The sequence below is a fragment of the Copidosoma floridanum genome, unplaced genomic scaffold, assembly GCF_036245765.1.
Source record: "Copidosoma floridanum isolate Cflo_tuat_1 unplaced genomic scaffold, Cflo_Japanese_pri ptg000025l, whole genome shotgun sequence".
In the NCBI taxonomy this organism is placed as follows: domain Eukaryota; kingdom Metazoa; phylum Arthropoda; class Insecta; order Hymenoptera; family Encyrtidae; genus Copidosoma; species Copidosoma floridanum.
In genome coordinates, this window is record NW_028321902.1 from 7,155,100 (window position 1) to 7,216,339 (window position 61,240).

The 61,240-nt window shown below is 38.4% G+C and overlaps 7 protein-coding genes across 17 annotated transcripts; 3 read left to right on the forward strand and 4 right to left on the reverse strand.

Moving 5' to 3' along the window:
• Positions 1 to 1,164: 1,164 nt before the first annotated feature.
• LOC106644490 (prominin-1) lies at positions 1,165 to 5,635 on the reverse strand. Its single transcript, XM_089595292.1, has 10 exons — positions 5,371 to 5,635; positions 3,964 to 4,324; positions 3,625 to 3,860; positions 3,451 to 3,557; positions 2,949 to 3,367; positions 2,667 to 2,873; positions 2,047 to 2,584; positions 1,803 to 1,961; positions 1,601 to 1,722; positions 1,165 to 1,507 (listed from the first exon to the last, which is right to left on the reverse strand). Exons 1-10 carry the CDS (start codon positions 5,624 to 5,626, stop codon positions 1,399 to 1,401), a joined length of 2,514 nt encoding a protein of 837 aa, XP_089451418.1. The 5' UTR covers positions 5,627 to 5,635; the 3' UTR covers positions 1,165 to 1,398.
• Positions 5,636 to 6,484: 849 nt separating this feature from the next.
• On the reverse strand, positions 6,485 to 11,552 carry LOC106644510 (prominin-1). Its single transcript, XM_023391365.2, has 10 exons — positions 11,212 to 11,552; positions 10,253 to 10,613; positions 9,390 to 9,631; positions 9,200 to 9,321; positions 8,682 to 9,121; positions 8,402 to 8,617; positions 7,761 to 8,310; positions 7,525 to 7,683; positions 7,311 to 7,432; positions 6,485 to 7,222 (listed from the first exon to the last, which is right to left on the reverse strand). The coding sequence occupies exons 1-10, from the start codon at positions 11,465 to 11,467 to the stop codon at positions 7,084 to 7,086; spliced, it is 2,607 nt and encodes an 868-aa protein (XP_023247133.2). The 5' UTR covers positions 11,468 to 11,552; the 3' UTR covers positions 6,485 to 7,083.
• A 1,477-nt stretch (positions 11,553 to 13,029) lies between these two features.
• Positions 13,030 to 36,521, forward strand: LOC106644505 (prominin-like protein). 4 transcript variants are annotated; one of them, XM_014360033.2, is made up of 16 exons: positions 13,030 to 13,697; positions 25,487 to 25,874; positions 25,955 to 26,190; positions 26,264 to 26,385; positions 26,550 to 26,573; positions 27,133 to 27,434; positions 27,505 to 27,744; positions 27,819 to 28,034; positions 28,135 to 28,690; positions 28,761 to 28,919; positions 28,987 to 29,108; positions 29,779 to 29,829; positions 30,395 to 30,574; positions 31,444 to 31,539; positions 33,098 to 33,211; positions 33,283 to 36,521. In XM_014360033.2, the coding sequence occupies exons 1-16, from the start codon at positions 13,400 to 13,402 to the stop codon at positions 33,293 to 33,295; spliced, it is 3,117 nt and encodes a 1,038-aa protein (XP_014215519.2). In that variant the 5' UTR covers positions 13,030 to 13,399; the 3' UTR covers positions 33,296 to 36,521. The 4 variants fall into 4 exon arrangements, with proteins under 4 accessions (XP_014215519.2, XP_089451257.1, XP_089451256.1 ...); XM_089595131.1 differs by lacking the exon at positions 31,444 to 31,539; XM_089595130.1 differs by lacking the exon at positions 29,779 to 29,829.
• Positions 36,522 to 36,610: 89 nt separating this feature from the next.
• On the reverse strand, positions 36,611 to 39,517 carry Ttc26 (tetratricopeptide repeat domain 26). Its single transcript, XM_089595503.1, has 8 exons — positions 39,503 to 39,517; positions 38,668 to 39,099; positions 38,475 to 38,608; positions 37,813 to 38,062; positions 37,531 to 37,740; positions 37,141 to 37,447; positions 36,825 to 37,065; positions 36,611 to 36,750 (listed from the first exon to the last, which is right to left on the reverse strand). The coding sequence occupies exons 1-8, from the start codon at positions 39,515 to 39,517 to the stop codon at positions 36,639 to 36,641; spliced, it is 1,701 nt and encodes a 566-aa protein (XP_089451629.1). The 3' UTR covers positions 36,611 to 36,638.
• A 238-nt stretch (positions 39,518 to 39,755) lies between these two features.
• TER94 (transitional endoplasmic reticulum ATPase TER94) lies at positions 39,756 to 44,004 on the forward strand. Of its 4 annotated transcripts, none has more exons than XM_089595375.1 (8): positions 39,756 to 39,797; positions 39,941 to 40,105; positions 40,910 to 41,269; positions 41,344 to 41,536; positions 41,613 to 42,230; positions 42,322 to 43,293; positions 43,376 to 43,530; positions 43,614 to 44,004. In XM_089595375.1, exons 2-8 carry the CDS (start codon positions 40,089 to 40,091, stop codon positions 43,702 to 43,704), a joined length of 2,406 nt encoding a protein of 801 aa, XP_089451501.1. In that variant the 5' UTR covers positions 39,756 to 39,797; positions 39,941 to 40,088; the 3' UTR covers positions 43,705 to 44,004. The 4 variants fall into 4 exon arrangements, with proteins under 4 accessions (XP_089451501.1, XP_014215515.2, XP_089451500.1 ...); XM_014360029.2 differs by having other exon boundaries at positions 39,767 to 39,797; positions 39,924 to 40,105; XM_089595374.1 differs by lacking the exon at positions 39,756 to 39,797 and adding an exon at positions 39,815 to 39,833 and having other exon boundaries at positions 39,924 to 40,105.
• Positions 44,005 to 44,865: 861 nt separating this feature from the next.
• Atg18a (Autophagy-related 18a) lies at positions 44,866 to 54,753 on the reverse strand. Of its 4 annotated transcripts, XM_089595376.1 has the most exons (11): positions 53,828 to 54,753; positions 52,141 to 52,223; positions 51,877 to 52,040; positions 51,313 to 51,776; positions 51,056 to 51,229; positions 50,857 to 50,964; positions 50,665 to 50,765; positions 49,044 to 49,100; positions 48,229 to 48,348; positions 46,869 to 46,938; positions 44,866 to 46,645 (listed from the first exon to the last, which is right to left on the reverse strand). In XM_089595376.1, exons 1-11 carry the CDS (start codon positions 53,896 to 53,898, stop codon positions 46,357 to 46,359), a joined length of 1,701 nt encoding a protein of 566 aa, XP_089451502.1. In that variant the 5' UTR covers positions 53,899 to 54,753; the 3' UTR covers positions 44,866 to 46,356. The 4 variants fall into 4 exon arrangements, with proteins under 4 accessions (XP_089451502.1, XP_089451503.1, XP_089451504.1 ...); XM_089595377.1 differs by lacking the exon at positions 49,044 to 49,100; XM_089595378.1 differs by lacking the exon at positions 46,869 to 46,938 and having other exon boundaries at positions 46,421 to 46,645.
• Positions 54,754 to 57,030: 2,277 nt separating this feature from the next.
• Positions 57,031 to 58,241, forward strand: LOC106644511 (leptin receptor gene-related protein). 2 transcript variants are annotated; one of them, XM_089595227.1, is made up of 5 exons: positions 57,031 to 57,070; positions 57,149 to 57,223; positions 57,453 to 57,651; positions 57,726 to 57,869; positions 57,936 to 58,241. In XM_089595227.1, exons 2-4 carry the CDS (start codon positions 57,183 to 57,185, stop codon positions 57,837 to 57,839), a joined length of 354 nt encoding a protein of 117 aa, XP_089451353.1. In that variant the 5' UTR covers positions 57,031 to 57,070; positions 57,149 to 57,182; the 3' UTR covers positions 57,840 to 57,869; positions 57,936 to 58,241. The 2 variants fall into 2 exon arrangements, with proteins under 2 accessions (XP_089451353.1, XP_089451354.1); XM_089595228.1 differs by having other exon boundaries at positions 57,726 to 57,853.
• Positions 58,242 to 61,240: the final 2,999 nt, after the last annotated feature.

A 61,240-nucleotide genomic window follows, 5' to 3' on the forward strand; every position in this document is an offset into this window, starting at 1 on the left:
CAGAGTAAAGCATTTTTTCAAAATGTGGAAGGAAATTTAGTAGAAATCATAATTAAATAGGACATAGAAATTATTTACGCAAAAAAAGTAAGTTTACTTTTGAATTTTCATGATTAAGTTCTAAGAAGTATTTATTGAAATCACTCTCATATATAATTTGTTTTTCCATCGACAGCAAAAAGAAGACTCTTGGATTTTAGATGATTATTATGTTGATGGAATCCAAGAAAAATAAGCAAGTTAGATTAGTACTTGTAAAAATTGTGTATTTTCATGAGATCGACAAGTTTTTCATTTAAAACTTTATCTACAAACATTTCGTAGAAAAGATACATGCTACAAAATTATTTTTTGGCCATTTTTATTATTTATAGTGTTAAATATACAGAAACACTAACTGAATAAAAAAGTTGTAGATTGTAATGAGCTCTGCAAGTTTTGTATTAGACTCAAAGTTGTAGAATTTTTATATTTTTTCATGCTAGGAAAAAAACGATGCTGTCTTCGTCGTTATCTTACATCATAGTTTATCCGCAGTTTATGCTCGATTAAACACGTGATGCAAAAAAATTGTTCTTTTTTGAACAGCAAAACTTTGTCATCCAACGAGAACGTGATTTTTTCTTCTCAATGATACTCGAATACGTCCTCACAATTATATCACGTCCTCACTTACCATTCATATACATGTGAAAGTTGCAATCCAAGTCTTTAATCAAATACTCAACAAAGATACAATGTGTTCTGTATGTACAAAATGTGGTAGTTGTATATTGTATGCATCTTTATGAATTCACAAGAAAAATTTCATTTTACACACAACAAATGACCATTTTTAAAAATAGTTCCATAAATAGAGACAAAGTCCTACTTAACCTATCTTTTGAACTGTAAGTAATATGGCACAAACTTCAACCAGGAATTTTTATATTTCTAGTAAACAAATAAACGATATAATTATTTTTGTTAAATAAAACAGTGTTATGCAAGTAAAAAAGCTTTAATTGTCTTAAAAAATTATAATCAATTTACGTTTTTTAAAATGTTTCATAAATAGGGACATAAAATATAACAATAGGTACAACGTTTCATAATTATGTACATTTTGGTCTTATAACTTTTTATAAAATAAAGTATTTCAACAACTAAGAACCATATTTAAAAATTAGAATAATAATGGTAAATTTATAGCGCACCAGCTAATACCAAAATTTCTACTGTTAAAAGCTCACAGTTAAGAAAAAAAAATTAAAGATGTAAGTGTGATGAAATTTTGTTATCATAATAGGGACATTTACCTTGTTCCAAACACAAAAAGGGCTTGAATAGTCGGGAATTTTATGAGGGTTTGAAAATGTATGACATTATAAAAAATCATATTGATAAATCACATAAGCCTCAGATGTCTTTGGTTTCGGTACTTTTTCTTGGCTCTTTATTGAGCTGTGCCCACCTACTCCTGTTTCTCACGTGCCTGACAGTAGCCATCTGATGAGAATCTCTGATTCTAAAATAAAAAAAAAAATTTTTTTCCTCATCCGTCACTTTTTGTTGTAAAGGAGCTTAAATGCTTATTTTTAATAAAACGTAATGCACGTACTCTTCCGTGGAACTGGCCAAATCCGCTTTGGGGGTTTTTTGCAGGGCAATGAATTTTACACTCAAAATTACCATGGGAATGTTGAGGAACAGGCACCATCCCATGCTCAGCCAGTACCCATTCTGCGAAGTAGACATTTTTTGGTGATGAAAAAAAAAAAAAAAAAAATTACCGATTTCCATGTGACAAATGTATAACTTACAAATGGGTTGAGGATATTGTCGCAGCCAATAACTATTGTCGCGTTGTACAACTTCGATAGCGGAGCACATCTGCCAAACTCGTTGGTGATGCTGTGCAGGACTTGAGGGAAAAACTCGCCAATCCGATTCTTCAGAGACGCTCCCATGCTCGTGACCATCTGTACACATCAGATTATAGACTTATTAGATTTATAAATATTATTATTTAAATTATGATTGCGTTTGAAAAAATGTATTGTATACTTCTTTCATAGCTATAGTCGCGTCATAGTTGACCCAATGCTGGGCACCTTCCACGTCTACGATGAGATTATTCACAGCTTTTTGCATCAACGTAGCATTTAATTGTATCCGCTTGACAGTGAAGATCAATTTTTCACCCATCGATATCGTATCATTGACTTTTTTGTCGAGCTTCATCAATTCTCGAGATAAATTTATGAGTTTTTGTTTACCATCAACACTAGTCACACTACTACTGGAAAGTTCACTAAGAATTTTCGCGTATACGCGCAAATCGGTGCTCGCAAACTTCTTTTTTAAAAAATCGTCCATTTTATTGAAATAAATTTTATTTACTGCACTACTAGCCAATTTTTTCAGTTTTTCCTTGATTTCTGGATTCATAAACTCGTACTTGCCTTCCAGATTTATTTTATTTATAGACTCGTCGATGGTCTTGTTGATGTCAAATCTGTCGATGTAGTTTTTCCAAACTTCGGCAATTACGTCGTCTTTTAAGTGTAGTCCTCTCATCAAAGTGTCGTTTTTGTGACAAGAGCTATACAATCAATAAATCATACAATCATCGTAATTAAAAATGAAGATAGTAAAGACACGATTAAGAGTACAAAAAAACTTACTCGATAAATTCATAGAGGCTCCAATTTGATGATGTGTAATTTGAGCTCTCGACGTGTATTTTTTCACTCACGACTTGCATAATTCGACTGTCACGGGGATTTTTGAGCGTTTCACAGACGATACGCTCACTCGGAACACCCACCAGCATCTGCGCCACGTTTAGCACAACCAATACACTCGTCACGCAAAATATAGTCCAAATGGCCCTTCAATCATCAACCAACATTCATTTGCATTTTTTTTTACCATTTAAAATAGTTATCTAGAAAAATGGCACCTACGTTGACAATAGATAGAAGCCGCAGCCGTTGTGACTATCTGGTTTTGACACCGTGAAAATGGCCCCAAGAAGTACCAGTATGGACATCACGAATATGGTGGTACAAACAACGAGACCAACAATGTACCAATAAACCGAGTACTTGTTAATGTCGAGCATTTTATCCTTTACAAGAGATTTGGTTTCCAAAAGAGTTTTGTTTAGTATTTTGGTCTCGTGTTGGATCAGCTCGAAGATACGTTTACGTGCCCCCTGAACTTTGCCTCGAACTTCCGATATGGACTGGCTAGTCTTTTGCTGGATTTTGGCCTCAAATTCCATCAACTTTCCTTTGCTGTTGTCTACATTTGCCATAACTTCTTTGTTGTTAAACAGCTCCTCTATTTCTCTCTGAGCGTATTTTACATCTTTCAAGGACACCTGAAAGTAACGTAAGTTTAAAATAAGTGCCTTGGAAATTCCATAATAAATTATACATATAATCGTATTTGCATTCGATCTACTTCTTTAAGTTTTCCTTTTATGCCAGTTGTAATTTTATGTTTATCCCAACACTGCTTTTCAATAGTGGGACTAATTGTACTTAACTTTTCACAAAATCTCGAAAGCTCTAAAAATATGTAAAATAAATTATTGAGGCCTGATAAAAAATGAAAGCAATGTATATATTAACTCACCTTCGTCGATTTCCGTAACATTATTTTTAAGGTTACGAAACACTTGGACCACAAACCTCAGATTATCTCTTATATAGCCAAGGTCTAATACCATATTCTTGATGTTCTCAAAAATGACGATTCCTGGAAACTCTTTTAATTTACCATTTGCTGACTCACTGCCATTGACTATTATTGACGCAAGTTCTTTCACGAGCTGTTGCAAGTTCTGCTGCACGAGTATCTCCCCCTCGGCACTGCAAGCAATTAAATGAATTATTGGAATATCAATTACGCAAATGAAAAAATATTTTGGTATGAAATCAAGGGCTCGATTTTTCATCGGATCACGTTACGTACGTGATGCTGGTAATGTACACCTGAAGATCTTCCGTGGCATTGTCCAAGTGGTCGGGCAATTCACGAGTACCCCTCCGCACAGACAAACTGGAAAGTGTCGCAAAGGAGAGGCCAAACACCATAAGCACAAACACCAAAAGCAGTGCCAGGACCAGCAGGTTTTTGCGGAGGCACAGGTTTTTGCTGTACTTTTGGTTCTTCCGGGAAATGCAGCGACAAACGCAGCAACCGATGAAGGGAAGGATCACAGCCAGTACCAGTAAAACTATCGACAATGCGGTCAAGAAGCCGTAGTGCTTCAAAAGTTTGCCGGTGTCCCACTTGACTTCGATGATGTTATTCTCATTGATGTCGATGAAACCTGTTGACATTTTTTTTTTTACGTTACTGTACATGTAGAAGAGAAGAAGGTAATTATCGGAGGAGAATTTACCAAATACGTCGAACTATAACGTTACGAAATGGAATGCGTAGTTTGACTTACAAAAACGAAATATCTCACTAATTTGAGTTGAAAAATTTATTTCGAAAATTCAGTTAAACGCTTTGTCCATCCAAACAATTGACGAAAACTACCATTACTTAAGTTAACTGTTTTTTTTTTTTTTTTTTTTTTTTTTTTTTTTTTTTTTTTTTTTTTTAAATAAACATGTTTGATGGGTTCGTTTCTTAACATGATAGCTGGTCATAGTAAATTTTAAAAATATGTGGAAATAATTAGTGTCAGTGAGAATTATCACCTGTACACACAGAGAGAGGATAAGGAGTACTTGTAAATAACATTCAACTGGTGCACGTTCGTTGTCACTGTTCAGACTAAAATTTTTTTTTACAAAATCTCATCATTTTATGATACATTTCACTATTACTAAATATCTTATCTGTTTTCGTTAATGAAGTATAAAAATAACCATTTTATTCACTGCATAATATTTCGCGATGAATCAAACTGACGTTGGACAAAAAGTTAGAGAACAAAAAGTAAGACTTTAGCATGACTTGTTCAAGAAATAAAAATCGGTAGACTGATCTTACTGAAAATATCCCGTTTTAGACCATTTCACTGGCCCATTGTAGAAGAACCACCTTAAAATTTATATATGAGGATTTTATCTGTAGAAATCTCCATACTTTTTTTTTATGACGCAATACTATTATTATTATTATTAGATAAACATTACTTTGAATTTTAAAATTGGTTTAAAATAAATTTAAAACACGCGCACGTGTAGGTATAGCACGAGCTAAGCCATTGCCAGCATTGCAGCATGTTTTTGTTCCCCTCACCTCTTTCAACTGATTCTAAAGTATGCATACTTTATTAATTACCATATTACACTGTGATAAGTACAATAGTTATTGTCCGAGTGTTCTATTTTAAATTAATACAGGACATAATTGTCTCACCCTCGGGAAGTGCCTCTTTGCCTTGAATCAGATCAATGAATCCATTGGTGAGGGCATAAAGTGCTTTCATGGAACTCGCGTGATTGGCTTCGGTCTGAACTTTGTACTCCACCGAATTTGCATTTTCGCCGACGTGCGTGTAATTTATCGGTGGAAAGTCACTGGTCGTACCATTTCTCAAGTCATCCACAGCCGTCGATGCCCCACAGACGAGGAGCATAGGGGCCAACGCCAACCCGCACCGCCAAAACTTCATTTTTTACTATTTTTTACTTTTATTCTTCATGAAAAATGTTCTAAGTGTGTCACTGTCAGAGGTGTCTAAGCTGTTACTAAACGACAGAGTAATCAATGTACGTTGTAATACCGAGACACTTAGAAGCTCATTTATGCTTCGAGATAGTAATTGATAGATAGCACTTAACATGAGCACTGAGGCATAAGATTATTTGTCGGTAGCTAAATGGTAGTAAGAAAAAAAAAAAAAAAAACAGTTACTTTCAGATGGTTCTCTTGGTAAAAAAAAAAAGAAGTTTTTCAGCTATCACATTGTTACGTGATATTTTCAACGTTTGCTGTCAAAGTTGTTGTCAAAAATTTGTTTTACCCAAACTCGAGGGTACTTACACTTTTTGCTCTGGCAAAAGTATAAGGCTATGGTGAGTATCAGTCATGCCTTAAAAAAAACTATGAATACAAAATTTGGCAAGTCTTGCTTCGGCAGTTCATTGAATGCAATTCAAACCAGGGAATATCTGTCGAATCGAATATACCCCAAGCGATGCCCAAGTTTTCCAAGACTAGACCTCACAGTTACGTGCTTCTATTAAATTAATTAATTAGCAGGTGCTTTTTCTAGCGAATCGTGCCTCAATAGGATAGCTATCAAATGAACGTCTTTTAGTGAAATACAGTACAGATTTTTTGATTGTGAGTAAAAAAATTGGATTTTAATTTGAAGTTTCATTCTTCCTTCAATCAAGTACACAAATTGTTTATAAATTTATTTTATTACAATCAGTACTACCAAAAAGAAAAAAAAATCGTAACATCCATTTAGTTTAATTTTTGAAACTGTGACTTTCCGTACCATGATTTTTTATTTTTTTTTTTTTTTAATACGCCCTTGATGAAAAAAACTTGTATTTGCTGCATGAGCGCAATTCAACCTCTCACATTTATACCTAATTGGACAATTTTATCTAAAGATAAATAGCGGCGTTACGAAAAAAATGTTTGTCACTGCGCTTATCAATTAATAAGTACACTGGTGCACATAGGTAGAAAAAATAATTAATGCATCAAGTATCGCATACATAATGACGACACATGATCCTATATATGCATTCGATATAATCTAATTTCTTTCCTTCCGTGGTGCAACGTATTGTATTTTTGCATTAGACGTTGCACAGGACGCAAAGTCAACTTTCTATTTGTTAAGAGATTTTTGTTTAACTATACTAAAATTTTTTTTAAAACGCATGAAAAAAAATTGATTTGCTTATGTTGCTTAATTGTTTCCGAATCAGCTTCCAAATTTTTTTATAGATACGAACATCTCGGAAAAGTGGTAAAAATATTATTGTATTCGACTACCACACGCTAAATACTGCACATTCAACATCCACTTGAAACGTGTCCACATAATTTAACAAGTGACAAAAAAATATACGTGTGAATTTTTACATTTAAACAAAAATTATTATAAACTTAATAGTGACTTCTAGAGGAGCGCCAACTATACTGTCTTCTAAACTGATTGTCATTTCCCCGCGTGGGATAATTGGACTTTTTCATCCCTCTCAAGTTGTTTGGATCTATGGTGGCTTGTGATTGATAATCTCCCGGGCTGAAATCAAAGTTTTTTTTTTACCAAGTAAAGTAAGTTTTCGAGGCTTTCTAGTTACCGATGATGCATTGATGATTAATGTCCTTACCCAACAAATAAATATTTCGAATCAATGTAAGGCCTTTTCTGCAGGGAAATGAATTTCACGCTGAAAATGACCATGGGAACAAAGAGAAACAGGCACCACCCGATGCTCAGCCAGTACCCATTCTACGTGTGCCAAAAAATAAATCAAATCGTGGATAAAAATGTCAAAAGATAAGGACCATTGTTTAATTTTCTCTGAAAAAAGTATAACTTACGAACGGGTCGAGGATCTTGTCGCAGCCAGCTACTATCGTCGCGTCGTACAAATTCGACAGCGGAGCGCATCTGCCAACCTTTTGCGCTACGTTGCTCGACACGTGAGTGAGGAACTCGTCAACGCGATTTTTCAAAGACGTTCCAAAAATCGTGGCCAGCTGCGTTGCGTTGGACAAACAATTCATTAATAACACTTTCATTTGATCATTGTAAACGTATTTCATGCGATGATTACTTCTTTTATGGAAGTGGTGGCGTTATGGTTGACCCAATGCTGCGCGCCCTCTACGTCCTCGATGAGGTTTTCAATGGCCTCTTGGATCGACGTGGCGTTGAATTTTATCTGCTCCCGCAGTCGTTCAACGGTGCCGATTAAGCCGCGGCCCTGGTTGGTCATATTGACGATCCTTCCCCCGAGTTTTTCCAAATCTTGAGCGCATTTCACCACCTCCGACCTCGAGGGGTGGCCATCGGGCAATTTTTCGGAATAACTGCGGAGTTTCTCCGCAAATTCGTGCAAATCGAAGCCCGTAAAGTTCTGCTTCAAAACCTTGTCTATTTCCTCGAAATTGATTTCGTTGACCGCGCCGTTGGCGAATTCTCGTAGTTGTTCCTTCGTCCCGTTGTTCATCAACTCGTAGTCAAAGTTGAGGTTTATACCGTTCACGAGATCGTCGATTCTTTTGTCAATGTCGTAACTGTCGGTGTAGTTTTTCCAAACTCCAGTGATTGTGGCTTCTTCCAACTTCAATCCTTTGGCCAGAGCATTGTTTTCGCGACAGGAGCTGCAGACAAACGAAATACCATGACAATCATCACTTTGGAGTATAACAAATTACGAATTTTTGGTTCAAAAGTGGAAAAAAAGGGTCTCACTCTATTAAATCGTGGAGGCTCCAATTTGGTGACAGAAGTGATCCGTACTCCAAGCTCCCGATGTATATTGTTTTACTTGCTACTTGAACAATCTGGCTGTCACGGGGATTCTTGAGCGATTCGCAGACCATACGCTCACTCAAAATACCTACCAGCATATGCGCCACGTTTAGCACGACCAATGTACTCGTCACGCAAAATATCATCCATACGGCCCTTGAATTGTCAAATATTATGAATTACGAGTTTTTTCAGACGAATGGAATTGTGGAGAACTTACGTCGTTAAGAAACAGGAGCCACAGCCTTTGTCGTAATCTTTTGGGTTTTTGTCGCACATGCCACACATGGCACCGAAAAGTACCAGTACGGATATGACGAGTATGGTGGAACAAACGACTATGCCAAAAATGTGCCAATAAGCCGAGTACTTGTCAATGTTGAGTCTGATATCGTTTATGGCAGGTTTGGTGTGATTGTCCGTCAACTCGGATAACGTTTCGTTTATCCATTTGGTCTCATTTTTGAAAACTTCGGTCAAGTTTTGGCTTACGTCTGAAACATTGTCCACAATCTTGGATACAGATAGATCGACCTTTTGTTTGATTTCGCTCTTAATTTTTTCCAACTCCTCCCTGCCCTTCAGTGCCTTGCTGAGTATTCCTTTGTCGAATAGCTCCTTGATTTTGCTTTGGGCGTTTTTCACGTCATCGACTGGCAACTGTGGCATAATTTGTCATCGTGATTCGCGCTTCAGAAATGTTTGCAACAAATTATTAATGAATCAAGGAGTACTAACTTTTTCGAGTATTTCGGCTGTTTTTATACTGTAACTTTTGATCTCGTCTTGGATACGTTTGCTTTCCTCGTTGCCATTAAATTCCAGCGCGGATATCAATTTATCCTTGATTGTGGAAAACTCTGGAAAAAAAATCTGTACAACCAACAAGAAAATGGTCAAAAATTCATTCATTGACTTGTGAAATTACCATTGTCGACTATTGTTGCTTCCTGTTTAAGGGAAAGGACAATTTCAATGACCGATCCAAGACTTTTTTCCACGTCCTTGAGGCCATTTACTATTTCTTCGAGTTTGACGAACACGTCGCTTATACGTGGACCCCATTCCATCAACTTATTGATTACCCATTCGCTGCACCTGTTTAGCATTGAAATGAGCTCTTCCGCCAACTTGTGGAAATTATCTATCAGCAGTACGTCCATTTCCGCGCTGTAGGTAAGTAGAGAAAAATGGAATAGGAAATGAGAGATGAGAAATATCAATTGTCAAGAAACGCTCAAGTTCATAAATTTGCCCCCCTCCCTATAAACCCATCGAGGGTCGGAAGCCAATGGAAGCTTGACTGTTACTACAAAAGATTGAAATCAAGTTCTTGAACTTTCCGGACTAAATATCCAAGAGTGCTAAGTTGTACATAATAACACACTAGTTTTTTGTAATTGGTATCAAAAATATATAACGTGTATAATTATTAAACTTTTTCTAAATACGTGGAGCTTCAACACGATTGCACGTGTCTCGGCTCAGTGCAAAACTCTTTTGTTTCATTTTATTTTCACTTAAGCAACTTCGGGGACCCGCTATTTCAAGTACTGCATAATCAAGCGATGGCTCCAAATCTAGTTCCTTCGGTTGGCTGTGAATGGTTTTCTAATTTTATCATAATATTTTTCTATAAAACACACGAATGCAATTACCTCGACTTGTAATAATCAACACATTGGATTATTTGTTCTCGTTTCAAATTCCTTTCCTATTCATCGGTAAGTTATACCCACGGGGTCATTATTTCATAAATTTATCCAAAAGACCCTACACAAATTTACGTACATGATGCCGGTGGAGTACACCTGAAGATCTTCCGTGGCATTGTCCAAGTGGTCGGGCAATTCACGAGTACCCCTCCGCACAGCCAAACTGGAAAGTGTCGCAAAGGAGAGGCCCAACACCATAAGCACAAACACCAAAAGCAGTGCCAGGACCAGCAGGTTTTTGCGGAGGCACAGGTTTTTGCTGTACTTTCGGTTCTTCCGGGAGATGCAGCGACAAACGCAGCAACCGATGAAGGGAAGGATCACAGCCAGTACCAGTAAAACTATCGACAATGTGGTCAAGAAGCCGTAGTGCTTCAAAAGTTTGCCGGTGCCCCACTTGACTTCGATGATGTTATTCTCATTTATGTCGATGAAACCTGTTTATATGTGCCATTAGTAATTGTTAAGTCAAATTCACGATTGTTTCATTGATGGATTTTATTATTAGAGTGTGTGGCCCAACGAGGCAGAATCGGATTAGTCTCGAGAAAACCACCTGGAGTTGTGAAAACTTGATAAGGCGCGTCTTATCTCTCCCTCGGCGTTTTATTGTCCGTGTGGTAGTCGCGTTGCTTTTGAAAGCATATTGCGTGTGTGTGTTTGTTACGATAAATGACGTCAGGATAGTATTTAAAGAAAGACAATTTTATCTAAAAAAATGTATCGGCCTCGTGAATCGTATCGAGCCGCCGGAGTCGATGCCACTTTAATTTAATCAAAATTTTTCATGCGCGCTAGATAAGTGTGATTCATCTTGAAGGTACCTCTTATTTTTCCAGAAATAAGGCCAAACAGCGAAATTGAAATTTTTCTGCACTCCCTGCCGCGTTACACTCGTCCGATCTTTCGAGACTCGGATACTTCTTACTTCAATCCCAATTATACATCGCAATTACCGATCAAATTAACGATTGGGAAAATGTGTTGACAAGCATTGGCACATTTCCAACCGATGAATTGGAAAAAAAGTCTCACCCTCGGGAAGTGCCTCTTTGCCTTGAATCAGATCAATGAATCCATTGGTGAGGGCATAAAGTGCTTTCATGGAACTCGCGTGATTGGCTTCGGTCTGAACTTTGTACTCCACCGAATTTGCATTTTCGCCGACGTGCGTGTAATTTATCGGTGGAAAGTCACTGGTCGTACCATTTCTCAAGTCATCCACAGCCGTCGATGCCCCACAGACGAGGAGCATAGGGGCCAACGCCAACCCGCACCGCCAAAACTTCATTTTTTACTATTTTTTACGAAAAATATTTGAACGCACTGTTTTTCGGTGGAACACAATAGGTGTGGTGTGTTTTATCACGCGCAATGTCGTACATTACCTCCGAGTGCAGATGTTTTACTGTTTGGGGCACCTGATGTACTCGCGGCGTAATAAAGACGTGTTATCATTTATTTTGTTGCGGCAATGTGCGTTACGGAATCCAAGGGACCCTGTACTTATACGCGCGCGTTTGCGTCTTTACAGATAGCGAAGATAAATTAAACTTCAGTCCGTTCCTCGAATCTCTCGTCTGACTCACAATTCGCTGGTGATATATTTTTTTTTTTTTTGTATTTTGTTTTTTTTCTTTTTTATGTAGGGAAAATGATCGTTATCTCTTATTGCACGTGTATTGCGATAACACGTATACATGTGCCCGAGTTTATGACTAACTGTACGAATTAGTACACATGTCGTATTTTATATTCGAAGGGGTTTTGTTGGTGTACGAAAAAGTATGAAATTGTGAGTACTATTTTAATTGTGATTCCAGGTAATGCATATACTTTGTACTTTATGTAATAATATGTTACCAAAAGTTTTTTTTTCTTTCTTTCTAATTAAATCTTTTTCCACTCACAGATGGACTATAGGGTCTTTTTATCGTTACAAAATCATTAATTAATATCTAGTAAAATAGATACATAAATAGATACGTGAAATTTTTTCATTGCAGGGGTGGATTAACCACACTTACAAATATTTACTCATGAGAAGACAAGTTGGAAATTTTTATGGTAAATGTTCGGGAATAACGTTATTATCAAAAATAATTTGTTCGTAAAAAAATGCATTTTACACGCTTGTAACCAAAAGTGTACAAATTACTTACTCATGTTTTTCAAAAATTTCAACAAAAGACGAATCACTGTAAATAATATCACTCAGTTGTTTTTAAATGATAACATTAACTGCTGTTATGGCGCATTTCATTTTTACCAACAATCGAGAATTGCCGGATTGTCATTATCTGCAACTACCAGCTGAGTCTTTTAAAAGCTATGTATATATATACACAATTATAGGTTCACCGCTAATTATGTAAAATGTATAAATTTGCATTAACAATGAACGACCAAGTAAAGTCAAGATTCAAATCCTACTCGTATCTTATGAGGTAAAATAGAATCATACGAATTCTGTGTACAGCAATAATTAAAAATATTAAAACAACAAAGTATTGTAACTTAAAATCCTTGCCCTACGAAAGAAACTTATTTGATAGTACAGGGTAGTCAGAGGATTTTCAAAAATAACATGTTTAAAAGTTATGCCAAATTATCAAACACTACATGCAAAATGATTATCTAGTCAAGATAAGATAACGAATGCCCATTGCAATGCCTACAAGCAACGAACATCAAAAAAGATAATAGCCAGAATCGACATCTTGTATCTCATCTATAGGACATATTGTATGCATCCTATATATACACAAGCTTAGCTGTAACCAAGATACGAAGAAACCAAGCCATCGGTCGGTCGCTATGTAGGGGGTCACCACACGGCGTCGTGTAGTCGTGTTCTATCTCCGTCTTTCGCGTTTCGTTGTGTGCATGAAGTTGCGTTGCCAACGAGAGCATCAGTGGTGGTGGTTTGGATACTCTGGATGGTCCAGTCGCTGGCGGGCAGCGTCCCAGACGACAACAACAACAATCGCCACCCCCTGACCCTCTCGTCGCGCATCGAAAGTGCGTCCTCCCCCGCTTTATTTCAGTCATAGTTGTCGTCTCGCGCGGGGGTGGAACAACCTATTGTTACTCTTGGTGGTGGTGTGTAAATGTGCGTTAACGTTAATAAAAGAGAAGAAAAAAAATAGTACGACATAAGTAGACTGGCAGACAAAAGAAAGGGCAGGAGGAGGAGGAGGATATAGCAGCAACAACAGCGAGGATGTGCGGCGGGCGGTGCAGCAGCAGCAGCAGCTGGGCCATGGCTGTGCCGCTGGTGCTGGTGGCGATCCTCGGGCTCCTGGTGGCCGAGGCGACGACGACCGAGCTCGGGCAACGTCAGCTGGAGCGCAGGCTCAACGAGACTATCGGTGCCCAGCCGATCAACTACACCGTGGTAAACAACACCGGTGTTGCGTATCGCTCCAACACCAAGTACCATCACAAGGGCATGAAACAGCTCTACAACATCACCAACATGTTCATCGACTTTGTCCAGGACAAGCAGGCCTACCCGGAAGGTGAGTCCTTTTTTTTTTTTTACTCTTGGGTGCCACCAGGACGCACAAGGAATTATATAGCGGGACTCGATGATATATATATACCTACAGCCTTCGTTTTCAGAAAGATAAAAGTCGAGAGAGAGAGAGAGAGAGCGAGAAAGGATTAGAGAAAAATATAGGAAGCTGTGCGTGTGCGTGAGGGAGAGAGGATCTCTTTTTCGAGGTCGTCTGCACCTTCACTTTATATTTTTCTTTTCTTCTCATTCGCCCGACTTGTGTCTGCGTCCCCATATTTCATACAAGTATATTACCTATCTATGTATACAATTCGTTGCTAGTTGCTATTTTACACACTGTGCAGCTTCTGATATGCTCTTCTCTCGTTGTCTCCCCATATATACACAGTCCACGTAAATATAAATAGCGACATCCTGTGTAATATATGGCACATACCTAAGAATAACAAGCAGCAGCAGCATGTAAAATTGTATATACTGATTTTTCCATTCATAGTAAAAAAATCAATTCATCACTTGTAGTATAATATAAGGGATGCAGAGAGGAGAGAAGATTTAAAAGGGATGACGTTGTTGACAGAAGCTCTATATGTGAGTGCATAATTATGTAGGCAAGATCTCTGGTGTATACAAGTGTGCCAATCGACCGAGTGGTGCCGAATGCGGTCAGTCAGACGAACCCCCCAAGTGCATTGCACTTTTGCTTACTTACTTACCTGGGTGTACACGTTTCCGCTCTCCTCTCTCTCTACCTTCTTTCACACCTCTTTTCTTCTTTATTTATTTATTCTTCAACTTTTTAGTATAGTTTATTCGCACCACGCCGTGCCTACTTTTTTGTTTTTTATCCCTGCGAGAACTATTTTTACGTACAATGCACCTGTAACATGCGAGTATATATTATATATAGTCGCCTTTGTTTGGAGTCGCGATCATATGGATTGCGTGCTATATGGAGTGGCCGTATCGTGAGTGTGTGTATACCTATGTGCGTAAGGTGCTTCCACCGTTATACACCTCTGCCATCCCTGTATGTAAGGTTCGTACTATTTTTTCCTCGTTGGGAGGGAAATGAAAATCACAGTAAGTATACCTATACACAAGCCCGGCTTGGCCTGCGTAACGCAACTCGATCGCAAGTGTTTCTATTGTTTTGTTTCAATTTATCATCTCATATTTTGAAAGTCTAAAATAAATACGCGCGATAACGTAATCTCAACTTCCTGATGCTTCGTCACATCAATACCGTGTGGATACCAATGTCGCGTATCGGACTCCTCTTTATCCCTCTGTCTATTATTATGGGGTATTCCTATTGCTATAGAAACCGATAGAAACAGAGAAAAGACTGCACATTTTTATACCTTACCTCGAAGCGGCGAAAAATCGTGTGTGCTCGCATAAATTATTGCACTTTTGTTTTGCATGGATTGCGCAACAATTGATTTTGGAGCTCTCTTGCCGCTATGTGTGTTGCGACCCATGCCATATAACAAAAAAAGAAAACGGGAGCACGCTTTGTCCTCCCTTGCATCACCAACACCATCCAGCTGTTCATCACCCCTTCGTTGACATTGTATGCCTGTATATTAAGGTACCTTCATTCCTTGCTCTCTCTCTCTTCGCATCTCTTATTCTCGGGCTATTTAATCTTATTGGCACTGCCCTCCGATTCTTTGATCACAAAAGTCTTCCTTTCGTTGCTTTTTTAAAAAATAAAAGCCACACTCGCGTAATAGGTATACATAGCAAGCACCTGCAGCTAAGCACCGAACAACAGGTAAACACGAGACATCTTGGTTCTGGTGCTCTTTCATTCATCGGAAAAAAAAAGGAAAAAGTTTCTTTTTGTTTTGCTTGCGCGCGCTCGCGAGTCAGCGAGTTCTTTCGCAAACAAAACGCATGTGCATTCGCGACCGTAAAGGACGATGAGAGTAGGTATATTATACTTACGACGCGTTTCAAGTTCACGAAACTCATATAATGGGATATCTCGCTTTTGTTCGGGGGGGGGGGGCACAACAATGCAAGGAATAATATCATAACGAGGCGGAATAGCATATTTTTACGATGCACGATGAGGCTTCCACTTGCAGCCATTGGCTTTGCCTCCGGTAACTATTGTATTATTTTTAATCGCACCGTGTGTATCGGTACTTATATATTATGTAGATCTCTCTACGAATGGGTTGGAAAAATAAACTACACGACGCGCGTCGTGTGCAAAAACAGAAAATAACCCCAGTCGGCACGCGCGCTTTTAAATGATTTACAAAAATATATATATGTAAGTATCCATGGTATTGATGGATGCACTGAACAGAAGAGAAAAAATTTCTCATGGAATCGAGAAAAAATATATCAATACCGGAAATGGTGCCCTTGAAGCGAGGTGATGTATTTTCTCATGTCATATATAAATATTGAGAAGAGATTGTTTGCTTGAAACTATTTGAGTAAATATTAAATATTTTCTCTTGATTCCAAGAACATTTTTTTTTTTTTTTTTTTTTTTTTTTTTTTTTTTCAGTGTGTTGGTGGTGGAGAGACGCGCTCTTCGAGACGTTTGAATTTTCTTCTCCTCTGATGTATAAAATATGAGTCACAGATTGTAGCACCTAGATAAGCTTCTCTTACCCCAAGTCGTGGTATAAATTTATTTATTCAGTCACGCGCAAATGATGTTTTTTGTGTGTATATCGCTCTGGGGCGTATATAAATATACGTACTTTCGATCAGTCGCCGCGTGAGTGCCGTCGAATTGATTTGGTCTTAATACTACGTACTTAACCGTCTAATTGCGAAACGACCGACACGTGACCTTCGCACTTCCTCCGAACGCGTGAGCTTACTCTCTTTGCTACAATTGCTACACGTTCGACCATACACGACCATACACGCACGTACAACGCCATAAAACTACTTCCGCTGTGGTCGCCATAACCCTGTAGTATGTACCGAAAACCCAAGTATATAAAAAAAAAAACCACAGCGTTGCGTCAATATACAGAAGGTGGAGAGAAAATTCAAACCGCTTATGGGATAATTATTTTATGAATTAAATAACACCCGTGCTGTACAATACGTAGACGTGTGTGTGTACATATTATTATACATAAATGTACGGGTGGTGGTGCATATATTATGTATATGGAAATGCTAGAAGAAGAAAGAAAAAAAAAAAAGGAAGAGAGAGAGGAGCTAGGTCAACTTTTTCGGGAACAAGTGCTCCGCGGCGAGGAGGAGGAGGGCCAAAAAAAGGGCTCAGGCGAGCTGCCAACGGGAACGGGGGCTCATTATGGGAGCAGCCAAAGACGTGACGCAGCTGCGGACTCATCCTCCTCTTCTTCCGAGGAAAGTTGAGCTGATGCGGATTCCAAGACACTTTGTCCTAAAAGTCACGTGCTTTTAATTCCGACCCCCCTCCACCTCCAAGTGTACAGATCGCGCGCAATCAAACGCCCACCGTATAAATATATACAAACGAGTGTGCGTCAAGGTGCTTTACGTCACATACCTTATACTTGTACTTACGAGCCGCGACAATTTTGTAGCGGCGTAAGTACCAATATAATCAATGTGTACACCCACCTACATGCCACACATGTCGTATATAAACGACGCCACAAGATGCCAAGAAATTATTTTTTATTGGGATTGCTGCGTGGAATTATTACTCATACAGATGTTATAACCGATGTATTGAGTATTGAATGAAACGTTGATCGCTCGGTTGTTCGGCGAAAAGGCACGAATTCATTCACAGGCGTGATGGTGGTGTTGCTGCATCAGGGGGGGGGGGCAATACACGAACGAGAGCATTTAAACGACAGCTGCAGCTTGGAGGAGCGACGTTGCATGCACGTAATGACAATATGCGGTACATGTATGTATGTATATGAGCGGACGCACATGTGTGCATGGGTGCTCTGTGTTTTTGTGTATTTATAATGTATACATGGGTGTACCCCCCACGCGCGCGGCGGCTATATTTATAATTTGTGGCAAGTGTTTCAGCCTCAAGCGACGCAACGAACCACTATTAGCGCAGCTTTTCCGTATCCTATTTTTCTTTGAACAACTTTTATTTATTCATTTGGTTTTAGAGAGAAATTCGAGTATTTTGTTTTGTTTTTTTTTTCTTCTTTTTTTTTACCGTCACTACACCATTGTCCATTGTTTCGCCTATTCTCGCGCCCGCGTCTGCCCGACGTCTGGAGCAACTCGATTGTTTCATGGATGGTACAATGCACCCAAGTATAAACTATAGCGTGCGATGATAACGCTATACTTACGCAGAAGAAGAAAAAGAGTGTCCTGTTCACGGTTCGCCGAAGGCCACCTCTTTTTTTTCACTTGCTATTGTTCCTCCTCTCCTTAATATATTATGTATATATATGGACAACGGCTCCGAATAGTCGTGCCGCTAAAACCCACCTAGTATAGGTACACAAGGTAGCGTGCAGGTATACGAGAGCACCCTTGCAAAACGAACTCTTATTGTATTGTCAATCGGAGGGAACAACGTATTTTTAGCGTCGATACGCGGAACACGGGACATCTTTTATGCGTTTATATGTGTATAATATAATTATGTGTGTCCAACTAAACGAGCGAAATCAACGACACGGGCACAAAGAACTGCGAAAAATGTAGATATGTATATCAGAATATATCCTATGAGTGTGGTGTGTTCCTTCGAAGAAAAAGGGAAGAAAAAAAGGAGTTATAAGTATGCAGCAGTCTTTGGAATAAAACCTGTTTCCTTGTACGTACTTAGCTTTCCTCTCGTGCGCATCATCATCATCATCATCGCTATATGGTACGCCGGACAGGCACGGCTACATCCTGAGCCGAGCACGAGAGAGAGATAGAGCCCTTGGAAAAAAAAAAAAAAAAATGCATGTGCACACCATATTTTATATATACCTACTAACTGCAGTCAGCGTGTAAGAAGAAAAAAAAGGGGAGGAGAGGTGTATATATACAAGGCCCAAGCTGCAGCACACGTGTTCACGCCACATCCTCTTCGCCAAACACACACGTTGTAGGTTGTACCTACATGTATTACAAAACAAATGTGTGTGAGTCAGTCGAGAGAGATAAGTAAAAGGAGGAGGAAAAAAGAAAAGCAACGCCATAAGATATCGGGAGAAAGGGAAGGGAAAAAAAAGTGGCGACCTGACTACTAGTGCTAGGTTTTAGGTACATCTACACCACCATCTTGCTCTGGGGAAAACAAAAAAGTCGTCATCAGCCGGGACCCTCCCTGCAACAGCGGCTGCACGTATTATACATTAACGAACGGCACCTCGTAATAATATAATATATACCTAATAAAAATAATGGCCTCTATTTTGCACACGCGTTATAGAGTTACATAGGGTACCCACACCAATATCACTTTGTCTATAAATATGATGGCTTGTACACGTGAAAATTTTTCATGCCTCAAGTACTTACCTGCTTACTGCGGTTATTAATTTGTAGGTATGTATATAAGTACAGCACCTATCGTTTTTTTTTTTTTTTTCTTAACTTTTTTTTTTTTTGTTTCGCGTCTATATACCGGTACAATGGAATAACGGGTTCCAATTTCCAATACCGCGTCAAATTGAGCAAACAGCCTACTCATGGTACAGGTACACACATATATTTATACAGCGAGAAATTTCACGTTTTCCCGGTGAGTCATTGCACGCGTGCTCGTTTCTCCTTGTCGTTTTTCATCATGCTTATAATATATATATTTGTACATATGCAGACGATGACTCTATCGTGTAATGCGTACAAATAATACAGCTTAAGGGGTCAAAGCTCGACATATACGTACATGTGTATGCATGCATAATTACCCAAATGTGCATTGTATATTATATATATATCGATAAATTACCAATTGGTTACCATTCCTCGTTTGTTTTTTAAATAAAAGAGCACACACACACACACACACTGGACCTCGGCCGTCCGCAATTTCAAGAGAGCCGCTCTCATCCGCGCGGGAGATAACTTCGAAAGCCAACGCTAAACACTGCTCCCCTCTCCCTTCCCCCGCGAAAGGTCATCCGCTACTTTCTAACTATTAGCGATACCTGACGCGCGGCCTTTCCGCACCGTGTACGTGCCTACGTATATCGGTTCGCGATCGGCAGCATCACACGCACATACATACATACCTTTTGGGTACCTGTAACGTGAACAAAAACCTGGCTCAACAACACCATCACCGACAACAATTGGGCACAACGTACGCGCGCTCGTAAACTTTCCAGGTAAAGAAATCGCGCCTACGAGCTACTTCTCTTCTCTATTTTTTTTTTTTTTTTTTTTTTTTTGTCACCCTCGCACTGCACGCCCGTACACACACGCAGCAGGGAGACAACAAAGTGAAGCGTGACCTGCTTTTCGAATCTCTATATAGGTGTGCATCCTTTTTAGCTCCGTGTACTTATTGTTTTTTTTTTTTTTTTTGCTTTTTGGAGTTGCCGTCTATAAGCAGTATATTCTCTGTCTCTCTCTCGGCGCTTTTTATATACTGATCCCCCTCGACACGATGCGCCCCACGAACTACTAACAGGTTCCCCGTATTAATTTTTTACCTGTTAAACAAAAGACTAAGGGGTTGAAGCGAAAAAAAAAAAAAAAAAAAAAAAAAAACAAAGACCCTGATGATGATGTTCGCTGATTCACTTCCGGACTCGCGTGCGGGCAAAGTTGCTTGTAGTATGTAATATTTCATGATGCAGGCGGTATTACCTACAGGCTATAATATACCTATGTAGCCGATGTAGCATACATATATATAAATGTATACACGCGTGCGAATACGTCTCTGATTTTGCGATAGCGCACACGCACGCGCTTTTTCCCCTGTTTTTACATATACGTATAGGGGGTGCCCTTCATACTGCACCGTTACTATCGCGATACTCGGCTGCACCCTTTTTTTCCCCCTTTCATGCGAATATTATCACGTGTGGATTTTTTAAAAATTGACGATCCTGTTTTTTTTCTCCAATTACCCAATAGGAAAGGAACAAAAATGTTTCCCCTCTGTGAATTACATGCACCGAGAACAAACAATAGTACGGAATTATAGACTACCAATAAGTATATATAAGTATATATGTGGTCTGCATCCCGGAATCTTGTTTTCATCATCCATCACTTTCTCTCTCCCTCTCGCTTTAAATCCATTCTTTCAGCATCCACACATAAGATATATGTGCTAGCACACTCGGTCCCGTTTTATTCATTTTCTGGCTGGCAAAGTCTTTTTTCGCCCACGCTTTTACCCTAATTTCCTATCCGAGTTTTCTCCCCTTCGCTGCTGTTCCTTCGACTGAGCACAACACAGTTTTCCTCCTCCTCCTCCCCTACGTTTCTAACGAGGTGTGGTGCACCCCCTATAAGTGTATAATGTATACAACACAACAGGCGAGGCACTTGCTTGTTTACCCCGTATTCGCTATGCGACAAACTCTCTTTTCGTCGGCGCGTCTCTTTTTCCATCGAAATCTCCAACGAGAGAGAGCCCTCGCGAATATACAGCATCCCTGGTATTAAGATATATATATATATAGGTGTACACCTCTGCAACGAAACATCACACGGAGAGATACTTAATCGTCTGCACCAGCAGCGCGTTTCCCAAGACGTTTATTACTTTTAACTGTTCCCCCCTCCCCCCCCATCCGAATACGAAATAAAAACAACTTCAACAACGAAATCCTGCGAGAAATATATATATATATATATACATACCTATACGTGTATATTAGCGCGCTCCAGTGTGGCGTGTTAACATATAGGTATATATTTCTTCTTCTTCTTTTTTTTTTTTTTTTTTTTTTTTAATTATAAGCCCCCAAATGCTTTAAGTAAATGAAGAAAAAGAAGCGATTCTTTTTAACAAACATAGTATATATAAATAATATAATACGTGTACCTCCATATACTCGATTATATAGATCTTGTGTACATAAAATTCATTATTATTATCACGCGCGCTATATCATATCAGCGCGTTATCTAGTAAGTATCCGGTTGTTGGTCGGGGTAACCATCACCATCGCCAGTCCTTCCTCTATATTTTCCTCTCTCTCGACCCTGCACACACACATCGAAGAAGCGGCTCATATTTATATATATATACTTTCACATGGCGTATGATTATATCTTCCCTCCCTCGATTAGCTATACAGTATATATACATATATAGATATCTCGCTCCGTGTAATAGGAGTAATGATACACAGTATATTTATTATACATGCACGTGATGCAACACGATGCAGCAGCTCCGATTCTGTTTATTAGAGAGAAAAGATAGGGGGGGGGGCGATGGTGATTATGATGTTTGCAAATGAATGGATTTTTTTATCCATGATAAGGGACGAAGAAGGAGGCGGGGGGATATTTGGAAAATGTTTCGACGAACCTTGTGTCGTCGCCGTCCGGCCGTTGGTGTGGGTGTCGGATAACGTTCACGTTGTATATACCTGTATATATTATAACAAATAAAGGAAACGAAAATTCTGCGAGATGTATATGAGATGTTGTTGATACAAAGACGACCCTGAGAGGGGGTGGAAAAAATTTTTGTAAAATTATATAACTGTTTGCGTACAAACACGAGGTTTGGTATTATCTTGAGGATTATTTTTATCGCGCCTCAACGGAGAAGAGGAGGAAAAAAAAACAAACAAACAAACAAACGAGATAACAACGAATTTTTGATATACGTATAGAGAGAGTTATTGTTACGAAAAAATTGTATGTACACATACATCTGGGACGTGAACACGATGTTTTTTTTTTTTTTTTTAATTTATTAAGCCGTTAAGACCGAAGTCCAATAGGCCAAAAGATACAAGATTCATACAATATACAAAATTATTAATTTAATTTACAAATACTTGCAATGTCAATATTTAGCAAAGTGCTACTCAACTGATGTAAACACGATGTATTGAAAAATAGCAAAAGTGTCACCTCCGGTGTGCGTTGTATTACGGAAAAAAAGCAACTGTGGACACACTTTTTTTTTTTTTTTTACCTGCAGGGATTTATTAATCCATTAATATACGTTGCCCTCCGCAACGATGTCATTGCTGGGAATATATGACGTGTAAATTGTATAAAACAAGTGCCTCCGAAATCGAAATTGACGCTCACCGGCAACTTAGACACGACACTATAGATATTAGCATTGTTCTTATACACCTTGCCAACAACATGCATTACACGCGCTTCAACGAACCGCAAACTCGGCAAATCGAAACCCAATCGGTCATTTACGCAACTCTGGGCGACAAACCATATGACAGATAAAAAAAAAAAAATAAAAAATAGTACGCATACGTGTGTGTATCTTACCGTGGTGGTACCGTGAACCGTATGGTGAGTGGAATTTTTTACATGTACCCGCGCAAAGAGCAAGTAAATAGAGATATAAATATATATAAGTATATAGCGGCATTGACTTTGGGATCGCTCGCTGACGCGGATATCCCTTACCAAGTGCTGCTCGCTAATATTTATAATATTATGTATACTATAAAATTAATAACTCTCGGCCTTGTGTTTTTTACTGGTTGTAAATATACACCTATGAGATTGTATATAGGTGCACACGTAAGACAACTATACGCGAAAAGTCAACGCACCAAAAGAGCACTTTGTTAATGAAACAGACAAACAAAATCATAGAGTATATACATGAGTTTTGTGTGTGTATATACATTATACATAATATATACGGATAGGGACAATTGGACGCGCGAGCGTGGGTCGTACAGTTTCCCTTTGTGTGTATACCTACACGCGCGAGATACAATATAGAACAGAGAGAGAGAGAACTCAATTGCCCTTATCTGCTCCCGTCACGTCCGACGCCCCCGTTTTTCAATCTTCAAACGTTATTCTCTCCGGTGTATAGGTATATGAGTTTCGCTCTCCCGTCCGTTCTTCCGTTCGTCGGTTTTTGCGCACCTGTACCTGTACACAACGTTTGGCTCGAGAGGATTTCAGAAGCAAGAAAAAAAAAAAAAAAAACAACCATCGTTCCTCCTCTCGCGCTCGTGTATACTTGATGGGTAACGGTATATACAAACTTTTGCCTCCCTAGACCCGCACAACCACTTACAAAGCATACATATATATATCCAGAACATGGACTCGGCGAAAAACACAGGCGCGCGGTCTTGCGCATATACCCATATACATTGTATCAGCGTGCCTATAACGTATACAATCTAGTATACTTAGTTATAGTTACATCAGACGTAAGTAAAACGTAATGGGTGTAAAATTTCGCGGGCGAGCCTTTATTTCTTTTTCGGCAGAGAGATGTGACGTAAAAAGACTCGCTGTAATTGCTTGGAGGAGGAGCCGTCCCTCTTTATCTCTGACACAATTATGAAACAGGGGATCTTTGTGTTTTTTCGTTCGTGAATTAACTATTGCGAGCAAAATATATTTTTCTCGAGGCTGCTCCCCATTGGGACGTGTATATACATGTAGGTATCACTGCGATTTGTTTTAATCACCGCGCAAGTGGACTCTCCTCTTTGATCGCTCTATACCATCCACTTGGTGCGTATTTCTATGGAGCACGTGTCATATCGTACAATATTGTATGTGACGAGTAATATGTATATCGGTGGACATGGCGATGATGATTTTCAGAGATCGGGGTCACTCGGATTTTGCATTATCCCCCTCTTTACACTGTTGGCGAGACTTTGACAAACGAGTATATAGAGTATAGTATATACTTATAAAAAAAAAACCCCTCAGCGATCGAATAGAGATACAATCTTTGATTTGATTAAGCATCGGCTTAAAACCTCTGCCTTTCGTTTCTGGAGCAACTCGCGATTACCGCTAGTGCGTGCCTACGGGGCAGGGGCAGGGGAACTGTATAAAAACAAAACCAGGGTTATTTGTATAAGACATACATATATGTATTACTCGTATCAAGTGTACACCGTTTACCGTATATTTACAACATATAGATATGGAGTATTTGGTGACGAAAAAAAAAAAAAAAAAAAACAAGATCTTTGGTGCCGCTATTTTCTCTCTCTCCCTGGCTGTGATGTGCATGGATATATATAGGGTTTCATGGGACGTTGGGCTGTTGCTTTTTTGCGTCACGTTTTCATTCGCTCGCGACAATTCGCCGCTCAATTGAAAGAAACGGCCGAGGGGCAAGAAGCACCGCTTGCGCGCGTGTATTTTTCTCGTTTTTGCTTTGCTTGTTTCTCCCCTTTTTTTTCTACAATGGAAACGGGCGCGGTTCTAATTTTACATACCTCCTCCCAATGCGGAGAAAACGCGAGGATCCTCTTTGGGAAGCTATACGTACACAACACCTCCATCCTCCAAAGGTATCGTACGCAGAGGGAAGTGAAAAAATGGGTTAATCCCGGTCAACTATTTTAAATACGTCTAAGCTGTAGAAGTTTTTTTTTTTTCATTACAATTCTGGCTTCATAAGGGACGATTTTGTGACCCGATATCGTTACGTTACATAATATACACGCTCGTGCGTACATATATAAATAATGGCACCATTACAGTCAAGAACATGTTTTATCTATTCTGTACAAAACAAGATGATATTTTTAGCACACTAACAAAATATTTTCTCAAAGCAAGAGATTATAGTTACTCGGAACCGAGGATTCTAGGATTCCAAGATGTATTTTTAAGTTTTTGCAGTTTATAATTATATAGTCTTAATATTAAAAAGCATGAAAAACATCACACGATAATTTTCAGGTATGATCCGGCTGGACGCGGAAAAGGCGCCAAAGTTCGCGGACCCGAGGACGGAGTGGCGCATCATCCTGACGCACTACGGCGGCATAACTGGCCTCGCCCTGGCCGGTGTCCTGCTCGCGGCCGTGCTCCCGTGCGTCGGTTTGTTCTTCTGCTGCTGCCGGTGCGTCGGCCGGTGCGGCGCCCGTAGCGAGCCCTTCGACAAGAAACACGACCACTGCCGCAAGATATTCTTCAGCAGCTTGCTCATCGGCGCCTCCACCTGCATACTCTTCGGGGTCGTTTGCGCCTTCGTCACCAACGAGTACATGCAGGACGGCACCAGGGAACTACCCGAGTCGGCAAACGTCAGTCTACAGGATGTCAAGCTCTACCTGAGGACCACCAGGTCAGCCCCCCCCCTTTTTTTTTTCTTCCTCGTCTCTCACCCAAGTAATAACGATAGAATATATATCGTGTTGCTCGTAGGGGCGAAATCGACACACTGCTGAAGGACAACTACCACGAGCTGGAGCTCGCCCTCAACAACATCCTGCAGGCGAGCGGTAAAATAGTGACGGAGCAGCTAGCTGAGTATTCCAACGCCGTGTCGCTTATGAACTTGGACGTCATAGTCTCGGGGCTCGGGAGCATAAGCAAGGACCTCAAGTCCATCAACGAGATCACCAGGAATCTCAGGAACAATGCCTCGCGACTCGATATCTGTGAGTACTCCGTCATGTACGATCGAGTTGTTTTATTGCAATCCAATTTTGACTGATTGCCAACGATGCATAGTTGTCCGGAGGGTCAAAGGTAGTTTGCTCAAGACGCTCAACACTTGCGTTACCCCGGAGTGCAAGGACGCCGTGCAAAAGTACAAAATTAATCAGATGAAGGTGGAGGCCGAGTTTGACAAGGTAGGAAACCAAAAAAAGAACTTTTTTTTTTAACCATTCCCAACCCAAAATCATCTAGACTATGTCACAACATTGTGTACATTATACTAATTTCATCGTCATACATGGAGTAACATTTTTGTCTTATTTTTTTTTGTTTTTTCTATTTTTTCTTTTCAACGCAGTACTTGGACCGATACTTTCCCAAGGTACATATATATATATAGGTCGTATACACTTGTTAACTCTCAGGTATCCTTTCGTATGAGCTCGATATATGTATATCGCTAATCTGTGCCAACTTGCTGCCATATTTTTTTTTGCGAGATTTTTTTGTTCATTACAGATGTGCTGAAGCATCTATTAATCAAGGCTGTTTATATTATATTGCTAATGATCGATGCAATTTGATATTTTTTTTTCCGTTAGAGTAATTCATTTACAACATATGTTAAACAAATATATGTGATACATGTTCATAATCATATCTTGTAAATTTATTTTCGTTTCATGCTTGCTAACAAAAAAAAAAAAAGCTTGAATCTGTAAGTTATCAGCTGTAAGCATGTATATTAGTACGATATAATTTTATTCGTCGTTAGTTCTGTTGTAATTTTATATTATTTTACTAGTAGCTAGTAGAGCTGCCCAAAAGAATAAAAATCATGCGCATGAAGTACCTTGTGACTTTTGTAAATACCCATTGCTCGATGTTTGCAAAGAGAAAAAGAAACAAAAGATCACAATTGTGCAATGATTCTCCCGCAGCTTCCCGACCAAGATGTCACCAAGGCATTGAACAACATCTCCCAATTGCTGAACGACAGTATCGTCGAGGAAGTGCGCCGAGGCCGGCAACAATTTATGAGCATCCAGCGTGAAATCCAGCAATCGGTCAATCACACGATACCCGACGTCAGTGCCAGTATCAAGAAAGCCGGCGAATCCTTCGCCGAAGTCGCTGATAAGGTTGCCCAGATGATCGAGCGCATCAATCAGGACATCGACCGCAACTACGTGCCCAAGCTCAATTACGTCAAGAATCACATTAACCAGTATTCGCCTTACAGGTACATGTATACGTACAGTGTGCGATCTATGGTGTACAAAGTTTTATTAACGCGGGTGATATGATTACAGGTTCCAGATGCTGCTCAGTCGATCGACCCTGAGCGAATTTTTCACCCCGAAGAACCTGGAGACTGCGCTAAGTGAGCTCATTTACGGCAGATACTACCTCGGCCTCGCCATCTCGTGTATCCTCCTCACCATTCTCACCTGTTTGGTGTTTGGTTTGCTGTGCGGAATTTGTGGCAAGAGGCCCGATGGATATGGCGAGGACTGCTGTGACAAGGGCACTGGTGCCTGCTTTCTCATGATGTAAGCGTCTTGCAATAAAAAAAAAATAAAAAAAATTGATGCTAAGTCATAATGATTACGTTTGAACGTTTCAGAGCTGTGTGGCTGATATTTTTGGTGACGAGTGTGCTTATGATAATAACCGTGGCGCACATGATCACTGGCGTACTGAGCGAGCGAGCGATTTGCGAGCCGCTGAAGAATCCCAACGACAATAGGATGTTTGAGCTCGTCAATGATCTAGTCGAGGTCAAGCGCCTCCTCTATCCCAAGAATGACCACGCCGACATCAACATAAGCCACATACTCAAGTGAGATATATTTTTTTTTTTTTTTTTTTTTTTTTTGTTCATCGCAAAACTTATTTCACACCGATAGTGGCATTAAACGAGAGTATGGTTTTTATTGCAGCTCTTGCCATAAAAACGAGACCATCTACAAGGTACTAAAGCTCCAGTATATTATTGATGTCGACACGCTCCGTAGCTACACCGACCGCTACGATATCAACAAAACGATCCAGAAACTTGAGGAGAAGATTAGTCTCTCCGGAACTTACGAGATTATTAGTAAAGAGGCAAAAATGAAGCTCAACGCTCTAGCCGATAGTGGACTCAGCGACATCAGTTTCGATCAGTATACCGAGCATCTTAAAGAGAACATCACGAACATTAATCTCCAACAGTTGGCAGAGAAACTGAGAGATCTGGCGTCAAAGTTACCGAGGAGCCACAACGACATCAAGGAGGAGCTTTTAAAGAACGCCTACGACTTGGAGGGTTACCACAGGGATATCGTTATCCCCATGGCGAATTTGAGCCACCAGTTGAGCGAGACCGCCATGGAATTGCAGGAACACATCAAGTTCAATCATTCGTCAATGGCCGATGCTATTTACAAGCTTATCAAGGAGGTGGATAAAGCTCAGGACTTTATCACCAAGGAGGGACCTAAATACGTTAAAATGGTGGGTACTTGTGTTACATCATTATTTAACGAGGTGCTGTGTTTAAAATTAATTTGATTTTTTTGTATAGCTTGCCGCCGAATTTGGCAAGGCTTTCATCCACCAGGTCAACGGCTACCTGAATTATGTGATAAATAGTACCCTAACCCGAGTCGGTAAATGCGGTCCGATATCGAATGCGTACAATGCGACCATTGTAGCTGGCTGCAACAAAATCCTTGATCCTTTCGTAAGTGTGCTATACGGATTATCTGCAATAATTTAACAACTTTAAACACAATATTTTTCGTTTGCAGAATGGATTTTGGGTGAGCGTTGGTTGGTGCTTGGTTCTGTTTATTCCCACGATAATTCTGTGCGTTAAATTGAGCGCTCTCTATCAAAAATCTGATCCCTATCCTGGGCCGTTAGTCAATCCGTAAGTATTAAAAAAATTTGTAACTAATTATTCACGTAACAATAAATTTTTCCTACGACTGGAAGATTTTTAATTCTAAAGTAATGAATTCTAATGACGTAACTTTGGAAAATTTTATTCTCATTTGCTCTGTGAAAATTTTGAGAAAACAATACGAGGTAGTTTACTAACATTACGTAAAGTATCGTTAAAAATAAGTTACGTAAAAAACAGCTGCTTCCAAAGCACGAAATCTAACAGTTGTACATCTGTGCTTTTAAATATTAGTGTTTCCCGCATTGATTTTTGAAACATTTTCGAGTCATCCATTCAATTTTTTGTGAATGTAATCGTATACTTCTAAAGCACTTACTATTGAAGTCTAAATTTTTTTGCTATAACTTATACTTATTTAAAACGCCTATGTGGGCTCCAATAAAATATATGGCAAAAAATTTATTCTCTGCCGCAGTAAGAGCCATCATGCCATTTCACATCAGTTGAAGTTTAACGAATTCAATATTAATGTTTTTACGTTGCCACATTCAAAATGAATTCTTGGCTAAAGATATTTTGTACTTTTCACATAGAAGTTTCAACTATAGCAGATAGGTTTATCAGTAAAAAAAAAAAAAAAAATCTGGAATGGTTCTTGAGATTTATTAAATCACATTAAAACGCTCCATTCCAGCGAATATTTGTATGACGCGTATGCGGACAGGGATAACGTGCCCCTCGCTCAGTAAGTACTCAACGTCAAACCACCGCAAAAGAAAACAAAAGGAATCATAGCGCTAGCATGCCATTCGACAAAAAAAAACAACAACTCAAGCATGCAAAAAATTATTATGTTTCATTTTTTTTGCGCTTCATTGTTCGCTACACTGGCAGATTATCTGAATTTTTTTTTATCAAGTTCACGCTCATTTCACGATTTGTGTGTTGGTTTGTTTTGTCTCATTCACACTCACTGTATAAACAAATCACGTTACGGGTTACGGATGAATGGATAATCAACGGAGCTGCTTTGAAATCCACACCACCCACTTATGTTGCGCTTCACTTCTTTTTTTTTTTGTTTTTCAAATTAGGATTAGTGGACCATTTTTATAACCCGCACACGAACCCACATACACTTATTTGTTTTATTAAAAAATATAAATATAGCTCTCAACGAATTTTCGCCGCACGAAGATGTATTACACGCACCGATCTGACGACTAACTTGAAAAAAAAAACAAAAAAAAAAAAAACCTCGCGACGATCGAAATAATCGATTAATGTTACCAATTTCAATTATTTTGTAGCATTGAAAAAAAATACGCCGTACACGGCAGACACCACGGACACCACGGACACCCTGGTGGTGGCTATCCTGAGAGCTACGACGGCCCGGCGGTCGGTTACACCGACAGGGAGCGAATAACCGACGGGCACCAGTGCAGCTCCCATCACCCTGACACGCGCTACTCGGATATAGCGCCCAAGTAAGTTAAATCCTGACACGATACTATCTCACTATCTGTCGATGGCTTTCCTAATTTCTTATGCGCCTATACGTGATTATCTATTGTGTGCCTATACTAGGCTAAAGGTGTTATTGTCGCTTATGTGATACATTATACAATATACATATGTAACGGTGTTAAAGAGCCGCCGCTGTGGAAGCGTGAATTTTCGTTTTTTTCCTCTTTTCTTTGGTGTCATTGGTTTTTTCGTTGTTTTCTTTTTCTTTTGCTCAATGCTATTAATCTTTATCTGTGATGACTGTCTCATTTTGCCGACCAAACACGTGTTTAAATTAATGTTTTTAACATCAGGATCTAGATTAATTACGAGGATTTTTTTTATTTGTGTTATTAAATTTCGCATATTATTGATGAAACTCTCTTTTATACTGTCATTGTTGTTTCTTTTCAGAAAAAAGTTTGCGAAAAATAATAAAGTAGCTCATTTACCGTCTTACGAATCGAGTATTAGTAAGTAAAAACAACAAATGGAAAAAAAAAAAAAAAAAAAAAAAAACCAATTGTGTACTTGTAAAAAGTGTACAGACACTTTCACTGCAAACGTGTTTTGTTGTGTTACTAGAACTACTTAACTCCACTTTAACGAAACGAAACGGCTGTTTAACGGTAAATTACATGCGCTCCTCTCTTTAAGGAGAAAAAAAGAGAGTCGCGCTAAATTACCGCGTAAGAGGGGCGTTTAACTGAACTTTTCCCCTCCTATCCTCGTATTCCAACATGAAAACTCCGTTGTTTTTTTTTTAAATTTTGTTTTATTTTTATTTAACTAAGTTTTTTGATGAACAAAAAAATGGTTTTCTTGTCTCTTTTGAATTTTTGCTTTGCAGTTCGAGACAGCTGGCGCGCAATAAAGCGCTACCTAATACTACCGCTAAGCAAAATAAAACCACTAAAGTATTTAGCGTAGAGCTCGGTAAATCACAGTAAGTCTTAACGCACTTGACGTTTAAAAACATCCCCCCGCCCCCACCAAATGCTCAACACATGCCAAACATGCCGCTTATTCTTATTCCGTTCATTTTTCATTTGTCACATATATATAATATATTATTATGTACATGTACAGCACTCGTTTGATTTGTCACGCTTTTGTACTATAATGCCTAATTATCACTTCCATGCCTTATTTCGTCCAATTACATTACATTTGTTTCATTTTTATTTATTTATTTATTTATTTTTTTCTACATTCTGGTAGTCACCAGGGTTCCCACTCATCGTCAATACTTTTACTATCATTCAACTTATTGTACTCATTGAATGGATTCTCGAATTTTATTTTTCGTCATAAACATTATTTTTTGTTTTTTTCATAAAGCTCATGAAGCTCACTATTTATTTAAATTGATGTGGCAAAAAAAAAATGAATAAATCAGAGATTCAATTGGTGTATATACTTAAAAAACAAAGATTAACTAATTCAACGTTTATAACGAAAAAAACCATTATTCCTCCATACAAGTACATAAAAAACGTCATGATAAAAACACTGAATACTTATACACCGGAACAATCAAGAAAAAAAAAAAAAAAAAAAAAAAAAAAAAAAAAAAAAAAAAACAATTCGCAGTTATTTTACACTGGTCACATGGTATTTTTCCCGGTTATTTACAGGTGAGTGGGAACCTCGCGGGGAGGCTACTCCTCGCGACGCTCGCGGCGCCTACACACGTAAGTCGCCCATAAGGACATCTCTCAAGAGATTCCGTTTAATAAAAAAATTTGTTTTGACGTAAAAAAAAAAAAAAAGTAAAAAATTGTTAATATGTTACACACATTTTTCTTAATGTTATCCCTTTTTTTTTGTCGTATTGTGTTCTCGTCTCGTATGTATGTTTTAAATTACACTACAAAAATTCACAAACTTGAGACACAACACACATAATTACACACGTCAATCACGACATCGCCTACATAAATAGAATCTATCTCATCTATACGCATATATGCCTGATTACCGATTAGCCTCACTATACTATGCAATGCATATTATAATAATTATATTATATTCTATCATATCGTTGCTACAAACTAAAGCTTTGAATAGTAAGTAATTAACTATTAGGCTTTCTCTCTCTCTCTCTCTCTCTCTCTCTCTCGTAATAAGCATGACTATAACAATAGTGTATCATCAGTAATGTCGTAAGAGTAAAGTAAAAGATGAATCATAATCGAGTGAACGAATAAAAATCGGTCCAAAAATTCATCAATCACACTTGTACTACTATAAAGCATATTATACACATTGTATCAAAAGTGCATTATTTGATTTAGTACGTCCTGTCGAACTGATTGTATTTTTTTCTTCCACACTTTGTTACATCTTATCATCAGTTAAAAAAATTTTAAAAAAGAATTTTTTTTTTCACTATGAAACAATCAACTGTGATCGTCCATTGACGGGGTTTTATGTAAAACTGAATAGCTGATTGTTTCCGAAATTTCCGGTTTGCTAGTACATACCATGGCGTTTCTTTGTAGGAACTGGGACTTTCCAAACGGGGGTCCTCCGAGGTACCAGCCGACAACCGCAGTGGCACCTCCATTGAGCACCGAGTACGAGCGACCTCCGCCCTACTACTACCCTGGACCCGGGTAAGCATCATCCTGTTTAGTCTTAATTTTTTTTTTTTCACATTTTATACATGATTTTTTTTTTCATCCAGGGACAGAAATTAGAACATGAGTGCCGTGGCATGTACAAAAACGGCGCTGAGCACGGCGGCGCTGCAGAGTCTGACGCGCAGCTACCGCAGGACCAAGAAGAGCAAGCGGGACTACGTCTGAACAGCACGTCCCAACTCCCTTCCTTCTTGTCTCTCACAAGCACACTCCATCTCTCCGTAACGAAAGAAACGTACGACATGCCACGGGTGTTTTTTCCATATTTCCTCACTTCCCCGACTTTATATTATTGTTTTTTTTTTTTTTTTTTTTTTTTTCGTCGGCTTAGTATATACGTACACTCGGTTGGACTTGCTCAAAGCTATGGCAAGACCGAATCGAGAACTTTTTTTGATTCTCTGTTCGTTGGGGCTCTCGAGACTCTAGTCTTGTGATTTGTTGTTCACACACGACAGTGAGCTACGATGTTGTGGCTATATTGACCCACGGGGTCGTGAAATTCGGGGTAGAACTCGTTTGAACGGCCGTTTCCAGGACCGCCTCTCGTGTGATTTGACCCCCTCGAGTGTGTCCATGTGATCGGAATTGTCACCGACTAGACTACAGTTATCGCTTTTCTGAGGTTTGTGGATCTGTTTTGTTTTACGTTTGTTTCTTAGGTAACTCAAAGTTGAATAAGCTTTTTTCTAGCGAGGTATAATGACAAAAAAAAAAAATCATCAAATGAAATCACTGTTCGACGATTAGTAGTGGTTTTTCTCTCTTCTTTGATAATCGCCGAGCAGTGAAGAATCTCAATTTCCCGATGCCTTGTTCCTTTAACTTGACTGTTACGTGTTTTTTGGATAAATGCAATGATTTTCTGTCACTTTTTTTATACCTACTATATTTGTAATCATATGTAAAAAAGAAAAAAAAAGTAACAGAAGAAATTACGAATACTGCCAATCAAAAGACAATTGCATTTTTGTGCAATTTTTCAACAATGTCCGATAAAAGTAGGATTATTGTTGCTCTTATTTAATTATGCCTTTAATATTTTTACTATCGTAATTAATGATAATTTAGTGATGTTAGTAATTTTTCGCGAGTTTGAACGGGGTGCAATGTTCGGGACACGCTTCTTTTTTCCGCTGAGACTTTTTACCACAGCGACTATTTTATCATCTAGCCATTTTTTTCCCACTTTAACTTTGATCAATCAACAAACAAATTCATTATGCCATACATCAATTGCCAATTTCTTTACAAATAAAAACATAAATTTTACGAAAACTATTGATTTCAAGCGTTGATAATTGTATTTAATCTCACTCGTTTATTACATAAAACTTAGTCCATAAATAATAAAGTAATATTAAGAAATGTCATAAATTTTTTCTCATAGAATTATAAAATTAAAAAATTAATAAAATAACGGTTCAACAACAGCAGTGTATGAATTATCGACGTTTGAAATGAAAAAAGCGCCACTGTAAAAATAATAAAGGGCTTATGCTGAAAAGCTTTCGATTGTTATCCCCCAAAGTAAGTGTGAAATCCCGGGAAGAATATGACGTGTTCTAAAAGGAAGGGGCAGTGTCTGTGAAAGCGCTTTATGACTCCGTGCTGTGGAAATGACGATAAGGAGACGACGACGCGATTGAAAAAAAAAGAAAAAAAAGAAAAGAAAAAAAAATAAAAGCAGTAAAAAACTGAAGTCTGATAAGAGCTAAAGTAGATTAAATGAGTTTAGAAAAAAAAGTTCTATAAATACTCTGTGCATACGGTTCTCTCTAGTTTTATATCGTCATTGTTAGTGTATACAATTACCGTTAAACAAAAATAATGTGTATAACAAACTCTCCCTTCTTCGATGTCTGACGAATCTTTCGAGTGTAATAATAGTGATGTTAATTAAATGTTTGTGTACATCAATCGTCCGTCGACTGATTGACAGGTCAACTGTGACTGCCTGTTTTTGAAAAAAAAAACTTTTTTAAATTTGAACTGTAATCGTATTTTTTTTTTATAAGACGGTAATGTTTTATCCCGCCCATGCTGCCACGTTTTTTTAAAAATAAAAGTAAAATCGGTTAGGTATATTCACGATAAACATGACTAATAAATTTTTAAGCAATAAGTTCGAAAAAAAATTTTGATACAACGGCTAATCCAATCCTTATTGACTGTTTTTTCGAAGTAACATGTATTAATAATTGACTGAACCTTGGAGCATGACAGCACATCGCCAAAAGAAGCTGTTTTATTTAGTTGTATGTATTATAAAAACATAAACTTAAAATAAATAAACGCAAAAGCGTAGCACAAAAATTAGCAAAGACATTGTGAATTAATAATAAATTTAAAGACGAGTAAGAGTTAGGTGAAATGATTAAGCAAACTTATTTGATTAGAAAAAGGTTGTTTATGAATATTCCACTACGTTATAATTGCATTTAAACAAAGAAAATCGAGGAAAAGCAAATAGTGTATTGATATTTCAATTGACGCGATTGTAAATGTATGCCTGCGCACGTAAGACAAAGTTGAAGAAGCGAAAGTTGACTTTACTTTTTTCCTGGAAGCATTAAACCAGGTGTACGAATAGAGACGACAGGAGGGTAATATGGATGATGCGAATGAGATTATGAAATATATTGTATTATAAATGGAGAACAATGCGTTTCTATAGGATAATTAGGAACAAAGATAATAAAAAAAAATCGTAAAGTGTTCGCCTAACCGCAACGTTATACAGATGTGTCGTGGACTTAGCGGACACTTTACCGTCTATTCTAATAACACGAAATAATTCTCTCAAACTTTTTTGTTAAAGTATGCGGACCTTCTCATCTTAAAAATCTGCAACTTTAAATAGATCTAAAAAAAAAAAACTATGAAGTTACAATTTCAATGTTTCGTCGGGTAAAATCACGTTTCGCTAATTTATTTTCTGTCAAACTTTGTGTAGACATTTTACCATATTAATATTAATGATGTAACATCATTACTATTGTAATTTTTTTGTTTTGTTTTGCTTATTCATATATTGTCAAGGAAGCAAGCCATTCCAACAAATATGCGTTCATTCAAAGTATAGATCTGTTTCCTCCAAAGAAAGCCAATAGAATGTGCGGAGTATTCGCTAACGAGACAAACACACGCCATTACGAATGGTTTTTTTTTCCGTCGATTTGATTTGTTAAGAGTTAAGTGATTATTGCGAAAGATCGTGATTACGTTTATTAGTAATAATACAGTTATAGTTATTATTTTGTCATCGAAAATAAATGTATCATCGCAGTTCAAATATATATGTATATATACGTATATATATCTATTTTATAATGAAAATCGTTGAAGTTTTTTTATTTACAATTCCTGAAAACCAACATTCCAACAAACGAATACCACATTAACAAGAAACTCGATTGTCCTTTCCCCACTTGCGCATCACTCGAATGATCTGCGGGGCTTGAGAAACGTTTGTATTTTTGAGAATCTTGACTATCTCTGGCAAAAGTTCTCTGAAAATAAAAAAAATGATTTAAAAGTTGAAAAGAAACGAAGCAACAAATTGTTAAGCAAATGTGTTTCCTACTTTGGCAACTTCTCAGCCACGATGTACTGGAAAGTGCCGCAGCACGCGCCGCGCTTTCCTTCCCAGTGCTCGGGCGACGGGTCCAGTCGCTCCAGCATATCGAAGGCCTTAGCCGCGTACCAAAAATCTCCCACCGTGTAACAAGTGTTGGCTATCAACTGCAAAAGATTGAACGACTCCGTCGATGGCTCCATTTTCAAGTAGAGCTCCCACGACAGCTGGCCCTTCTTGTTCATAATGTCTGCTCGCGATGGAACGATACTCATCATGTACACGAAAGTCTAAAGATATAGAGACGCAATATAAGGGCACTTACAGCAGTACGACAGGAGGCTCATGTACGTGAAATCGTTGCGGTAGCGCTCGTTCCTGATCGCCAGAAACGCCTCTTCGGCCTCCTTGTAGTGTCCCGTGGCCAAGTGCGCCTGGGCGTAATTGAAATTGAAGCTGTCGACGTTAGAAAAGAATGTTTTGATCGAGTTGAGGTAGACCAGCACGTCCTTGAACTGCCGGTACAAGAAGTAGAAGGAAGCCATGCACTGCCGGCCGGGAACGGTGTCGCACTCCGAGGCCGAGGTGCCCACCAGCTGGAAGTACTGCTGGGCTATTTTGATGAACTCTTGCTACAGGGGTATCGCCGATCAATCAGTTTTCTATTGTGGTTTTTCTCATTACACAGGTATCGTGTATGCCCTGGCGAGCTCACCGAATTCCGCTCCTGGCCGACGACCGCGTATACGATGCCTTTAAGCACGTACTCCTGGGGCACGCTGGGCTCCAGGTTCTTGATGAGCTCGTAGGCCTCCTGAGTCTCGTTCTGGCGTAGGTAGTATATCACGAGGTTCAGTCTGGCCTCTGGTATCACGTCCACCAGGCTCGGCAGTATTTGCAGGGCACCCTCACCGTTTCTGAAAACCTATTTTGCGCCAAAACGTGTAGATTTAACAGAAAGTAAGATAAAAGCGAGGTGTTATGTCGTGGCACTTACGACCGTGTTGTGCTGAATGAGGTCGTTGCCGAAGGTGCTGGTGTTCGAGACTTTGTTGATCAGCTGCTTCATCTCGATCATTTTCGTGGTGCTCTTGTTGTTGCGAAAGTGGTTGCAGGCCTTCAGATTGATGGCCGTGGCGCTGTCCGGGTACTTTTGCAGGTAGACCTCGAGGACCTCTTGGGCCACCTCGTAGTAGTCCTGCTTGTAGTAGCACAGAGCCACGTACACGTTCAGAGCGAGGTAGTCTCTGTGCGTTTGAAATAATTCCTTTTTTTTTTTTTTCTTCACACATTTTATCAGTCATCACTCGCTAATGAAATTGAAAAAAAAATAACGGATCGAGGATAGCGTAGAATTAACGAAAGGATGTATACAGGGACGCGTTTGTACCTATTCTTAAAGAGCTTCTTCAGAAACTCTCTGTCATCGTCGTCACCCTGGGGAGATTTGCGCCTCTTCGCGCGTCCACTGCCGTTTTTGCTCCATCTACATTTCGGTGGTTTTGCGGTTGAATGTCCTTTTAGCGCTTTGAGTACGTACACGTTTTTTTTTTTTTTTTTTTTCATGATATATGAATTGTCGGAAGGAGGTGAAAAATGAAGAAATAAAAACAAAAAAAGTTGAAGCTAGAGAAACGAAGAAAGAAAAATAAAAGTCACCTGTTCTCCAGCAGGACCTTTTTGTAAATGTCTATGGCTTCTTGATAGTGCGCCCGAAGGTAGTGCACCGACGCCAGGCACAATTGGTCCTCGACGCTCTCCTGAAGCTTGTCCTCGTACTCTTGCAACTGCATCTGGAAATATTTTAAGTTAAACCTGCAGGTACCAATGTGTGGTACAACATTATGTATACCTTATCCTCGAGTTTGAAGGCGAGATGCAGCGACAGCCGGGTCTTGAGGGCACTGTCGGGTGCCTGGGCTAGGGTGTTCCGGGCCTCGGGGTACATGCCGAGGTAGAAGTAGCAGCAGGCGAGGTAAGCCGCAACCTCGAGCTTGTTCAGCTTCTCGTAAACGTCGGCGGCCTTGCGGTAGTCGCCGAGGTGAAAGGCGCAGTAGGCGATCCAGGTCTGGACTTCGTCCCAGCTGGCTGCTGGCAGCGACACCGGGGGAGCGGTCGAGCCGTTGTCTTCGGCACTGAACTCGAGGAGGGTCAGGGCGCCCGTGTAGTCGCGCCGGCCCAGGAACTCCTCGAGCGACGGGACCTCCCGACCCCGGTTGGTCACGGATTTTCGCGCGTGGCTGCTGGAGTCGCCGCCGGAAGCCGGTTTTGCTCGTGACAGGATCTTTTTCAATCACAAATCACTATGATATTTTGCCTTTTTTTTTTTTCTCTTTTAATAATAATGTCGCTTCCTACATGAACTTACCATTTTTTTTGACCAACGAAAATGTGCTTACTTTGCTCACTTGACGGAGGAAATGCCACTTTGTGACATACTTTTTCTACCAGTTGGGGGATCTTTGGAATATCGTCCGTGTTGGTCGTGCACTATTGCTATGACAACGAAAACTCCAACAGGTCGTTGTAATTATATCTCCAACTTGTTACAATATTCGACGTAATCAGGATTAAATGACGGTTTGGTTCGAGTGCCTTGTTTTTTGAAACAAATGTTTTATTTTCGTTTCAACGATAAACAAAAGGGATCCGGGTTCCGAATCATCTTTGTGAAGATTTTATTTTACCCACGTCGTGCTCATCGGTTACATCGAGGATAGCTGGAAAAATTGAAAAATCAATTGTAAAAAAACAATGTAACGGCGCAAAATTATTAAAAAAAAAAAAAAAATTATTTTTTATCAAATTTTACTACGTACAATAAATCTACAACCATGTGTGTCAAAACAGATTGAAAGTCGAATTTGAATTTCCCGTTTCAGCGTTTTACCTACAGTAGAACTGTAGAACAGTCCGAGCGAGACCATATATAAAAAATGACTCAGTGAGCAGCAGTCAGTAGGCCGTGAGCGTTGAGCAAGAGTAAGTACACTGTTATTTCGGAGCAATCTTTTTCAGGTGCATCCTGTAATTGTAATCTACTGTAATCTGTAGTAGTGCACATATGCATATACAAATAATTCTCTTCCCCTTTCTTTCTTTGAACAGCCAGCATATACTTATAGGTTACAGGCATCGAGTCTCAATTGTTCAGATCACTTCCGAGTTTCGGACGGACTCTTCATCTCGAATCTCGAGAGAGAGGAAATACAAAAGTGCTCGTAATTTTTGCTTCTTATTCATCTCCAAGAGCGATATAATATCGCGAAAAATATGAGCGATCCCAAAAGGTAAGGATTTTTTGTTTTTCTTTTTCTTTTCTCCATATTTTTGTTACAAAACACCCAAGCAATTGTATTTCGTCGCGGACAGCGAATCTAGTTGGGACACGACTCCTATTCATTGCCGTACTAACCTATACTCTCGCCAACAATTTTACCGTGTCATCGTGTCGACGGGTAAAGCTTGTAACTGCTTGTTTTGGTCTACTTGTGTGCTCGCTTTTTTCCAAACAAAGAAAGGAATCCCCCATCATCTTATCGACTTGGTTGTATTACTTTCCAAGAAATTGCGCGTTGACTAGAGCCGGGAGTTGATGAATTTTTTTGTTTAGTCCACGTATACTTATTTGGTTAACGCATACGACCGAGCGCCCCGTCATCGTTTCTTTTGTATACGTACGCTTTGTAAGGGGTACGTGCAAGATGTATGATCATGGCCGAATGAAACGCTACAATCCAATAAAAACCCCTTTTTTCCCGTAAATTAAATATTTACGGATTGCATCTTTTCTTTGGAAAGAAGTTTGTCTAGGGTATATTAGGATGATTTTCAAATACTTGGGAATACAGAGTTTCATCAACAACATTTAGGATGATACTCGAGTGTTCTACACGTCAAGAAAATTTAGTATTTATTACATCCGCTTCAAATCAAATAATTACTCCGTGTCCTTTTTTTATGAAGCTTTTTATATGTAGGAAAGGGAAAAATGAAACCCTTGACCTAGAGCCAATAAATCTTATAATATTTAGACTTAAATTACCAAAGGCCGATTTTTTGTTTTTAAAAACTGTATTTCAATGTTTCCACAGTGGAGACAGTTTAGCTACGGCTATACTGCGCAAGAAGGATAAGCCCAATAGGCTGCTCGTTGAAGAAGCGTCCAACGATGACAACTCGGTTGTTGCCCTGTCTCAGGCCAAGATGGACGAGCTGCAGCTTTTCCGAGGTGATACAGTCCTGTTAAAGGGTAAGCGTCGCAAGGAGACGGTCTGCATTGTTCTCTCGGACGAAAACTGTCAAGATGAAAAAATTCACATGAACAGAGTTGTCAGGAACAACCTTAGAGTCAGACTCTCCGATGTTGTGTCTGTGCAATCTTGTCCTGACATAAAATATGGCAAACGTATTCATGTGTTGCCAATCGATGATACTATCGAAGGTCTCACAGGGTACTTATCTTTATTTACTCGTGTCCTGTTTAATGTAATACGAACCTCTGTTTAATACTATATACTTTTCTTAGCAATCTGTTTGAAGTGTATCTGAAACCATACTTCTTGGAAGCTTATCGTCCAATTCACAAGGATGATACATTCATTGTGCGTGGCGGTATGCGTGCAGTAGAATTTAAAGTTGTCGAGACCGATCCAGGACCTTACTGTATTGTAGCTCCAGAAACTGTGATTCACTTCGAAGGTGATCCAGTCAAAAGAGAGGTAAGTCGACTTACAAATATTTAATTCTCATTATTTCGATGAGAAGCGCTTTTTAAATATACATCATAATTTTTAGGAAGAGGACGAAGCGTTGAATGCCGTTGGTTACGACGACATTGGTGGTGTACGCAAACAACTGGCTCAGATCAAAGAGATGGTTGAACTGCCCCTCAGGCACCCATCTTTGTTCAAAGCCATTGGCGTAAAGCCACCCCGTGGTATTCTCTTGTATGGACCTCCGGGAACTGGAAAAACCCTTATCGCTCGCGCTGTTGCCAACGAAACTGGCGCATTCTTCTTTTTGATCAATGGTCCCGAAATCATGAGCAAACTTGCCGGAGAATCTGAGAGTAATCTGCGCAAGGCCTTTGAGGAAGCCGACAAGAATTCTCCAGCCATCATTTTCATCGACGAGCTTGATGCTATTGCTCCAAAAAGAGAAAAAACCCATGGTGAAGTCGAGAGACGTATTGTGTCGCAGTTGCTGACACTTATGGACGGCATGAAGCAGAGCTCCCACGTAATCGTGATGGCCGCGACAAACCGCCCAAACAGCATTGATGGCGCTCTTCGACGTTTTGGACGTTTTGATCGTGAAATTGATATCGGTATCCCAGATGCCACTGGCCGCTTGGAAATTCTCCGTATTCACACGAAGAACATGAGACTTGCTGACGACGTCGAATTGGAGGAGGTAATAATCACAATAATTGTGTATGGTAATATATAACTGGTTTTTTGTTGTGCAAGAACCGTTCGATGTTTATCATACATTCTTTTCTTAGATCGCAGCTGAAACTCACGGTCATGTTGGTGCTGACTTGGCATCCCTGTGCTCAGAGGCAGCATTACAACAGATTAGAGAAAAGATGGATTTAATTGATCTTGAGGACGATCAGATAGATGCCGAAGTACTGATGTCTCTCGCCGTGACTATGGACAACTTCAAGTACGCCATGAGCAAAAGTAGTCCAAGTGCTCTTCGTGAAACTATTGTCGAAGTTCCTACTGTCACCTGGGAAGACATTGGAGGCTTGCAGAACGTCAAGCAAGAACTGCAAGAGCTGGTACAATACCCGGTCGAACATCCAGACAAGTTCCTCAAGTTCGGTATGCAACCGTCTCGTGGTGTTCTGTTCTATGGGCCACCTGGTTGTGGTAAGACTTTGTTAGCCAAAGCCATTGCCAACGAGTGCCAGGCAAACTTTATATCCGTCAAAGGTCCGGAGCTATTGACCATGTGGTTCGGTGAGTCCGAGGCCAATGTGCGTGACGTGTTCGATAAAGCAAGATCAGCGGCGCCTTGCGTCCTCTTTTTCGACGAGTTGGACTCGATCGCAAAGTCGCGTGGAGGTTCCGTAGGTGATGCTGGTGGCGCGGCTGACCGTGTCATCAACCAAATACTTACAGAGATGGACGGTATGGGAGCCAAAAAAAATGTGTTTATCATTGGAGCCACGAATCGACCCGACATCATTGATCCTGCTATCCTTCGACCTGGTCGCTTGGATCAGCTGATCTACATACCACTGCCCGATGAAAAGTCTCGGGAGTCCATCTTTAAAGCTAACTTGCGTAGGTCGCCCACTGCTCAAGACGTTGATTTGACTTACATTGCCAAGGTGACGCATGGATTTTCGGGAGCTGATATCACAGAAATTTGTCAGCGTGCCTGTAAGTTGGCAATCAGGCAATCCATTGAAATTGAAATAAGAAGAGAAAAAGAACGAGCTGCCAATCCTGGCGCTACCATGGACGTGAGTATTATTTTTAAGTTTTTAAAAGAGTGAAAGGCACTTGTGTGCAATATTTAAATGTGATGACAATGTTTCTTTTCAGACGGATGAAGAAGACCCCGTTCCACAAATTACTCGAGCTCACTTTGAAGAAGCTATGAGGTTCGCAAGACGTTCGGTCTCGGACAACGATATCCGTAAATACGAAATGTTTGCTCAGACTTTGCAACAGTCACGAGGATTTGGCACAAACTTCAGGTAATCGTTAAATTCAAAATTTAAGATTTTTCAAAACTGATTGTAAGAATGACATAACTAGCTTGAGTTTTTTTTCTTATCAGATTCCCTCAAAGTGGACCAGGTGGTGCTCAAGATACAACACAAGGAGACCAGCCTTTCCAAGACGAAGGCGATGATGATCTCTACAGCTAAATTTAGTTTATTTTTTCCCCCCACAATTTGTAATTTTCGTTTGCAGTGAGCATGCGACAAAAGGGCCTGTCTATTTACCGTGTACATTCACACGTAAACCATCATTTTTAATGGTTCTTATATAAATCAATATTAATTCAAGATTTTATATGGAGTACATATTGTGTGTACTGTATAGTGGTTAAGACTGCTAATAAATTAAGATTCTCTCTTTTATTTGAGTATTTATGAAAATAAATCGAAAAAACTTTTTCAAGCAAAACATTGGTTTTTTCATTACATTTTTTTTTTTTTTTTTTTTCTTTCAAATTGGTGCTCTGATCATTACATATTAGCAAAAGTTGAGTTCTAGTGTGTAGTAGTAGATTTATAACAGCTCTAATAATTCATGAAAAAATTATGTGAGATTAATATTTTAATGAATGCAAAAATAATTTTTTCAATGTATTCCAAGATTACTCAATAAATTTTTCGTTCATGGATTATGGAAATTTTTGCATCAATTAAAGTCCCATTTTAATAATAATTGGTTTATTTTGTAATCATTTAATGAGACTAGGTTAGTAGTTAAATAAACAGTATATTAAGAGATACTGAGTGAAAATTATATTTACAAAAACTGGGTAGTGTTCGTCTGAGAGAACTATTACAGTTTTCACAATAGTTAGATGGATTCAAGCTTCTTGAAACTTTACAAAATTTGAATCCTTGCAGTGAAGATAAATTTTTAAATTAAAGTAAGGCACTCCCATACATTGGTCGTGCCTAAAATGCGTACGATTTTATACTTGGCATAAGTAATTTTTTTTAGTATTTTTCTAATTAATATCATCAATCAACATACTTAACTTATTAAAAAAATTACGATTTTGTCTTTGGTATGTTATATTTAATAAAATATAACGTAATAAACGCGAGTTATATCAGAAGATGGACCCTTTTGCTTACTACTGTGTATTGTAGCTTCACTGCATATAATTTAACTTGTTACAAATATACTTCCATCAAGATCCATAAAGCTGCTTTTGAATTTTGATCGAAGGAAATAAAAATATGAAAGAAAATATATAAATAAAGTCGCCAATAGACATTAAAAAATGTTTGTACACTTTATCCATATCCATGTCATTTATATGAAATTTTTGAAATAAGATAATACAATTAATGCACAAACTTTTGATTCACATTTATTGATAAGAAATTTGACAATTGTAGTAACGTAGTAACTTTAATTCATGTTTATCTTTGAAAATATGTACAGCCGTCAGTTTAGAGAAATTTCTTCTCAATCCATCGATTTTTTTATTTTAAATATACACGTATAAAGAAGTACCTACCAAATACGATTCAGTAAAAAACTGGTTGAATTCACGTTCTCAATATCTAAAACACTTACAGCGATGCTTGGTTTTTTTTTTTTTTTTTTTTTTTTTACGAAACAATTACATCAAACCAGTTTCATTCGTTTGATTAAATATTACAAGGAACATGATAAATATCATGTGCCGTAAGCGAGGGTGCGCTTTTTTTTTTTTTTTTACTAGTTAGCAATATACACAGCTAATTATGTGATTTGCATACAAAAATCCTTTCTTCCTAGGTTTGAGTTAGAAACGCTTTAATAAGTATAACTTACTGTGTTTTATCTTATCTATAAATTAAAAATTTTTTTGTTTTCAACATGAAGATAGACGAACAATATATATGTATATGTGACATTCCACTGTGAATGTTTTGACTTTTTTTTTCTTATTTACAATTATTTCGGAAATTTTCTACAATATCAAATCTTATCAAATTGCAAATTAATAATTATTTAAACAATTAATTAATGTAAAGATTAATGCAAAAGCATTGACACACTTTTTTTTTATTTTTACCAACTTCATTGTCGTTTTTTAAATTCATCTCTTAAACTAAACTTACGATAATCCTCATCGCAAAGAGGCAATCTGTTTTGCTAAACAATAAAAAATGATTGCCCAGTGTATTTAAATCGAGTAAGTCCTCACTAAAAGAGATCGTTTATCAAATTTTTCAGCCTATATGCATTGGCACTAACGATGGACAAAAAAAAATACATTCATTAATACGTAATCCAGATGTTATCTCGTATCAATCAACAAATCGCAAATCTTTATATAATTATCACTTAGAAGTACAAAATAGAAATCTATACGTCAACACATATTCCAACATATGTCCATAATATATATGCACATATCGTTTATACATACCTCAATGATTCTTCGTTTATGATCGAAATCACGTAAAATATATCGAATAGAATAGAAAAAAAAAAAAAAATTATCATTTGGATCGAGGACATCCAAGGCTCTCTGCTATGAAAAAATAAAATTATGCATCGATTATTCGCCAACAATTGTGTATTTGGATGCGTGTAGGAGCGCGTTATGGAGATTCCAATCAATTACAAGGGGACAAACAAAAATTTACAGATACACTGACAAAAGAAAGAAGCCGATCCAAAAAAAGTACTAACAGCCAGTGGCTGACAATTTAAATTCCTCCTACCCGTTACCTCGATGGAAAAAGGTCACAATCATTTACTAAAAAAAAAAAAAAAAAAAAAAAAAAATCACCCGTTAAACTCATTTGTCGTCGAGCGAAAGGGAGAGAAAGAGCGCCTTGTTACTTCTTGACCTGTAGACTGGCCTTTTTCTTCTGCCTGGGTGTCGGCACGGGCATCGCGCCCTCCACGTCTATCTCTGCGATCTTCTCCCACGACGTCTGTTGCTGGTGGTGATACGTGACTGTGGCTCCAGAGTCGACTTCGGAGCAGCTGCTGTTCAGTCGGCCGTTCTCTGACTCGGCGAGGTCGTCACCGGTGGGAACTCCGCGTCGTCGTCCAGCCGGTATGCCTCGCTCGGCTTCGGTGGGCTCTCCGTTGCCGCCACTATTTCTCGGTACTTCTCGGACTCTACATTTTCGTTGTTGATTTTTTTTTTTTTTTTTTTTTTTTATTCGTTTTTTTCCCAAAGAGAAAAATAAAAGAAATATTGCTTTGTTAGTAAAGTCGAGGTGTCTTTATTATTATTATTAATATTTTTGTTTTATTATCATTATTATTTGCGTAGTTGGTATATTGTAAAAAAAAATTAATTATTAATATTATGGTATATGTGAAGTGGGCGTGATCTTACGTTTTTTGTTCGAGTGGCGAATTTTGGAGATTATGAGCGAGAATCACTGAAGGTGGTGTATGATCATTATCTGCAATTAGGTTGCGAATTGCGGCTCGTTTTAATTATACAAATTTTTTTTTTTTTTTTTAATTTATTTTCTTAACTTTATATTAATAATCATAAACATCGTTAAACATGTGAAGCAAATTTTTTTTCACGAGTGACTCGTTTGTTTTGTCTGTAAAATTTATTCAAATTTCATTGCGTTGTTTCCTTTTTGACTTTGTAAACGAAAATAAATTTTGAAAAAAAAGCAGAACTTGGAAAACAGAATACAGATGCTGAAATTACACTTTGTTAGAGAATTTTGTAAGCAAAAGCCATGAAATTTCAAATACTTTAAAGCATACACATTATAACTATGTTTTCTAAAGAATCAGACAACATTTATCTATTAAATTTCCAGTTACAAAAACAAAAAGTCATAATAATGAAAATGTTTTACCAAACGGTTATTCATATAATATATGTATTTAAAAAAAGGTAGAAAAGTAAGAAAGAAGAGGAATCAAAGTACAGAGAACGTAAACCGAGCAAATTTTCTTTAGTAAAAAGTGTTGAGAGCCAAAATGTAAAAAAAAAAAAAAAAGAAAAAAAAAACATTCATTGTTTTTGTAAGTATGAAGTTTCAGTGATCCTCACAACCACAATCAACAAAAGTAACATCACAATAATTTTTATCATGAAACGATTCCCTGATACTGAGTGGCCCTTAAGTTATAGAAAAGTAAAACGGCAACAATAAAATGAAAAAAGAAAAAAAAAAGATAAACAACCCAGTACTTTTATTGTGACGTGACTGTGGGAAATTCTGCGTTGATGATACGATCATTATTAATTTTTCGTTTAATACGTATTAATATTTTTTTCCCCGCGTTCCTCGATAAACATATACATGTTTATGTGCGTTACAGGATGGTTGAATAAGAGGCTTGTGCAAATTTTTTAATTTACCTGAATTACACTTGTGCACCTGTACATATGGTATTATATGCCGATATCGTACGCGGGACTGAACTTTCAATAAAAATAAAGGACTGAGAAGAATTATGCTCCCACCGAAATGAGCTCAGTCGCTTATTAAAAATTCAATCGAACGTACGATCTTTGGTATCAACTAAAAAATTGTTGCGGTAAGCTTGTACGACACTATAAGCGTAATAATTGCGATCTACGACAACAGCAGCATGCGATAGCCAAAAATAAAAAAAAACGCGCGCGCATCGTCAAAAATTCAACGAGAAATTGGGGATTATGTAGAAATACTTGATTGATTTATCGTGTAAGAAAAAACAAAAAAAAATTAAAAATAATTTACCATGAGGTACCAAACAAGCTAGCACGTAACTCTTTTTTTCGATTATACCATTTGAATTAATATCTACCACGAGGTGCCTCCTGTCGTCATTCGAGTTTGTGATTTTTTGCGAGTGTTCATCTAAATAAACAAAAAAATAAATAAATAAAGCAAAAAGTATTTTGTATTACTAAAAAGAAAAATCGTCAAATGCATCACAGTTGAAATTACGCCCAGATATAGAGACATGAAAAAATAAAAAATAAAAAAATTGATTCCCAATTGCGTAAGAGACAACGCTTTGGCGTCAGAAGTCTGCGGAATACAGCTACGAAAGAGAAACGAAGAGAGAACATGTATAATACTTATTTTACGTAACATTAGTTAGTTAGTTAGTCGGTTAGTTATTTTACATGCAACAGAAAAGCTTGTTAGTTGACGGACAACAAAAAAACAACAACTTCAGTAACGCCGTCCTCAAGTGAGTGTATGATGAAAAAAAAAAAAAAAAAAAAAAAAAAAAAAAATGAATTTGTGAATTATACATAAATCTAAGACACCTCGAGGAGCGAGAGATACACGATACGTTTGCTAATGATAGCGAATACAAGAAACGCAATGGCAACGATACGTTGGTGCGATCCTCTACATACCTATAATACTTGTGGCAAAAAAAGAAAAAGAAAGTGAGCACGGAGAGTGCAAAGAAATAAGCGTATGTATATGCATGAATAAAAAAAAAGATAAAGGGGTGGAGGCGCAGTTGAAAAAAAGTACTTATAAACAGAGCGAGATAGAGAGAGAGAGAGAGGAAAGAAAAGAGAGTATACCAGTACCTGACATGGTGTTTGGCGAGCGGCCGCGCAACGCACCCGCGTAGCTATTTATGCAGGCTTCGGGCGGGTAGGATAATAAAAAAGAAAACAAAAAAATATAAAAAACGCATGTAAGCGCAACAACGCAGCAGCATCATATATATATATATATATATATATATATACACGTGAGAGAGAATCCATACATAATATAAAACAATGTGCTCTCACGCGCGAACATGTAATACATACACATATGTATATGTCTCAGCTGCTGTTTTATAATATACAGATAGGAAAGAGAAAGTCAAAAGGTGAGGCCATCGGCAGGTGTTTCAAAATTGACACACCAGTGATAAAAGTTATAAGTAGTACAGGATGTGTGCGTATATATTTTTCTTGCCTCTGGGTGTTTGACCCCTTCCAATCGTTATTGTGTTACTCCTTCCTCGATATCTATTTTCTTTTCTTTCTTTCTTTCTTTTTTGTCATTTTTTTTTTTTTCTTTTTTTTTACTTTCGTCCGATTATCATTATTCTTTACTTGACCGTTAATTGGCTATGTTTTTTTTTAATTTTCAGTAATAGTACGTTCATACTTTATACTGGTACATTAATTTCACTTCAATTACAAACGTATACGCGATTTTTTTATTAAAAAAATTTACGAGCAGTCTACTTGATTTTTTTTTTTTTTTTTTTTTTCAATCAAAGGGCAGATCAAAAGCGATAAAGGAAACAAGCAATGAGAGGTCTCTAATGCGTTCATTATATACCAGCACACAAACACACACGCGCACACACGTACGCGAGGGGGGACTGCGTTTTTATTATACTTTGTACGAACAGTGAAACAAAAGAAATAGAAATATAGTTGCAACATTAGAAAACCTGCATAAGTTAATTATTAAACATTAAAAATTCAAGCACTATAATAAATTTGTATCAAGCAGCTTAACAAAAGTCTTAATCTAAGGGGGAAAAAAATGCCATTAAATTATTATTATTCAAGTTCTTTCAGAAGTAATAAATTGTCAAAAGAAAAATACTGGAGAAAAAAAATATTGTGATGCATAAAAAAATTATTAACTACGTTTAGTATGTATATTAGAATGATTCCTTGGTTGGTAATTAAATCTAAATAGCTAAATACTGTTTATTTACAATTTTTAAAATAAGTTAAACCCAGTATCACAGCGAGTAACTGATATTACATTTTTTTTTAAATCTGATTCATATGGAAAATACAAACAAACATGCATCGTTCTAATAATTCAATAAATCAAAAGTTTAGTTACGAGAAAAATCAAATAATGATTGTCAACCCACTCTATTTCTTGGCAAATACGTAAGGTTTTTAAAAAATGTCAAAAATAAAAATAAAAAAGTGTGTGGGTGGGTGTTTGGCATGCTGCTAGTATAGAGAAGGCTAAGTTTTATCACCTGCTCTATATGTGCTTGAAATATGCAAAACTCTTCTTTATTATCATTTTTACGCAAAGTATTTTTCAACAAAAGAGTTTTAACATAGTGGGAGCATTTTGCCTGCCATTTTTTTCCACAAATATATTTAACACTGTCATGCAGTCACAATGTAAAAAAATCAGTATGCATCTAATTTTATAATTCAATCTGAAAAATACCTGTTTTATGTGAACCTGGTATGACGATGGGTGGGGTAGTTCCACCAGCAGATCTTGAAGCTGGAGTAGTCGAATCGTTTCCCTCCGTCCTTCTAAAAAGCCTACAAAAATCAAACATAATAATCCACGTTTACTAATACTCATTGATTATTTATTTGTCCAATTACAAACAGCTTATCATTCTTTACGAACCTGTGTTGTTTGTAAAGTACATTATTCACACCGTCTTCAGCATCGAAATTGTAAATATAGAGGTAACCATCCTCACTGGCTACTAATAACCTAGGCACTTTTTCTATCCTATGTAAGAGAAAAAGAAAAAAAAAATGAAAAATTTTCCCAGTAATTCATCAGTCATTGCATCTACGATTTATTATCAAGCAATACTCACACTGCGATGGCACAAATATTTTTGAGTCCTTGGAAAGGTAAGTGAATAGTTGCAAAAGCACGGCCTTGAGTAAAGACTCCGGTAACTTGGGATGGTAAGTAACTCGCAGACGCGGTCAAGGCCATTGAAAAGTACCCGATCCAAGACTCATCCTCTTGTCCCGATTTGGCATCGCTAAAAGCAATCGTCCTCGATCACAATGCGTTCGATCCGTGATCGACTTAAAAATCAAACGGGCACGGGAGAAGATAACATACTCATCTTGCGAGACTTTGACTTTGAATACGTGAACGGTTTCCGTGTTGCTGGAGACGCAGAGGAAAACCGAGTCCACGCTAAAGCTCAGGCTACTGATGGACACGCAACGTTTGACCCCCCGTCGGAATTCAAATAGCTTAGCACCATCGCTGACCTGGAAAACTCGGATGACGGTGCCCTTCTCGGAGGCTGTAGCCAGCTTGGCACCTTTAGTATCGAACGCGAGAGCCACGAGTGGACTATTGTGCGCGGGAATCATCGTCTTGGCTTGCAGATTTTCCGCGTCAAAGATCTGCACCTCGCCAATGGTGCTCGAGCCGGGGTAGGCCAGGTAACAGGGCTCGCTAGTCGAGAGGGCGAACACACCTTTTGGATTTGGTGGCGTGTCGCGGATCAGGTGGGCGATTTGCATGTCCCTTATGTTGTGAATAAATATATTTTCCTCCAGGCACACCACTAGTCTCTGGAAACAAGAATACAAAATCCTTGAATGCGTTTTAACATTTTCGATGGAAAATTAATTTAATCCATACATGGACGATAATATTAATAATGCGGCTTACCTTTCTGTTGAGCCTCACCGATAATACGGTGTTGCTGTAACTGTAGCTGCATATTTCCGTGCCTTTTTTGAAGTGACAGACCCGAAGCTTTCGGGGGGACGAAGTGTTGACTATCGCGATGAGACTACTATTGAACAGTCTCTCGAAAATGTACGCTTCTTCCGCTAAAATAACCGTTCATGGATTACAATACTGTTGCGTTGGAATGAAACTTTTTTTTTTTTTTTTTTTTTCTAAAAAATGTCATTTGTTATAATATCTCACCCGCTTCGTAAATATTGTCGATATCATCAACTTTGAGGAGCGAGAAGACCCTGTAACCTTCCTTATCTCCAACGGCCAGAGACCTGCAATCAGCATCGATGAGCAATTACTTAAATGTAAAAAGAAAAATTAATGAATTTGCAGGGGTGGTAGTGAAATAAACATGTATTTGCTTAACAATGCATTGCACGCCAAAAGAGAGAAAGTTGAAAAATTTAGGCATCGAGTTCTTTTTCGGGAAAGGTACCTGGGGGGGACAAGTGATTGTTGAGTCATCGATTTCGCGGTGATTTTTTTTTTCAACTCTTGTGCTTGGAAAAAAAAGGAAAAAAATTGGTGAAAGGACCTTTTTTTGACACGTTTTTTCTACTTTACGAGCGCTTTTGTGCATGAATGTTTTCATTGTTTTTATTTTTTCATTACGTAAAAACGCGAATAATTAAAAAATTATGTAAAAATGAAAGCGAATTTTGGTGACAGCGAGAAATGCAGTATTTTTTTTATGAAACGCTTACAAAAGGCTTTTACAAATGGCTCAGTGTATAGCATTGTTACCGACGGAGCTGCTCATAAACAAAGCAGTAAAAAAAAAATACTTTGCCACCAGCTGTTCTTCTCTCCCTCTCAACACCGCGCATTGCAAAACATATATGTCATCGTCGCCAGTCTCTAAAAATATGTAAATTCTAGAAAATATTCGCTTTCGCTTAATTTCACTATCCTATCTCGGTGTCCTCTAAATTAATAATATTATTGTAAAAAAGTGCGATCAAGAGGCAATATGTGACTAAAAGGAGAAAAAACTGTTATAGTATAAACTGGTCAGGTGTCAACTGCGAAAGTAAAGAAGGAAAGGAAAGGGAAAAAATCTGACGGATGACGGAACGCTGCAGAGAGAGAGAGAGAGCGCGTTTTTGCTTCTAATTCTCTCCGGGTTTCTAGCTGTCATCCAATGTATCATCGTTATAATTATCGTCATATCACACCATCCTCGTCACCGTCTTTTACGTACGTCGTATACAAGAAAATGTTTTTTTTTTTTTTTCCTCTCCGCTTTTACGCGCACCTCCTAGGGCTCCTACGCTTTAATAACAAAGAGACGCGCAACACTCAGATAGCCACAATATATCAATCGAGCAACAACGAGACTAACGAGAGTACCTCTCTGGCGTTCTACTGCGTTGTGTACATAGGTATATATGCTGATGGTCATGTTGTGTATGTTAGTAAATATGCCAATAAGTTGCACAACAACTTTTACATATATACTCGTAATTTAAATAACTTTGAGAATGGAGCCTACAATATATAGAGATAGAGATATATATATGACATGATCGGATTCATGGTAATGAGAAATCGTATTACGATGATATATGATTGTATTTATAGTGATTGTATTAAAAGTTGAGAACTGAATAACGTCATTTATTAAGCTCGAATTTGGGCCATCGTGCAAAAATTTTTGCACTATTTTTCCTTTGAGGTTATATAGGCTTCGGGTGGAAAAAATGAGCACAAGAGAATTCGGTACTTTAATTCGAAATGATGGAATATATAAAAAAAAAAGTAACAAATCCTACAAATTGATGAAAATGAGCAATTCTAACGAACACGATAGAACAATTATATTTAGGCGAGAAAAAAAGAGAGATTATGATGTATACATAACAGATCATCGACTTACGTGTAGTCCTGGTTAAAATTGACAAATAGTGCATTGTTCTCGGGCTCTGCATGCTCGTCCGTCAGGCTCATTAGTCCGGATAAGGTGTACTTGATGCCTTGCGTTAGCGCCTCCACGTTTGATTGTTGCGGAGCCCGTTTTCCTTTGTTTGTTTTGCGTGTGCTTGACCTCCCTTTAATTTATATATTACATATGTGTGTACACGTGCAATCTTCTCTCTCGCCTCTCTTGACCCCTTTAATTATTTGTCAGTTTCGGAGTCGAAACGAGGGCCTCACGAAAACAGCAACAACAAAAGATGCACACCAAGTAACTAAGTATATAGCTAGTAATGTTGGTAGCTGTACAGCTGTAGTCTAGTATTCCTGCACTGTCCGCTCAATATGTACATATATTATAGGTAAGTATATTTAAATGTACCTGCAAACGCTCTGTACCAGAGAGAAAAATATATACACACAACTAAGTAGACTAATGCACAACCCTGGCACAACACCTATATGTATAATATGCGCTTGGTTTGCACACTTTGTTTGTATGTATATACACCTTGTAACAAGTAGATATAACAATAATGCACAGTTCAAGGTCCAAGGTACAGGTGATCTTGGTATAATTGTGCACTCAACGACAACGAGAGGATTGACAAAACAACGTCAACAACGAGGAATATACCTACGCACAGGAGGAGGCAAAAGATGAATAATCACTTAATCAGCGTGTAATCGAGTCCGATCGAACGTGACTGTTGCGTCGTATCTCGATGAAAATGCTCGAGAATCAAGAGGAGACGAGGCAGTTTTGTGCGTGCAAAAAGTACTTGTCGTGTATATACCTTTGCAATAACAAGATACAGAAAAAAAGAGAAGAGAGAGTCGACGGCGACAACAAACAACGACGGTATACGGACGCGGACGGCCGCGCACACTGCAGCGATCTTTTGGAGCACACAGCTCCGTTCTCTCTTTCCCTCTCTCTCTCTCACTTCCACTAAAACTCCAATAATAAAAAATATAGGTATACATCTCTGTTTCACAACGATCCCCCCCCATACCCCCTACAATCGAACATTAACAGTGAGCTATGTTGCTCGGCTCGTGGCAAAAGCGTATATGTTTATATTTTATGCTCTATAATAATTACTTTGCAACGATACTATGATAATAATTAATTTTCATAGGAAAGGACTGCAAAAAATTAAGTAAAGTTCAAATAAGCTCCGTTTGACTTTCAAGCCGAAACATTTTGTCGTATGGGGACTTAATTTTCCGTACCGATATAGTATCTACATTGGATGTAAGTATAAATTAATAGCAAAATATGTAAATGAGGAAGCGTCCTTGGAAATTGGTTCGATGTAATACAACAATCCTTGAAATCACACGGTCTTTGTTTGCAGTGCCTGCGATGACCATGAGAAGCGCTCAAAGAAAATATATATTTAATCAAAGATCGCTTCACGCTTTAAAATGGAGAAGTAAAAATTATTTAGGTATATATGAATATATTTTTTAACCCTTTTATCTTTTGGTTCTGCTTTTCGCTCTGAATTAAGTTTTCCGTTATATTGTGTTTTGTTTTGAAACAATTTAGGTTTTAAGTATGTACCAGATTAATTAAAAGAGGATAATATTATTCTCATCGAATGTTTGGTAAAAAAAAAATGCTTAGACTGGAAATTTATTATTCTATAGCTTTACGCATCAATAATTTTTCATGCTGAATTTTTCTAACTACTATACTACGGTGACATAACGATGACTCATTGTGGGTAATTTCATGTTATTATGGTGATCTTTCGTGACATTGATATCGTTTTTATATAACTGGTCTAGTTGGATGAAATATTTATAAAAGTTGGTTTTTTTGTTTGTCACTGGGATAAAATGATAAAATCATGATAAAACACTTTTTTAGATATACGCTGCATCCTTCATTCATAAAATCAAACAACTTCTTTACGTTGCCATTATGTAGTTTTAAACAAAACAGCGAATAACGAAAAATACGCGTAAAAATTTGATTTTTTTTTTTTTTAATTTTCGTAAATTCAATTACCTTTTTTTCGGACTAAGGTCCCTGACCTCACCGACTCCATCCCATTTAATTTTCCCAAACCGAACTCATATATTTTGCACACGAGTCACATATAGGTATACTTATGTACATACATCAGCCTGAGAATACTGAGTTACTGAGAAATTGAGAATGTGAAAATATACAAACACAAGTGTAACAATCCACGTGTATGTACATGAGTATACCTATATGTGACTCGTGTGCAAAATATATGAGTTCGGTTGGGGAAAATTAAATGGGATGGAGTCGGTGAGGTCAGGGACATTAGCGCGAAAAAAAGGTAATTGAATTTACGAAAGTTAATAAAAAAAAAAAAAAATCAAATTTGTACGCGTATTTTTCGTTATTCGCTGTTTTGTTTAAAACTGCATAATGGCAACGTAAAGAAGTTGTTTGATTATTCTAGTTTATTATGATTTTTAAATGCCTAAATTAAATTTTTTTTTAATATTACTTTTTTTCACTTTTTTTGTAATTTTGAATTTCGCGGCTAACTTTCTGCCACAATAATGTACATACAACACTATTTCTCACCCACAACCGCCACAACCGTCAGTCATTAGTCCTGTGGTCCAAACACTCCCTCATCAGAGTATCCGCAGTATGTGTCCATCCTAGAAATCTTTTTTAGGCATTAAGTATTAAAAAATACAAAGATTCGAGGCAGGAAGAGGAGGAGGAGGAGGAAGTGGTGAGACGTAGGAGACGAAGCGGAGAAAAATAAACACACAGCAGAACACCGAGTCAGCGACATGGCCGGAATTAAAGGTTACTCTTTGCACATAATTGTAGATCATTAGATTTTTCAACCCAAGCGTATTGTGGACACACGATCATTTACTCGGATTAAGTAATTGATTGTGCCGAGCTTAATGTCAAGAAGACGAACTTGATAATGTCCAGATCGTTAGACGCGACAACATTCATGACTTCGTGATGTCCATACAGTGTTATTGTGTCGGATGCACTTTTTGATTTTATCACTGTACCTTTTTTTGCATTTTCTTCTTAGTTTTGCTTGGTAACTTATAGTTTTACCTCTCCATGACCCAAGTTATTATGACACCTAGAAACTATAGTTGCTTTTTATTCACCATAGGTTTTTGTGTGTTTCTGTTTCATGTCGGCTGCTCATTTTTCTGGTCTACAATAACAATGTTTAGCGTGAGTATACAATTTCTGACGAATTTCGTCACTTTTCTTCAAAGTATGGAAATAAATTTATATTTTTGTCTATTTTAGGCTCGTTACATTAGCCTTTGCAGGCTCTATTGGTATGACATTTGTCATACTAGGTTGTGCACTCCCAGCTTACAAGTAAACTAAAATTGACATTTTAAATCAGAGCTGTCCAAAACTAGTAATCAAAGGTCACGAATTATTTCGATTAAATTGGAAAATGTACACATGTGGAAGGTTTTGATGATAAGACAATAAATATATGAATAATTTGGGTGTTAAAAAATTTGAGACTGGTTGATAGACAGCTCTGTTTTTGACATAATACGTATTTGTACAAGTATTTTATAACAGTGTTTGATTTCAGAGTCTGGTGGCCATTAATGGTAGTATTATTTTATTTATTATCTCCAGTACCCACATTGTTAGCAAGGCGTTATTCAGAAACCACAGGATCTCCTAGTAGTGCATATTTAGAGTTAGCAATATTTGTAACCATGGGATTTGTTGTATCGTCATTTGCTCTTCCAATTGTGTTAGCCAGATCTCCAGAAAATGATCCAGTAGTAAGTAAAATTTGTTCTCTATAAAATATAAACGAAAAAAAATAATCCATTCATTTATTTATTTAATTTTTTAGATAAAAGTTGGAGCATGTTATTTAACATTAGCAGGCAATGTTATTGTTTACTTGACTATTATTGGATTCTTCATAGCATTCGATCAAGAAGATTCAGACTACAGCATGTGGTGATGTGGTTGACAATTGTACTTATTTGTTATGGTAAAATTTTTGTTTGTAAGCTTTATACATTTTTTGATAAATTACTCTTCATTTTTTTTCCAACAGATAATTTACCTGATCAATGTGAAACGAGCGTTTCAATTTCTGACAGACTGATTGCTACAATTTTTATTCTAAATATAAATATACTATACAATTGTAATACATTACATACACACGAGTTGGATCGATATTTCTACTGTATTCAGACTATTTGTATTGACACTCAAGTGAATCATATACAATGAGCATTTTCATAAAAATATTTGTACTGAACACTAAAAATTGCGAGATGAAAAAAAAATAAAACAACCAGCTTTAAAAATGTTTTTGGAAAAAGTTTTCTGCAATAAAAAAATTTAATTTCTATCATCATTACTCATTCATTTGTCGTTATACTTATAAACTTACCCCCATTGATGAAAACGTGACAAAAATAGTTCGTACGAAATAACAGTACTTTAAGTATATGCACGGAACAAAATAAATCTTGTATATAGTATGAATATGTGCGCTTATAATATAATTATAACAATTATAGCTGCAAATCAATCTTTTTTCAAGTGTCGAATTGTTTAAAATTTTTTTCCACGTTATGAAATTATCTTTAGAAATACTTTTCATTTCAGGTTCGATTCGAATTGTTTGAAGTAAGAGAGTGAAAATTCATCTTTGGTGTTTTCCGCAAATCCGCAATTGTCACCATCAGCAAGTAATTTTAGGTTGCGCTCTACGTTACCGTCAAGTCAGTAAGTCAGTCACCTTGAATTTACTGACGCTTTGTTCCGTAATCTGGCCGCAGTAAAAACAGCACATGTGCAGTGCACGACGTGAAAGTCGAGTAAAAAGTGAAGATTTTTATATTGTTTATTGTCTTCTGCTTTTTTTACTATAACCATTACACATTACGGAACAGAGCCATTACAGGAGAGCCGCTTCGAGAGCGCCAGTAAATTCAAGGTAATTGACTTACCGATTTGACGGTTACCGTAGAGCGTAACCCAAAATTACTTGCTGGTATTAAAGACCGTAAAGATTGCGGAATGCGGATTGCGAAAATCACGCAAAAAGAGAAAAGTCAAACGTGTTCACAACAAAGTTTATATATAGGATACTTTCGGGAGAGGAATCAGTGTCGGGTGAAAAATACACACTCGCTTAAACTTGTTCACTAATTATTAAAACAAATAAGAAAATAAATCAATTACAAAATACATGATTGATAAAGAAAACTCAGATTATAAAAGAAAGTCTTTTCCCGCACGTGCTTTAGTATAGAGCACCGTGCGCGCGGCTTCGAGCAGCTGGAAGGCTGGACGCTGGATTAAAGAAGGAGACGGCGGGCTAGCTTCCGTCGCCTCAGCTCTAGTTGTCCGCAGGTGATATGCGAGCGAGAGAGACAGCAGCTGAACCCCGTTGATCAGGCGCGGCTCTGCTTGCTGTCTGCTGGCTTGCGCGGGCGACAAGGAGCTTGACTCGGCTAGTCAAACTCTTGTCTCTGCTCCAGCTTCTGCTTGCGTGCTCGGCGCGAAGATTGTGCGCCAGGATGTGGCGCTACAGCTACTCCCCCTCCAGTGACTGGCGCGGGTAGTGCTGGGAACGTGACATGACGCTCGGGCTTCTTAGGCTGAGCGACTGGAGATGAAGTTGGTAGGTCATCTGCTGGAAACACCGGTGGAGGTGTCTGTCGTTGATGTTGGTTGGCCTGCTGAGACTGAGCTGGGCCTGGAGGTAAACGCTGAGCTGGATTTTCTTCGGGAATAGGCTCTGCTACTTCCAGGTACGCTGGCTTCAGCTGGTCTATAGAGATGACCTTCTCTTGGCCATTGACGTCGATGACAAACGTCCGCTGTTCTGTGCGTCTAATGACGCGATGTGGGCCAGTGTATGGGGCTTCTAGCGGCTTCCTAATGCTGTCAACTCTCTTGAAAACGTGAGTGCATGATTGTAAGTATTTGAAGACAAATGGGTGGGCTGAGCTATGCCTGGATGCAGGAACTGGACGAATTGCTTGGAAGAGCTGGCGAAGACTTTGGACGAAAGCTGTTTTGTCGGCCTGGATGGAGTCAGTGACAAAGAATTCGCCTGGAATTCTGAGTGTCGTTCCAAAGAGCATCTCTGAAGGTGATGCTTCCAGGTCGTGCTTGAAAGCTGTCCTGAGTCCCAACAAAACAGTAGGCAGGCAGTCAATCCAAGAGTGCGGGCAGCACCTGAGGGCTGCTTTTAAAGTACGGTGAAAGCGTTCCACCATCCCGTTCGACTGCGGGTGGTATGCAACGGTATGAACTACCTTGGCACCGATGGCTTTGGCGAGTTCAGTAAAAAGTTCAGACTCGAACTGAGCTCCTCTGTCAGAAGTGATCTGGAGAGGTGTGCCAAATAAGCTGATCCAATGATTTGTGAAGGCTTTAGCGACTGTATCAGCTTTGATGTTCGGCAGTGGAATTGCCATGGGCCAGCGAGTAAACCTGTCTATAATTGTGAGACAGTATTGCATACCTTGCACTAAGGGTAGTTTGATTAAATCGATATGAATATGCTCAAATCGATTGTCTGGTTCCGTGAATCGACCAAACTCTGCTCTGTTGTGCCGACCGACTTTTGACTTCTGGCAGGCTTCGCAGTGACGAGCCCAGTTGTTGGCGTCCTTGCGAACTCCTGGCCACACGAACTTGTGCGACAAGGTTTTGGCTGTGGCCTTGCCGCTTGGATGGGACAAACCGTGGAAGGTGTTGAAAGCCAGGCGCCGCAGAGGGGCTCGCAAATACGGTCGCACGATGTTGTTGTTGATGTTGCAGAATACCTCGCGTCCATCCATTGGAAGTTTCTGCAGTTGAAGTGCTGAGTCCAACAGCGTCGGTAGCTCAGCATCAAGGGCTTGTGCCTCGGCAATGGTTGCTGCGTTTAGGGAGGAAAGCATGGAGACTGTGGCGATCTCCAGGGCCTTCTCTTCTTTGTCCTGGTCAGCTGTTGGCTCATTGTTGAGTGACTGCGCGATGGCACACGTCCTGGATAGGGCGTCTGCAACGACGTTGTCAGCGCCTCGTGTGTGCTCGAATTTGGCGTTGAATCGCATCAGGTATTCAAGCTGTCGAGCTTGTCTTGGTAAAGCTTTGTCCGAGCGCTGTTGAGGCGCATGGACTAGTGGACAGTGATCTGTGAAAACAGTAAAAGGATGGGCTTCGAGGATCCTCTCAGTGTTTGACCGCTGAGAATATTGCCAACAGCTCTCTGTCGTATGCGCTGTATTTTTGCTGCGTGGCATCCAGCTTCTTCGAGAAGAAACCCAGAGGTTTCCACGTGCCGTCTGGTTGTTGTTGTTCCAGCGCTGCTCCAAGGGCTGTTTGAGAAGCATCGGTCCAGAGCGCTAG

Coding starts and splice junctions, on each gene's coding strand:
- LOC106644490 (XM_089595292.1), bottom strand. CDS start 5,626: ATGAAGTTTTGGCGGTGCGGGTTGGCGTTGGCCCCTATGCTCCTCGTC. Junction 4,325..5,370: donor CAAAGAGGCACTTCCCGAGG/GTGAGACAATTA, acceptor AAATGTCAACAG/GTTTCATCGACATCAATGAG. Junction 2,585..2,666: donor AGCCTCTATGAATTTATCGA/GTAAGTTTTTTT, acceptor TTGATTGTATAG/CTCTTGTCACAAAAACGACA.
- LOC106644510 (XM_023391365.2), bottom strand. CDS start 11,467: ATGAAGTTTTGGCGGTGCGGGTTGGCGTTGGCCCCTATGCTCCTCGTC. Junction 9,122..9,199: donor CAGCCGAAATACTCGAAAAA/GTTAGTACTCCT, acceptor ATTATGCCACAG/TTGCCAGTCGATGACGTGAA. Junction 7,684..7,760: donor CCACCACTTCCATAAAAGAA/GTAATCATCGCA, acceptor AACGCAACGCAG/CTGGCCACGATTTTTGGAAC.
- LOC106644505 (XM_014360033.2), top strand. CDS start 13,400: ATGTGCGGCGGGCGGTGCAGCAGCAGCAGCAGCTGGGCCATGGCTGTG. Junction 28,691..28,760: donor GACCTAAATACGTTAAAATG/GTGGGTACTTGT, acceptor TTTTTTGTATAG/CTTGCCGCCGAATTTGGCAA. Junction 29,830..30,394: donor GATAACGTGCCCCTCGCTCA/GTAAGTACTCAA, acceptor ATTATTTTGTAG/CATTGAAAAAAAATACGCCG.
- Ttc26 (XM_089595503.1), bottom strand. Junction 38,609..38,667: donor CCTTCAAACTCGAGGATAAG/GTATACATAATG, acceptor AAATATTTCCAG/ATGCAGTTGCAAGAGTACGA. Junction 36,751..36,824: donor GTGGCTGAGAAGTTGCCAAA/GTAGGAAACACA, acceptor TTTTATTTTCAG/AGAACTTTTGCCAGAGATAG.
- TER94 (XM_089595375.1), top strand. Junction 41,270..41,343: donor ACTATCGAAGGTCTCACAGG/GTACTTATCTTT, acceptor TACTTTTCTTAG/CAATCTGTTTGAAGTGTATC. Junction 41,537..41,612: donor GTGATCCAGTCAAAAGAGAG/GTAAGTCGACTT, acceptor CATAATTTTTAG/GAAGAGGACGAAGCGTTGAA.
- Atg18a (XM_089595376.1), bottom strand. CDS start 53,898: ATGAGCCTGACGGACGAGCATGCAGAGCCCGAGAACAATGCACTATTT. Junction 48,349..49,043: donor CTCGCCAAACACCATGTCAG/GTACTGGTATAC, acceptor TTGTTTATTTAG/ATGAACACTCGCAAAAAATC. Junction 46,646..46,868: donor TCGCCACTCGAACAAAAAAC/GTAAGATCACGC, acceptor ACGAAAATGTAG/AGTCCGAGAAGTACCGAGAA.
- LOC106644511 (XM_089595227.1), top strand. CDS start 57,183: ATGACATTTGTCATACTAGGTTGTGCACTCCCAGCTTACAA. Junction 57,224..57,452: donor TGTGCACTCCCAGCTTACAA/GTAAACTAAAAT, acceptor GTTTGATTTCAG/AGTCTGGTGGCCATTAATGG. Junction 57,652..57,725: donor CTCCAGAAAATGATCCAGTA/GTAAGTAAAATT, acceptor TTAATTTTTTAG/ATAAAAGTTGGAGCATGTTA.